The sequence below is a fragment of the Emydura macquarii genome, unplaced genomic scaffold (assembly GCF_026122565.2).
Source record: "Emydura macquarii macquarii isolate MOO-44397 ecotype Brisbane River unplaced genomic scaffold, CSIRO-AGI_Emac_v2 contig_1390, whole genome shotgun sequence".
Taxonomy (NCBI): Eukaryota; Metazoa; Chordata; order Testudines; family Chelidae; genus Emydura; species Emydura macquarii.
This window is the reverse complement of record NW_027131527.1, coordinates 11,591,059-11,642,150: the sequence shown is the minus strand read 5'-3', so window position 1 is coordinate 11,642,150 and position 51,092 is coordinate 11,591,059. Positions and strand designations below refer to the sequence as shown.

At 38.3% G+C, this 51,092-nt stretch overlaps 1 protein-coding gene and 1 non-coding gene across 3 annotated transcripts; both read right to left on the bottom strand.

Annotated features, from left to right (window-relative positions):
- Positions 1 to 8,153: 8,153 nt before the first annotated feature.
- On the bottom strand, positions 8,154 to 48,691 carry CCAR1 (cell division cycle and apoptosis regulator 1). Of its 2 annotated transcripts, XM_067552638.1 has the most exons (26): positions 48,637 to 48,691; positions 46,955 to 47,075; positions 38,005 to 38,070; positions 37,734 to 37,906; positions 36,937 to 36,981; positions 36,156 to 36,188; positions 34,910 to 35,103; positions 33,940 to 34,054; positions 33,665 to 33,857; positions 32,277 to 32,406; positions 31,828 to 31,989; positions 30,688 to 30,913; positions 28,665 to 28,778; positions 27,295 to 27,461; positions 26,349 to 26,559; positions 25,459 to 25,542; positions 24,401 to 24,586; positions 20,774 to 20,965; positions 18,062 to 18,295; positions 17,660 to 17,771; positions 15,424 to 15,506; positions 13,990 to 14,136; positions 13,377 to 13,497; positions 12,310 to 12,495; positions 11,224 to 11,429; positions 8,154 to 9,637 (listed from the first exon to the last, which is right to left on the bottom strand). In XM_067552638.1, the coding sequence occupies exons 2-26, from the start codon at positions 47,025 to 47,027 to the stop codon at positions 9,578 to 9,580; spliced, it is 3,513 nt and encodes a 1,170-aa protein (XP_067408739.1). In that variant the 5' UTR covers positions 47,028 to 47,075; positions 48,637 to 48,691; the 3' UTR covers positions 8,154 to 9,577. The 2 variants fall into 2 exon arrangements, with proteins under 2 accessions (XP_067408739.1, XP_067408740.1); XM_067552639.1 differs by lacking the exon at positions 38,005 to 38,070.
- Positions 27,635 to 27,696, bottom strand: LOC137156272 (small nucleolar RNA SNORD98). Its single transcript, XR_010920728.1, has one exon. It is a non-coding gene; the product is annotated as a small nucleolar RNA SNORD98 (small nucleolar RNA).
- Positions 48,692 to 51,092: the final 2,401 nt, after the last annotated feature.

Genomic DNA, 51,092 nt, shown 5'->3' with positions numbered 1-51,092 from the left:
AGCCAGTCCTCTAGATACAGAAACACTTGTACCTGTTGTCTCCTTAAGAAGGCAGTGACAGCCGCCATACACTTGAAGGGCCACTGACAGGTCAAAGGGGAGGACTGTAAACTGATGAGTGTGGATTACTACCAATCTGAGGAACCTTCTGGAGGATGGGGGGGAAGGGAGGGGTGGAAGGGGAATAGAGGCTGTCTGCCACAATGTTTTGGGGGTATTCTGAATGGTTTTAATGAGGGGCAGTGCCACCCATTGTGCTAAGGTGTCCACCATAGGGTCCACTGATTCTACCACTACTTCTGCTTGGATTGCTAAATTCTGTGCCCTCTTCCCAATAAATTATGGTGAGCCCTGTTGTCCACTGGGGATGGCATGGTAGAAGTCCCTGCAATGACCTTGTTGGGGAAGGATGAGGAGGATACCCTGGGTGGGATTGGGCCTTCCTGACCCTGCACCGGGTTAGCATGCTTGGTGCTGGGGTCAGGCCCAATATCCGACTCCCCACCGTACTTCGTGCCAGCCTCAGCCCTGATCTCAATGTCTGCCTTGTGCTGGGCAGTATCTAGTGTTCCCCATGTGACCAGAGACCCCATTTATCAGCAGCAACCAAGTGGGAACTCCTAGAGTAAGACCCCAGGGCCTGGTGGTATGTCCATGGGGTCCAAAAGGGCCATTGTGCATGCATCTGCCACTGTGCTGGCCAAGGTCCCATGAAGGTCCCCTTCTCCTTGTAGCGGTGCCACTCTGACCAGTGCTAACTACGCTTGGAGGTGTATGACTCCACCTCAGAGTCCAATGACACAGTGTGGGAACTGTGCTGGAGAGCATTGCAAAGGGGAAGGCAACCGGTACCACATCATGAGAGGCCTGCCTCTAGATAGCACTGCCCTTCACTGCAGTGCCAAAGGTCTTAATTCCGGCACACTCGGTTGTGGGGGGAGACTGCTATGCCGTCATGGCTATCAGGCTCCTAGCCACCTCAAAAGTATCAGGTATGGAAGGGAATTCCAACTCTCCCACCTAACTCTCCCCTTAGGGTTGAGTTCACTGACACCAGACTTGATGGAGCCCTCTGGGTCCAAAGTCAACAGTGTCACCTCCAGTGGGGGTAGGTTTCGGATGCCCCGGTACATGGCATGCACCCTTAGTGCTGTCTTCACTGTGGGCAAATGCCCTCTATCCCCCTTTTTATGCCTCTTGGGAGGTGTGGGAGTGGTGCCGGGGTTCTCTCGGTGCTGAGTTCAATTTTGGCACCATAGAGTCTCTAATAAAGGCCGGCACACTCTGCACCAAGGTGCTGGGTCAGAGTGGCCTGAGGCCAGTTGGGGACGGAGAACTGCTTTTATGAGGAGGTGTTTAAGTCTAACATTCTTCTCCTTCTTGGTCCTAGGATTTGCAGGGGATTCCATTCTACAGCAATTAGTCTGGTGGAATTCCTACAGGCACTTCAGGCAGCATTCATAGGGATCACCCTTTGGCATAAGTTGATGGCAGGTCCCACACAGTTGGATTCCTTGGGACCGAGGCATGTGCCAATTCCCAGGTGGAAGGAAGACAGTGGAAGAAAACCACCCCAAGAGAACTACTAACAACTAATTATACTCTAATGACAGGAAGCGCAGTAGAAGACCACTGGGGACACTCTTGCCGAAGCAAGAGAAGGTAGAAGCTCCAACGATCATCAAGGGCGGTAAGAAGGAACTAAAGAGATGGTGGGTCGATGCGGCCCTATATACGGTACCATAGAGACGTGACTCCAGGAGGTGTGCCTACATCAAACTGAGGGGTACCCGCTAGGGAAAAAACCTACTTGTTTTACTTTGATTATAAATCATCAGTGCTGTATAAGTTCAGTAAAGTGTGTGCTTCTAGGAAGTTAAAACAGGCTCGAGTGTTTTATTGTCTCTGTAAAGGCACCCTCTCTGTGAGGATCCAGTGAGAGGGACTGGTCTTTGCCATGACACAATTTGGGGTGAATTCAGGCCTGGAAGGGTACCAGAGTCAGCATACAAGGAACACCCAGGCTGGGAAAAGACAGGATCAGGCTCGCGGGCTGCAGGCAGACTAATAGGGTCAGAGCTCTGGACCATAGCTACATAGCCACAAGACACCCAAGGATACAAGGCAGATGGTGACCACAGCCCTTTGTGAGTTGAGTGAACCCCAAAATGTCACTACTTTTAGAATTTAAGCTTCTGAGGACAGGAACTGATTCCTATATTCTGGGCAGCACTCAGCATGCTGGCAGTGCTATAAAACATCAATAAAGAAAGGAAACTTGTAAAACTATGCAACTTTTCTAATGAAGTAGTATCTATTTAATGCTTCAGCATAATGAGATTTTAGTTTCTACAGAATCCTTTATGGGACAGAATACCACCTTTTATTAAGGTCTTCTGGCATAGTCTTACTGGTTCTGAAAATAATCACTTAAAATAAGCAATATTGGAAAAACTTTCAATGCTAATAAAATCTAAATTAATCCAAACAATTTCAGCACTCTAAAAGCAATTATATGGAAAAGAAACTTGTTAACAAAAAACCCACCTGTTAATAATAATGAAACTGCAGTAGCCCAATAAAGAGGAAAAATTAAAACTTTTATTGCATGCTTTGAAGTAAGTCCTAGGACACGTGGTGCTTGCACATGTTGAATTAAGAACCCTTCTGTTCTTAAGCATGTTCTTCTGTTCTGGCATTTTGATACTGATGCCAAGAGGGAAATCTGAAGAATACTTCAAGCTAAATGTTACCCATATTTAACAAACTAAACAGAACTATCAAGATGATGGGTGACTACATTACTTCCTCATTCTGACTTTATTCTAGGAGTTAGGTATCTAAACTGGGCATCAGTTCCCCTTGTAAATAATATTACAGTCACCAGATGGCATTATTGCAGATTGTATTATATGTTCTGTTTATCTGACTGTATAAATGCAAGCAGCACCATCCCCATCTTTCTCATTTGTAGCTGAAATCTGCATCTGGATGAAATCACCTGAGAAACAACCAAAATAAGACTAAAATGACATTGGTAAGAAAAGGGAAATAATTTGAATAAGATGTCCACTCTAACAGCACAACGTAGCCTAGCCGATGGCCCACTAGACTAGGACTCAGGAGATCTGGGTTCCAGTCCTGGATCTGCCACTGGCCTGTTGGTTGACCTTAGGCAAGTGAGTTCACCCCTGTCCTCCAGTTTCCCCATCTGTAAAATAGGGATAATGATACTGACCTCCTATGAGATCTACTGATTAAAAGCACTATATAAGAGCAAGGTATTAAATTAACTTCTTATAATCAAAGCATCTGCCCTCACATTGCTAAATTAGTCAGCAGCCTTGGAATTATTTCAGAATCTTCATTGCTGTTGCATACTCAAACAGCCATGGTGGCAAAAACAAACCAAACAGCCAACCAGCCTTACTTTCATCCATAACTGGTCAGAAGATTGTGCTCATTTTTCAGGCACAGACTTGACTAGTGTAATCCCATGCATTTATGACCTTGAGTCTTGATTACTGCAACTCATCTAGGAATGAAGCCTCACTCTGAAAAAATCTCCAGTGATAAAAAATGCAGCAGTACATTAACAAACGTGACCATGGATATATCACTTTGTTGCTCTGCTCTCTCCACTTCCTTCCCATTGAATACAGGCCCTAGTTCAAGTTCTTTGTCTGGATATTGAAAGCCCTTCAAAGGCTGGCCCTACCCAGCTGAGAGAGAATCTTTCCCACCATCACCTCCCACAAATAGCTAGATTCTACTGGAACAACCTGTTGACTAATGTGGGAGATTCACAAGTGCAGGAGACAGAATTTTCACAAGAACTAGACCTTGATCATGGCACTCACTCCTAAAAGAACAATTATCAAGACCTCACCACTTGTGGAGATAAATGCAAAATTAAATGTATTCAATTTAACTTTGCCACAATAAGTTGATCACAAACTCATACCACACCCATTCTCACAAACAAACCTATAAACTAATCAAGCTCTCTCATATACAGGCTGCCAAGGCATAGTGATCATTATTTCCAATAATAAGTATAAGGAAAGTGCTCAAACACAGCTGGGATGGAGCCAATAAAAGTATCTAGATAGAATTCAGATTACTATCACTTCTATTTCTCATCATTGCTGCTTATTGTACGTACAGCATGATGAAATGCTACATGAACACCTGTAGTATGAGACAGCAATAGTTGTTTATTCAAACTAATAGCCTGCCACTGAGGAGCAAAAACTGAATGGCAGCAAATACGAAGCATGCCTATCTGATCAAGGTCAGTGTTTTGCTGTACTGTCTTTGGGGAGCAGGATGAAGAGAACTGAACTATTATTAAGTGGCAAGTTATCACAGTGTAGGGGATTGCTGAAATAAATGTACAGCTATTTGGGGAAAAAAAAAAAAAGAAATTGCCATCACCTCTCATTCCTCATAAGCCCCATGCATTTTCTTCACATCCCTATTTATATAAGATTAAAGGTTATTCCTATGATTCATCTGGTAAAGATAGCAAAGGCTTAACAAAATCTAGCAAGAAAAAAAAAAACCAAATAGGATCTGGAATGCAGAAAACCACAGATTTCAAAACAATCTAAAAATCTAAGAGCAAAATACACAAAATTCTGCAAAATATAAGGATGACCATAGATAATGTTCCATGTACTCTGTGGGAAACTGGACCTAAATTCCGCATTAAGATCCTCCGGTTTCCACACTAGGCAGATTAAAAATGCAAGATGTTATTAAATAAGGAAATGAATGATATCAAAACATACTATGCTTATTGTATTAAAATTATTTTACTGTCATGTTTTCAGTGTGATAAGATTTTTCTATAGATAACTATATAACTACACTGTAGAAGTTTGCTGGGGGAAGATGGAGATTTGGGCAACTGGGAAGGGGGCATTCATTTTTATACTATTTTTATTATGGTAGCACTTTGTATATGTCTACACTGTGCTGTAATCCCAGGCTCACACTCAGGTTTGAGCCCAGATCTCCCTACCATCCATACACAAATCCATCTGACTCAAGTTAGCAAGCACTCAGGACCCAGTCCTAGGACCCACCTAGGGGGGTGGGTCTGAGCCTGAGTCCTGCTGAAACTCGGGTTCAAGCCCTGTCATTTTACAGGTGGACACAGCTCAAGCCCCAGACGTGAGTGAGAAGGTTCACATAGTGCAGCATGGATGCATTAGCATCGTTGAGAGACCCACATTCAGAAATTGTAAACAGGTTTACAATGCAGCACAGACATTCAGGCATGGGCTTGGAAACACTATCCACAAGTCTGGGTCCACAGTACAGTGCAGACATACCTTCAGAGGCCTTGGTCAAGACCCCTTTTTCCCTAGGTGCTGAACAAATGTCCCTGTCCTGAAGCACTTACAATCTAAAAAGAGAAGAGAGAGGAGGAACAGAATAGAACAGAAACAAAGTTTTCAGAATGACAGGCACATCATGTTAGTTCCATTATTTTTTGCTCGCAAAGTCAAAAAGTGGAGAGGCAATAATAAAAATATGCATATTTATATATTATATGACTGATTCTGATAAACCAAGCAGCAGTGAAAGAGTTATTGGTATTATTTAAAATCATTTCCCAGGTTCACAGTTGGTTCATCATAGAGTGTGAATGGGAAGTTCATCACTTCTCACCAGTATTTACAATCCGTCTGCAGACAGCTCTGCATTTAGTCAAATTTTTTAAGATTATCTTCTCAAACAAGCTTATTTCTGGAGCACAATTCCACATCAAAGGGTGAACTTTGTAGCTTGGAATCACAACACACAGGACCCTACCCATAAATAGCACTTTTACAGTCCCACAGGCTGAGCTGAAGGGTGATGGGAAAGGGGTGACTGTCACGCACCTGGAATAGCCTGTTGTGGTGCTGCACAGGTATTGAGATGGTATATCAGTGGAGTCAAGGTCAACAATGTTGTTTGAAGTCACCATTATGACTTCAAACATGCAAGTGTCCATCCATATGCTGTCTTCACTTGTCTTTTGTCCCCTGTCCCAGTGCAACTCAGCTTTTTTGTGTACTTCTCAACCTCCAAAATGTATAGGCCCAAAGCAATTGTTCACAAGTTTTTTGTGTGTGCATGTGCACGCAACTGTGGTATTACAACTGAAAATTATACTTTTACAATTTTTTATTGCAATAAATGTCACTGCATGTAAGTTTAGATTTATTCTAGTGCATTTTGCTTCCATTTCAGTAATAAAACAGTGAACATTCATAATTCTTTCCTTATACATGGGCTTCCATTAGCCTGTTCACAATGCCTCAAGAGTTAGATTTGCTCATTCAAATTCATAATAGAGGCAAATTAGACATATCCCCTTTGTGGTGTTCAGACTCCCTCTGCTGGACTGGCACAGCACCACACTGACCAAGATTTATCCTGCTTCCATAAAACAGAGCAAGAGCAGCTTTAGATTCGCTGCTTTCCACAAGAGAGCTTTGGAATGTGAAAATTTCTTCTACGAACTACTCAGAACTTCAAATTAATGGGATTTTCAGTAATTGGAGCCTGTTGATAAACTATTTCAGGCAGCCTGAGGATCTTGTGTGCTGAGTACATTCTTTAAAGCTCCTTTAGTGTGTGTTTCAAAATAAGGCCTAGCCCAGACCACCATTTTAGCAGCCTGTCTGCCTCAACAGACTATACCCTCCTTGATGAAGATCAGAGAAGTAAGAGATACAAAAGACATGAGCTGAGATACTTAAAGCAGACTATGGGATGAAGATGTAGCAACCTGCATGGAACCTGGAGTAGCACAGATTGCAGAAAGGAAGACTTTGGAAGGGGCACTATTAAGTCAGTCTATATGCTCATTGCTAGAATGATAGCTGCAGTTGCAGTATTTCTGTAAATAGTTCTCTTAATAAAGAGCCAGTTTAGTTTTAGAAATATGGGATCCTCTCCTGGTATTACCCAGCACACAGTATACAAAACAGACACACGTTCCATTATAATGAACGGAAGATGGTGTGTCCAAATCCTCATTGTTGGGATCTTATCCATCTCCCTAATGACTGAGGATTGCTCCCTGCAATACATTCACTGTGTCCAGTCTAACTGAGCAAACTCAATCAATAACTGAGTATTCACTACTTTCCTCACAAAAATTATTCTGGTGAAAGGTTAGGGAAGAAAGCTTTTTTCTGCTGTTCATCCTGTTTTCCTCCCCCAGACTCAAGTGTTTGGTGAGCCTCTATGTACACAGCAATAGTTTTCCTTAAAGCAATCAGTCTTTCATTCTTCTTGCCTTTCAGTTTCCTTCCTCGTAAAGAAGTACCCAGAACCGTTCACACTATTATAGATGTGATCACATCAAAACACAGGAAGGACTAAACCACCCTTGCCAGTGACACACTGCTTCTGTTTATAAAGTGGACCATCTTGTGGTGGCTTCCCCACAGGACTGAGATACAGCTTGATTATTTTATGTTTGTGAATGCTTTCAGATCTTCACATGGTAACACCTTAGAAGTCCAAGGTAAATTATTCTCACAGATGTTTCACTCCTACCCACAGTCACCACCTTAGTAGTTTTTGATTGATTTTAAGTTAACTAACTTTCCTGATGTATTTATGAGGGCTCCATTTTCTTCCCCAGTTATAGATTTAATTTCTTCTTGAATCTATAGCAGTTGTTACTAAACATGCATTCTGAAAAAAGTTAGGACAGGTTTCACACAAACTGACTTTTCCGCTCCTCAGTCCATTATGGAAGCATAGTGTGCATAATCTTTAGTTTTAAAATTCAACAGAGACACATACTGTGTATTGTGTAAACTGTACAAAGGTAAAAGTATGAACATTTATTTTTACTAACAGAAGAATTTTAGCCAGTGAAGCTTTTATTAAAGTCTACTGTAATTTCATTAGGTTGCTCATAAGAATGTTTTTTTTTTTTTGTCCTTGTTAAATAAAACCTGACACTTATTGAAAAAGGCAAGAAATATTTACTTATTTTTTTATTCACTTTGTGTGTGTGTTTAATGTAAATTAATTAGTGTCTGTCTTAGTTTATAGTTCTTCACTTTTTAAAAAAAAGATTAAAAATATTAAGATGTTGCATATACTATTTAATCTTAATTGAAATAAAACAACAGGGGGAGAGTTTTTGCATGCTATTTTAATGGTTAAGAATGTTGCACTAGTTTGGCTTCAAATAACCAAAAAACAGACAAGTGATAAAAGCACCAACTTACGTTGTTTTTTAAAAACAAAACAAATTTCAGGAGTTTTAATGCATTTTTCAAGAGAGCCATGTGAGTTCCATGTAGGTTATTTATACATATTGTGGCACTGATTCTTTTAACAGGTATTTATTTACCCAGGGTATCTAGGTATAAAATCAGTTGGCTAAAATTCTCCAGTCTAGCAATAAAAACAATTTTTTTTAAAATAACGTTTTCTGAAAAGATGCACCGAAGTATGAATTCTCATACTTCATATTATTTAAATATGTTGCCATTGACAAAGATGCCAAGTCAACTTTTAATTTAGATCCCTGGTAATTTATTAACACACACACACACACACACACACGAAGGCAATACCTCAACCACTATCATCAAAACAAGAACTGTCCTGCCCCTTACAATTTAAGCTAATATATCAATATTTAGTTATCCATTCTTCTAGAGGGCTATTTCGATTTTAGAAGGAATTACACAAAGTATGAAAGAAGTCAAATTCAATTAAAGGAGACAATTTAAAATGGTAGCATTTTCTCCATGTAAAGGCATTATATGCCATCCACTGGCCTGGTATCCAAATCATACATTTTAATACACTGCATTTGTTATTTAAAAAGTAGCATATATATTAATCCGGAGATAAAAACAGTTAAAGGAACACAAATGATGTACATTAAAACAGGCCCATATATTTTCATATAAATCCCACAGCCCCTACCAACACTGTAGAGGGTTTCTATTGCTTTCTTAATTCATCTGAACTACTATATATTGTGAGGCTTTAATAGGAGCAGACTTGGGGGACAAAATTACAATTGGAAGGGAAAAGAAAGTTATGACAAGTAAAAAAATTCAAGCTCTTTTTTAAAAAAAATCTTTACTTGCAAAATTAAGCCGCATGCTATTTTATGATTTATATTTGAATTTAAAAAGACTAATTAGACTGAAATAAAAATAAAATCCTAAAAATGGCAATTCTATAAATAAGGAAAATTTTGATTTCACTAGACTTCAATGAAAAAACATTTGGTAATTAAATACTTGCTACTGTCCATTAAGTTGATGAACTTTATTAGGGTTAAAACTATAACAAAGTTCATCCTAAAACATCTTGCAATGCAAAATTATTTTCACTCAAGGAGTGTCTAAATAAATTGAATGCTATGAATTACAAGCAATCTTCAGAAGCAGACTCACATTCATAAAACTTTATACATCTTTTTAGAACTAAGATATTTATACTACTAAAAATCAAACATGCATCACTTCCATACACTCCGATATCATGATTTATATTACATTATGTAACAACATTCTTCTAAACAGCAGCAGTTTTATCATACATTTGCTCCATTTTCTTTGGATTTTTGATCTTTATCTTCATTCTTTACAATATCCTATAAAAAGGGAAGAAAAGGCAGTAGTGTAAGTTCTGTTAGCAATATCCCTAAGCTAACTTGGAAACCAATTTAAAGGCTCTGTAAACGTAAATGAAAACAAGATGCACTGTTTTAACACACACTTGACGGTTTAACAAGTTAAGAAAAGTATTATTTCTATGCTGCAACACACAATTCCTTCCTGAAAAATTAAAGGGACCATAGATTAAGCTAGAAACAAACTTAGATCTTGTAAAAATAAACATTTTCAAATATCAAAGACAAAGAAATATTTAAATGACTTGTTGTATATTCCCATTGACATTTAAAAAATCCCCAAAATACATGCAGTGCAAATATTTGCAAACCAAACCCTGTTACATCATGACAGTACATGAGAATCTGAAAGTGAAACAGACTAAACTGGCTTGTTTATTTTCATTGTTCAAAGTAAGTAAGATGTAAAAACTAAACAAGCATGAACAATAAAAAGCAAACTGGATTCTTGAAATTAAGTTTTAATGATCTAAGACGCTGTTTTTAACATGTTAATTACATTTAAAAAAAAAACAAATTTCTTTGACTGACTGCGTCCATTAAGTTACTGATCATCTTCCTCTCATGTGTAAATAGGAGATTCATAGGTCGGCATTACATCTAATCTGCAGCTTCTGAAAGCCCTACCACAGAGACATTTACTGTAGTGAAAATTATGGAGAAACTACAATCTCTTCATGGATAAAGTTGAAGCTAGCTTTCCTTCATAAGTCTGACTTTGTGCACTGTCCTCATCTTCAAAACTAAAATTCTCCTGAAATTTCATTTATGATTTTATGGCAGAGTAGAATTTTTCTGATAGTCAAACCAATCTGGCAGGTTTCCTAATCTTTATTTTTCCTGGACTCTTGCAAGATGCCATATGGTGCCATCAAATCAACATACAGCTGAAAGCAAGGAACTCTTAAGTTTGAATACCATCTCTGCCACTAAATGTCAGTAATAGCCTACGTTTATTCAAGCATTATTTAGTTAGGTAAATAATATCACCCCAAATATAAGTACAGTGAAACTGATGCTTAAAGATATAAGCTACTTGCCAAGGCCACAAAAGTAATTATTGTCACAAACAGGATTAGACTTGGATCACCCAGAATCCTATGCCTTATTCACCATGCCAGAATGTCTCCTATGCAAGTCTCTGTGTCTGTTTCCCCTGTAAAATGGACATACTCTACCTATCTACGTCACAGGGATTCCCATAATATGATCCTTTTGCTCAACACAGGTGTTATATGGGATAGATTTCAACCAGTAGGTAGTAATATGAAGGCAGAGTTATGGTGATTTTAGATTCCTGAATTGTTAATTTTCACAGTTATGGTTACACCTAAAAAAAAAAAAGTTTCCTGGCTTTCACATTTTTTTTTTTAAAAACTACACCACACTATTAATATTTTTCCCCTTAAATGGCCAATATATATTTAGATCCTGAGCTACCGATTAATAGGTGTGTGTGTGTCTGGGAATATATTCTGAAAAGTTATTTTAAAATACTTAGTTTATAATTACATACAATAATTAAAAGGAAGTTAAAAGGTTCTAACCTTTTTAAGAACATTCTGTATTTCATCCATAACGGTGGCTAAATTTTTGATTGTCTTATTCAGCTGGCCTTCAAATTGCAAATTGGAATCTTCTGAGGTCTTCAAATTCTCTTGTAGTTGGTTAACATCCTTTTTTACTTCTTTAAGCTCTGCAGACAGGCTTTTGTTAGAATTCTCCAAATGTAATATGGTCTTTTCATCTTCATCTGAAAAAACAATCTGAAGTCATTATACCTTATACTTTGCCTCTTACTATTCCTTTCTGCATCCTAAAAAAATCAATACAAAGTTTTAAAGATAGTATTAAGCATGGTTAACATTAGCACTAATAAAATGTGATAATTAATATTAAAGCTCCCTTGCACTTTGGGTAGTAAAATAATCTCTATGGCTTGGTATACACTGCCGCCAACGGTGGATGGGAGATATGCAGGCTACATTACATAGCTTTCATATCTCCCGTTGACATACTTATGTTGATGTACCGCAGTGTCTTCATGGTGCTGCATCAATGGGAGACGTCCTCCTACCGATGCAGCCTTAGTCCTTTTGGGGAGGTGGATTACCATCGTTGGCCAGAGACGCCATCTGGGATCAACTGAGTGGGTCTACACGACCTGCTCAACCCACTGCATTGATCGCTGCGGGCTCTGCGCTAAGACATACCTTATGTCATACTGCTCCAAATGGGGCTATAAATAATTCACTCTCCAGAAAAAGTCCTCATATAAAGTGACTAATTTTTTATGTGATTCAATATTGACCTCTGACCTTGTTTGTTGTTCTTTGTGTAATATGGATTTGCACTTAATTTGATCAGAAAAGGCAAACACCACAAAGGGCTAACGTGGCTAACAATGGTACTTGAACCTATGATTTGCCAATCAAAAGCATCAGGGGTGCAAGTTTAAAGTGTATGAGAGATATAGAGAGGGAAATAGAATTTAATAATGCATTATTGTTTAACATTGGGTTATAACACTCAAACATTATATAATCTGGTTTATCTACTATATATATATGTAGTATTTTATAATGAATATTTCCAAACAAGTCACGATACATCTTCAAAGTACATTCTCAAACCTGTTTTCTCTTCCAACAACTGAAGTTTTTGTTCTATTTCAGCCCGCACTCTTTCACTCTTCTCTAGTTTCTGCAAGAGGCTCCCTACATCCACCATTGCTCCATTGTATACAATTAGGCCAACATTTTCTTCTGTACTCTTGGATTCCTGTTTTATAGTAGGGGATGGTAGTAGCAATCTGTTTCCTAAATTAAATTAAGTAATGTTACAAAATATGTAAAACCATCAAAATGTTCATTTTCAACTGATCGGAACACTTAGGGCTAGTCTACACTAGAAGCGCTACAGTGGCGCAGCTGCACCAACTCAGCTGACGGGAGAGCTTTCTGCCATCAGCATAATTACTCCACCTTCACAAGAGGTGGAAGCTATGTCCTGCCAACACAGTGCCAGTGCCAACAGCATTTAGGTCACTGTAACCTGCGTCACTCTGAGGGGTGGCTTTTTCACACCCCCAAGCAACGTAAGTTATATCGTTTTAAGCAGTAGTGTAAATCTGTCTTAAGTATTACCAATCTCGCGCCTTCTGACGTGTTCAAAACCTTCTAAAAAGACCCAAATCTTAAATATTGAAGAACCAAGGTGAATGTGCGCTCTCTGCATATGTAGGGAGGGGATAAAAAGCAGGTAGAGTCAGGTAGGGGACCTGAAGAAAGCAAATGTTGCTTGCATGGCATTCTTCCCACTCTCCCCTTTTACTGAAAGCGGGTTGTGTGAATTGGACTCCGTGCTAAGGGAGAGAGGTAGAGGAGCTGCTCTTCTGCAGTATCATTCCTCACAAACACATTCCCCCCAGGTAAGTAATGGTGATAATCATCAAGCTCACCCACTTCCCTGTTCCAATATACGGGATTTACACAGTAAACATAGCAGGTGCATGGGGAGCTAGAAGCCCTGTGTTCTACAAACTGCCCAAGAGCTATGTGGACCTCACAAGATCTGCTGGTTTGAAGGGCTGAACTTGTAACTTTTGCAAGGGAATACATATTTTACCCACTCCTATCTCTGTAATAGGGTAGTGATTTTATGATAAAGTTTTGCAACCAAGCAAATAAATATTAACTACCTAACATATCTTCCTGCAGGGCTTCAGACTCTTCCTGATTTTCTTCATCTTTTGAGGTATCAGTTAATCTTCTGTAAAAGCAAGATTCTCGAAGTACTACCTTATTAAGTAGTTTCTTAACCTAAAATATAGCAAAGGAGATCAATAACATGTTACCTTGTTGAATAATTCTATAATAGTTTCATATATCTAGAATAGTATTTTAAAAACAAATATTTGGTTTATTTAAAATGTTAAATGTAAGTGATTGCATTAAAATGTAAAAAGCTAATTGACTGCAACTTTAAACAAGTCGGGGAAAATTAATATTTATAGCAACGTTAACTTGCCCACATTGTATATATGTAGTTTTTAAAAAAGCATTACTTTGGCTCTATGTATATATTCTGTACAGAATGCCATACAAAAGAAACTGCATTAAAAGATCATGAAGGTCGCAAAACGATGCATTCAAAAGTCAGGAAGCAACAAAGTTACAGTTGCATGTGCACTCTGCCTTCTTGTGTGTATACATTATGAAACAACTTTTAAATATATGATATGATTGTATACTTTTTTTATAGCATTCCTGCTTCATTGCAAAATATATTTCTATATAATTATGAAACAGAACCTGAGCACGTGAAAGATGTAATCCAAGTGTATACAGTATCTCCTCCATGTCCTTTTCAAGAAGGTATCCACAATGACTTTGATCAAAATAAACGAAAGCCATCAGAAGATCCCTGTTAACTGTGATCATCTGTGTCTTATCTTTTTCCTATAGAGAATACATTGTATATTAATTAGAAAGTTATAACATCAATATTTCCCATTCTTTATAAACAATGAATAGTGTGCTTGGATTAACCAAGTAATTTCCCTCTACCAATGTTACCATTTACTTTGAGTCAAAAGTTACTACTATTGCCAGTATTTTATACATTAAGCTCATAAGTGTAATATAGCTTTATTTAGTATGACATGATCTCTCATACAAGCTATATCCCAAAAAGCTTAACAGAATTGAAGCACAGAAGACAATATTTGTATGACAGTATGTAAACAGGAAAATATTCTGTTTCCTTTTGCTCAGGCTAGCATGGCTCTATCAAATGACTTAAACACTCCCTCAGCAATGGTATATAAATGTGCTCATAGACAATGTCCCCTCAAAAACAGTCCCAAATTTTTTAATTGACAATTATTTTCAAAACAGAATTCCCATATCTATGATGAACAAACATCAGAGTCACACAAGATCCTGAAACTGGTCTGCAGTTCTGTAGGCATGCTTACCATTGTTCTTACATCTCCTTATCTTAAGAGGAGAAAAGGGATATGATTAAAAATCTGTTTTATTTTCTGATTTTTGATAAATAAATCCTAGACTCATTTTATTATGCCTAATTTTCATTGTTCTGAACCTGAAGTGTGAAGAACCATGGTTATTTCTGAGGAAAAGGCTCTCTTTTTGTCTATGAGGAGACTTCCAAAAGAATTCCAGACATTATAATGGAAAAATTATAGCTTATAGCCTAATGTTTTGTTGCATTAAAATAACATTGATTTACTGAGACATGAACATGGAAACAGCCTCTAAAAGAGGAACCAATTTGGGATTAAATCACAGAAACTTCAAAGGTCCACAAGGAAATTTAAATGGCATGAATGCATGGGTTGGACTAGGCCACACTGCTTCCAACCCTCTTTAATAGATTGAGGCAGTTTCACTGGATTTCTGCCTGCCTCGTATTGGCACCTAACAAAGTCAGACCAGCTGTCTCTTTTGTTCATAGGCAGGATTTATCCACAAGTTTTTCAGGCTAATGGGTATCCCACCCAAGAAAGTTTATTAAAAGATAAAATTTAAATGCCTTTTGTGAGAATTTAGAAGAAAACATTTAAAAATTAGTCATCAGAAGTACTCCCCTATAACTTATTAAGATGCAAAGTTTCAGGCTAAAAGAAAAGTTTTCAAGGGAAATGAATAAGTAAAGGAGCAACCTTAAACTGGTACTACTTTAAAATTAAGGCTACATATAGTTATAAAATATGCATTAAGTACTTTATCTTTAGAAGATCTCTCTTTGCAATGTCTGTTTCCCTCTCTTCTATCATCTCGCTTGTTCATTTCCTCATCATCCCGGTCTAAAAAACAAAAATCCCATTCAGCATATTCACAGTGAATTAGAGTCCAGAACCACTATTTCAAATGCTTGTGTATGATTTTTAAAAGAAAATATAGTTTGCACAAATTTTTTCAAATTATGACATTCTCTTCCTAAATATGAAATTGAAAAGTAAAGTGTCATTTAGCAAGATTGTATTTTAAATACAATTTTGGTTTCTCTACACCCCCCCCCCCCGCTTTTGGCTTACTTTTACACAACACATGCAAATCTGTCAATTTTACTTCAATATATTTTTCAAATTGTCATATGTAGGTTCTCTTTTCACATGGAAAGCTAGATGATGTCAGATAAGCTAACTTTAATATAGTTCAAGCACCACTAAGTGAGTGAGTAAATACCACAGAAAGTCACGCAACTTCCTCTGTTAAGACTGAATTGTCGCTATATGAGGCAGTATTCTTATTTTTTTAGTTATTGTTTCTCTATTAGAAAATAGCATTGTTTACTCTTGAGTATTTTACATAACGGAAAAACATCCCACCCACATAATCAAAATCATGTGTCTAAAAAGACTAAGATTCAAAAAAGTTATATCCTAATAACTCACCCAAATGAGAGGAAAGGGGGAGAAGAGAAGATATTTTACTTCTTGGTTGTGACGGTTAGGTTCTCAAAAATGACAATAGTACATCACTTGTATCACCACACAAGTTATTAAAAGCTTTTTAATAGGGCTATCAATTGCAGTTAACGCATGCGATCGACTCAAAACAAATTAACGCTATTTTTTTGGGGGGTGGGGTGGGGGGGGACACGACGGGACACACGACAAGCATTAATATCACACCAGTGCACTATACTGAGGAGGGTGCCTCTGCGTGCCTCCAGGGCACCCTGTTATTCCCACCACCTCCCCCACCACCCTAGGGAGCCACCCCTGGTCAAGCTGCTCTGGACCAGGAGCCTCCTGTCTGCTGTGCTGAGCAGGGGGAAGGGCTGATGTCGGGATGCCCCATTCCCGCCGCCCGCATACCCAGTCTCCACTGAGCAGAGGTGGGAAGACAGGGAACCTGTCTGTGCTGCTGTCTCTGGGTCAGGAGTGAGAGCTGGTGGCTGTTGCTGCTGTCTGAACAAGTGTTCAGGCTGGTGAGTGCTTGGCTTAAAGAGACAGTGTGCTGACGCCCTCTCCGCCCAACACACACACTTCCTCTGAACATTCAAAAATATTTAAATAAATGGTATTCTATTATTGTTTAAAAGTATGATTAAAACTGTAAAGAGCACTGTAGAGCCGTGCCTTGGGCCCAGTTCTTGAGGCCCTGGGATCACTTCCCCCTCCAAACTTTAATTAATTTATTTTTTAAAAAAGGGGGTTTTTGCTTTCATTATGAAGAAAACTTTGAAAATCTGACCCAAGTGTAAACCTGCTGCAATGGTGTTTGCGCAAATCTGCTAGCAGCCTGACACTAGCTCTGAAGTGTAAACTGTGAACTGCCCCATGGGTGTTCACACCAAGACCCACTAATCTGAGGAACGCTGACAACACCTCTTCAGCTAAGGAGCGAGTGTTTGTAAAGCCCTGCATGGATACAAAATTTGTAACCATATCCAATCAGAGATCGGCAAAAGTGGTCTGCGGATATAAAAACAGATATCTGCAGATTTGCGGTGCTCTATGTATGGGCAAAAGAGTACAGTATGTCCAGCCCACTTATCTCCTGCATCTAAGGGTAGGGAGAACAGAGCCACTACTGCTGCTCCTGGAAAATGGAGGATGTCCCATTCCACTGTCCCTACTTCTTTGGGAGGAGATGGACCCAGAAACCATCAGCCCAAGTGGAGGTGATGTAAGACAGAACCATAACCCCAACCCTAATTCTTAGTTTATAGTGTGCCAGGGCCCCTGGATTGTGATAATTTGGCCCAAGTATAAAAATACAGGCCAATATTTTCAAACTGGGGTGCATAAAATTAGGCACTTCACAATGGGGCTTCAATCCTGATTTTGACCACGCAGAATTATAATACAAAATAATAGTAATATTATAGTGTCTAATTATACTAATACTTCTAATTTTATATTTTTGAATTCTAAGGCTCAAGTTTGAAAAGCATGTCCAGAGACAGCACAAAAAAGTTGAAGAAACTAAAAACTTTTACACAACATACCATCATCCTCATCTTCAGCATCTTCTGCTTCCATTGGATCATATTCTTCCTGATTATTGTCATCTTCAGTTTCTTCTTCATCTTTAGTTTCATCTTTCCTTTTATCTTCCCTCTGTAATGAAAATGCCTAAAAATTAAGCAATCCCAAACTGGGCAACAGCAAAAGGAAAAATTTTCACCAGCATTACTTTATAACCTTAATATATTATGTATAGTCATCCAAATTATTATGTCCAGTGAATTTAAGTCATTTTTACAAAAAATAGCTGAATGATGTTTTAAGCATTTTAAGACCCTTAAGAGAAAATGTATAATTGTAGAGTTCTTAAAGATTAAAAACTACATATATGAGTGAGCTTGATTCAAACAAATCATGTATGTTTACATAAACTAATTGCAGACCTTCCTCTCTTCTTTATCTTCCTTTTTATCTTTATCATCTCCAGATTTTCTCCTCTTAGGTTTTGGATCATCATTTTCATCATCTTTTTCTTCTTTTTTATCTTTTCTCTCTTCTTTCTTGCTCTTTTTGTCTTTTTTGTCCTCTCTCTCTGGAAGGGATATCAGTGCTTTGTAGATTCTGACACCAAAATCCCTTTGAAGCATTTCATTGAATAGTTCTGCAAACAACGAAACCTGCATCCAAAAACACGAGAAAGAGCTGGTGAAGAGAAGTATGATATTCTTTTAAAAATATAGTTATATTTGCGTTTAAGTAAACGATGAGGCTGCTACCCTATTAAAATTCATATCACATTAGTTGAAAACATGACACTGTATCAGAGTAGTATACAATATATCTAAAAATATCTAAATAAAAATACCAGTTTGTTTGAATATGGCCATCTGAAAAAGGAAAGTTATAAAAGAAATGTTTTGTCATTTTATATTGCAGCTCTCAGGTCCGAGATTAATTTTTATTTCGCAATATAAATTAAAACAAATACTTGTATAAAGTGCTAGGAGGCAGATATCATGACTTGCTATTGCAACCAATACTTAATTTAAGCTACACCAGCTCCTAAAATTAAGAATGATGCACAGCATAAGAACTTGGAGAGTGAGGTGGGGTTGAGAGGGAATGAAAAAACTGGGCATAATTAAAAACAAGTTAATTGCAGAAAGTAAACTATTTCCGCACAGAAATGAAGGACACAATACTGCCCTATCGCACCCTAAAAGAAAACAGTACTAGCATTTAAAACAAGTGAATACAACTGTATTTTTAAAATACAGATTTACGAAGCACAACACAATAATAAACACAAATCAGTTAAAAACCATGAATTAGTTAGTCCCCCATTATGCTTCTGGTGTTTAGAGCAGCGACGAAGCTCCTCCACTCATCTGTTTCTGGTCTTTCAATGGTTCCCCAGCTGTGCCCCAGGTTTTTCAGCTCATCTTCCACAGCTCTTTGCCTTGTTGTTTTAATTGATAGCATCTAATCTTTGCTGTGATCTGAGCTAGCTTCCATTTCATACATTGCCCGTACATTCCAAAAACCAAGTTTGGTGTCTGTCTTTGTGTTGAGCACTTCAGTCTTCAAGCCAGTGGCTTCCTTTTGGCTTTTACCACTGGCAGTCATACAGGTCATTGACTCCTGAAGGCCATCACACATAGTAATGGTTGATTCCTCCGCTGCTGTTTCCGTAATATATTTTGTTTTTCACAAGGTTGTTAGCCCTATGCCTAACCCCCAACCTGGAGGACCAGGGTGTCTTTTTGTCTGGCTCCTCCTCCCACGGATCATCAATCACATGGTTGAACCTACCAGGAGCAAAAAAGCCCCCACCAATACAGACTCTGGGAATTGTTAGGGCACACAAGGCACAGACACCAAGGGACAGAAAAAGCTATGGGCAGTCAATTCACATATCTACTTCACAGAAAGCTTTTGTACATAATTTAGATACTGTAAGATTGGCTACCAATATTAATTTAATTTGACTCAAAAGCAGGCTTGTGAATTAGTCCACATAGCAAGATGTGACTGAATATTAAAAATAGGGGTTGTATGAAAGCTTGTGCCAAGAAAATAGCACCAGTTGGCCAGTCAAAAACAGAAGCCTAAGAAAAATTAAGATACATCAATAACATAAGGAAAATATCAGTAGATTTGATCTTGGAAAATGCTGAAAGGGGAAAGCAGAGACCTGGAAATTATAAACCAGTGACTGAGGTGTGATGGAAGAATACTGGAAAAGGAAAAACAAAATAGTTTAAAGAGGTTTGCAAATGGACAGTGCGCGTAGCAAACCTTATGGGTATCTAAACATGCCATAGCCCTGTAAAGCAATTAACTTATGAATTCTGAACCATATAGATAGATAGAGAGAGAGAGAGAGAGAGAGAGAGAGAGAGAGCAAAAAAAAAAAAAAAAAAAAAAAAACAGATGTCTGAACACGACGTTAGCCATTTAAATAAAACCAAAATAATATTGACCAAGCGTTATCAAACTGTGGTATCTGAAATACCAAGGTATTTCTATACACTAAGGAAAGAAAAAACTACAGTACCTATGATGATGACTATCAGACAGCCACGTATGTTCCATGAACTAATTACGTACCAGAATGTTACGTCTTGCATACTAAACATGTGTTAACACACACGTGTCATATCAACATGTAAGATATGCGTGAATACAGAAAAAACACCCAACTGGCCTTACAGCCTCAGGAAAAAAATTCCATTTGACAGAGAAACAAAGGGAGAAATCGAGAACCTGTGTGTTTCTTTTAGAACTTATAGAGCAGTCATATGGCAGTGATAAGTATGGTATCAATACCTAGACAGTTTTTTTCAGGTATGAACTAAGATTAATCTTCACTTTAAGTTTGTCTGGTTTTGCATTAGTACCTTAATATTTAGAATTTCAGAATATAGTTGATAAAATAAAAACAAGGATTCAGTTGTAACAGTAAGTTATTACATATTTAAAAATCTGCTATACCTTTTCTGCAACAGAATTATAGAGACCTACTGAATAAAAAAAATACTTATTCAATTATTTGGTGTGAAGAGTTGGAATTTCTCAGAACATCATCCAAATATGTAGAACTCACTAAAATTGCATTTCATTACTCTGTATTAGACACAAAATAAACAAATTACCTCAAAAGAATGCTCTTTGTTATCCTCCAATCTGTAATCCAGAAGAACACTAAGAGACATAATACTACAATCAAACTTTCCACTTTTTGCTGCCCAGTTAGGATGTACAATGATTGCTGGTTCATCAGGCAAGATGTATCGTCTCTCTCGTCGTTGACGCTCCATTTCTTCTTGACGTTTCCTTTCTTCTTCCTAAAAATTAAAAACACTTAAGAGATTAAATTTCAAACCATATATTAGCTTTAAATGTTCACCACTTTTCACAGAATGAATAGAAGGCTTAAATGCTGAGAAATTTATTATCAGTTAGAGATTATGGGCCAGTGGCTCCTAGAGAGAGTAGGGATGCTGTACAGTGTCATCCTTGGCTGTAGAAATCCTGATAGCCAGTGCAACATTCCATAGGGCATCTAGGAGCACACAGTGGGGTACATTACTGGTCCTCTGTAAGGAGCAACATACAAACTCCAACTAGTACGATACTAATTGCAGTGTACATGGCTTGATAGATAGAACGGGGCCAAATTATGTCCCTTAGAGATATGCTATGCAAGATGCAAGTTAGCTGACAGTCCAATGGCTCTTTTGAGCAATACAGAGAAATCCTATCATACCTTATTTCTTACACAAGAAGAGTAAAAGCTTCCTACACCACCTTCCCCAAGCTAATACATGCAGCTCAGATTTACACCCTTAGATGGCAAGTGGTGATTTTCATTTGGTTTTTGTATTTTTTTTTTTTTAATAAACAGGGTATCATGTTATATGCAATATATCTAGATACAACTGCTATGGACTAAACAAGGATATAAAAAGATTTGTATTTTATTTGAGAGTGCAGTAAATTCCATCTTGCAGCAAAAAGCACAAATTTAACTTTGAACTGCTAGGCCAAAAACATTACAGTTTTGCACTTCAGAATACTCATGCACAGTCTCTCTGCTTGCTTTTAAATATAGTGCATTACCCAATGTTCCAAGATACTATGTAATTGCTATATGAAGTTCCTCAAATTCAAGTTTAACGAATGAGGTTGTTAATATACTGGTTTTGTGATTCAACATAAAGGAAGGAAGAACGTTGAACTGTCCTCTCTGAGGAAGTTGTCACTTAGTGCAACATCAGTGGCCAAAGACCTGCATCAATCCTCAAAGCAGAAGGTTCCAGCAAAGTTCTCAGGGTTGGCATTAAGGGAAAAGAAGGAGTCACCTTCCAAACAGAGGGACAAGAGTCACTCACAGCACAAAGGTCTTCAACACTATCCCTTCAACACCCTCCTGAGGTCCCTTCCAACTCGAATATTCTATGAACACCAAAGTGCTCCATGGACTTATGGTGCCTCTTTGCTTTTTTTGGGAGTCAGCATTGGGTTTTGGTGTAGAGAAGATTCCTCAATGCTACACTACCTTTTCCAGAGCTGTAGAAAAAGGAACAGAGGCCTCTACCAAAGAACTCAAATGAACCATCAGAGATGGGCCTGTGGAAGTCATAGCACTGACCAATTCCCTTCTCAGAGCAGGCTTCTTCAGTAACAATGATGCCCATGGCAATGAGGGTTTCAGTTTTGCGCAACGAAGTAATTCTTTGGTACTGAAGAGGCAGGCAGCTAGTTTTCTGGTGCCGAGAGAGGCACTTTACAAAGATGCCAAAGTCTCTGGCATCAATGACATCCCACTTGGTCCTTTGCTTAGGAGCATGATCTCAAAGGCTTATGAAAAGGACAGAGATGATAATTCAGCTCTTAAGATCTACTTCACTAGAAAGAGCTGGAACCACGTCTGCATGTTTTTCTTACATGGCTTTTATTATTTGGCACCCATCCATTAAGTACCTTTGGCACCATGGCATAGAAGCAGGGCACAAAGAATAATGCACCAGGAAATGGCTCTCTGACAGACACAGTCAGTCAGTGAGTTTTACTGTCTGAAAGGCATCTCAAAGGAACGGGAATATTCACTGTTAGAAGCCAGATTTTTTTTATTCAGATCAATTGTAACTGCTCTTACTGCTGAGGCCAAAGGCCAAGTAGAGACAATATGTGCAGTACCACAGGGAACAGAAAAAAACAGAAATAAAACTACATTGTGAATTTGGAAACTACCACCACACTACATGATGAAAATTAATAACTACTGATTTGGCCAAAAGTTCAAATTTAATTTTCAAGTCATGGAATGACAGCCCTAAATCTGCAGCTAACAATGGAAAGGAACTGAGGTAGTTGTGGTCCTGTGGTTTTTTATAGGATTAATTCTGAACAAGAAAATTTTTCAAAATGGTTCACTGAAGCTTGTAGCACCAGAAGTACATACCCTATAGGTGGAAAATGTGCAGAACCAAAATACTTAGAATCACCTCAGGAGGTCATCTAGTCCTACCCCCTGCTCAAGGCAGGACTAACCTCAGCTAAATCATCCTAGTCAGGACTTTGTGAAACAGCAGCTTAAAAACCTCTAAGGATGGAGATTCCACCACCTCCCTAGGTAACCCATTCCAGTGCTTCACCACCCTCCTAGTGAAAAGCTTTTTCCTAATAACCAACCTAGACCTCCTCCACTGCAACTGAGACCATTGCTCCTTGTTCTGTCATCTGCCACCATTAAGAACAGCCTTGCTCCATCCTCCCTGGAACGCCCTTTCAGGTAATTAAAGGCTGTAGTTGTTGTAGTGGGGGGCCCAAAACTGGACACAGTACTCCAAATGCGGCCTCACCAATGCCGAATAGAGGGGAATAATCACTTCCCTCGATCTGCTGGCAATGCTCCTACTAATACAGCCCAAAATGCTATTAGCCTTCTAGGCAACCAGGCACACTGATGACTCATATTCAGCTTCTTATCCACTGTAACCCCCAGGTCCTTTTCTGGAAAACTGCTGCCTAAGCCAGTTGGTCCCCAGTCTGTAGCTGTGCATGGGATTCTTCCATCCAAAGTGCAGGACTCTGCACTTGTTCTTGTTGAATCTCATCAGATTTCTTTTGGCCCAATCCTCCAATTTGTCTAGGTTACTCTATCCTATCCCTACCTTCCAGGGTATCTACCACTCCCCCTAGCTTAGTGTCATCTGCAAACTTGCTGAGGGTGCAATCTACCCCATCCTACAGATCATTAATCAAGATGTTGAACAAAACTGGCCCCAGGACCGACCCCTGGGGCACTCCACTTGTTACCAGTTGCACATCAAGCCATTGATCACCACCCGTTGACCCCAATGATCTAGCCAGCTCTCTATCCATTTTATAGTCCAATCATCCAACCCATACTACTTTACTTTTACTTGAACACCCTGCATCTCTTACTATTAAAAAAAAAGTTAAAATCCTACAAAATAAATTTATTCTTCCTGTTCTCTAATTTTTTTTTTTTTTAAATGGTCTGAATAACTTACCGCAGGTATATCTATGGTTATCGAGGGTATATTTTTGAGTTGGATTTACTGAGGTGAAAAATTCAATTGGCTTAGCTTAAGTAAGGTTTCATTACAAGTCAGCAGCTCAAGTTAAAGCAAAAACCCTTTTCTGGACTCCCAACCTGGTTAGTGGAAAATATAAAAATCTTCATTTAACTATTTACCTCTACTGCATTGCATAACGTTTTAAAATTAAACCAAATACATCTAAAAACCAACCTCTTTGTCATCCTCAGATTTCCTATCCTCCTCTTCCTCCTCCTCTTTTTCAGATTTCTCTAACTCCTTCTGTTCTTCTTTTTGTTCTTCTACTTTCAGTTGCTTTGTCAATCGGGCTATCAGTTGGGATTTCAGTCCTTTAGAGCTAAGAGTTCGACTTTCTAATTCCTTGCGAAGGTCGTTTACCTAGTAAATAAAAGTTGCGTAAGTGGTACTGATTGTTGCCATAGCAATATATACAGTCAATAACATTGAAGTCAGAAATAAAAACATTACCAACAATCTATTAGCTAATGAAATCCTTTTTCATCAACATTGGAACAAACTAAACAAAAAATATATTAACGGCAAAACACGTTTTTACATATTTTGTTTCGTCCCCTGATGTGATCCTCCCCCCTTTTCTAGAAGGTATTTTGGTAATAAGCAAAAAGTTGGAGATTTTATTTATCACTATTATATCTACTGTGGAAGAAGTTGTGTTTTATTGTGTCTACTGGAGTATATGTTGTTGTGTATGATATTTAATATGAAAGTTAAATTATGTAAGGGTCCAGAAAAAGATGTAGCATTATTTTTACGTGTGAATAAATCAAAATAAATATATAAATAAAATATTCCCATAGGAAATGTGAATGAAGAACTCTGTCTTTCTAAACTAACCTTCTAAACACAGGAGTAGGAAATCTCACTTGAGTGGAAGTATATAAGCTAGATTACTGTAGACCTTTTACTTTCAGTTAAATAAAATAAATTTAACTGATTTCTTTAAATTGTACTCAGTTCGAAGACTTTCAATGAAATAGTTATGGCTCTATTATTGGAACTATAAACAGACACTAACACACAACTTATATATTGGGATATCACATTTAAAAAGTTGTTTACCTATAAAATTAGGAAGATAAAACACAGAAGCATTGTTTAACTTTAAAAAAACCTCAGTTTTAAAGTTTGAGGGAAGAAATGTGTCAACTTGGGCTCCTGATATCAGTAATGCTCTTAAAGATAAAAATAATACTATATAATTAAAGAAACCTAAAATATTCAACAATTACCTTCATTGTTTTTGGATCCAGTTTGGACCAGTGGGTAGGAGTAGAGATCTCTTTAGCTTCCCCATCATCCTTTTCCTCTTCATCCTGGCAAATAAAATTAAGAAACCATCATTCAGAAAGTTTAAAAGTAATTTATTTATTTTTTAAAATTCTGTTGCTGATCTGTGCAAGGTCACAAATGTTTCAGACAGTCTTCTCCTAAAGTTATTGTTTAGACAAGTCCACATACACACATTCTACCACTTCATAACTGATCACAGTGCCACTCATCAGCCAATAAATGCCATATCTGTGAAACGCAAAAGGGTGATAAACAACACCACAAAGAATGTCAGGATACACAGACACTGCTGGTCTCCGCTAACCATACAGTGTGTGATCTTGCCCCAATTTTCAAACCATCCATTGTCACTCGATTTAGTCAGACCTTTCAATATCCCAAGATGCTGATCAGCCACATGGCCTGAAATTCAAATTTTTCAGACTAATCCTTGTCCAATTTCAAATACCATAATTAGAACTGGCCACCACAGATAATTTAGGAATTTTAGAAAATGGCAAAATATTTAAGACTGCTATTAATACTGAATCTCACTCAACAACTGGTCCCAGATTCCAGCAACTAGTTCTAAGATAAAAAACAATGTTCTGCGCATCAAAAGCACAATTTGCTGCCATTTGTGGTATCAGCACACACATTAAAAGTTAGTATACTAGCTGAAATAAAAAAACCAACGTTCACTATACTGCTGAAAGCTGGTTTACCAGTCATTGTTACCAGTTATGTTCCTCCTATGTATGTTTGTTGTGTAGTATGTGGTGTGCATTTTGTGCCTGTGTTCCTGTGCCTGTGAGAAGCAGAAATAGAAAAAGGGATTAGCGTTCAGTGCCTGTTCTCCATCAGCCTCCTTGCGTTCACCCTGAAGCTTCTCGACCAGCTGCTGCTTGTATCCTCGGGAGAGGGTTTCCCACTCTGAGCGGGTGGGAAGGCAATGCCAAACATCCGGGAAAAATAAAACCACTGTCTCCACATGAGCTGGAACTGTACGCCCCTTGTGGGTCTCCTCAGGGCGATGGTAGCGAATCTCTGCAAAACGGTACCTGTTGCAAGGGAAGAAGCATGTTGGAAAAAAAATTCTACAATACATTTTAAAGAGCCTAGAGTTCACTTGTAGCACATCAAGTAAAGAAACTTTGCTGCAAGAATCTGAGGTTTATCTAAAGAAAAAATTATGAAAGCCATATTTTCTCTTTTGGTACATTTGTACAATGTATTGCAAGATAAAACAGAGTGAACAATATGCTGACTGTTATAAAGCGATGCACTTGTCAGTTTTTATTAGGAAACAATCCTCAATTAAAAGGAAAAGTTGAAGCATTTTTAAATTTAGTGTAAAGTACAAACTTCATTTATAAATTGGTAAAACAGTGGTAAGTGTTAGACAACACAGGGCAAATAAACTCATCAAGAAAAAATATGGCTATACAACCAACAGCTAATTATTTATAACAGAAGAATAATGAAATGAAGTTCTCTTGACGATCTTCTCCAGCTATGCATGAAATGGAAAATATTTTCAACATACAACCATTACAAAATTACAGAACATATCAAAAATTCAGAATTTTTAATTAGTTCTTAATACATTATTGAACACATTTGGCACCAATCAAGCTTTTTGTTACAAAAGAGAACCCCTTTGAGTAGTTTACCTGCACCACCACAGGATGCTAATCAAGAAAAAAAGGTTTGGGTTTTCAACAACAATTCTCTATGAGAATAACCATAAAACATTTATTTCTACACTATATTCTGTTTTGAAGAACAGGACTTACCATTGTGTGCACACACTTAAGTCAATGCCTGTTAGAGCCTTGCAACAACGGATAGCTGTCTTAATCAGCACAGAGGGGTCCTTTTCTGGATCAGGACCATCCAGCGATGGGGACCAGTGACCTCCAATAGCCATGGCTTCATCTTTGCCTTTCATACCCACTAAAAACTGGATAAAAAAAGTCTCCTGAATGTTTCCCTGACAGGGAAAAACAGTTCCCCAAACTGTAAGAATAAGACTATATAGTACATAAAGCATGAAATATCATACATTTAACTTTGAAATTGTTCGTAGACAAAGAATTACTCTGAAATCAAAAATTAAAAGTCTCAATCACGAAAGAGTTCAGCTAATTTTTTCCACAGTATTTCAGAAATGGAATAGGTTTAAAACATCATTACTCATTCTTGATTTGCAAGACTTTTCATTCAAAAATTACTTTATGGGCAGAGAGTTATGTTGTGGACCATTAGGTCTGTAATATGGCAACGTGCAGACAAACTTTTATGATAAAAGGTAAAAATAATGTCTCATTTCTAACTTTGAGTTAAACAGATACTACCTTATAAAAATGAGTTAGTAAAGCTATTAATGATTGATATTTGTACAGCTTTCATCCAAAAGATCTCAAAGTGCTTTATTGATTGATGTAAAAATGATATATTATAGGGATCATTCATCTACTGAATGACAACTACATTTGAAGTACAAGCAGATGCCTTTAAATAGCATCCAGCAACACTACACGACACAGTTCATGATGGAAAGTGAGTATTGTATCATCTCCAAAGACGACCATAAGAACAGCCATATTGGGTCAGACCAATGATTCACCTAGCCCAGTATCCTGTCTTCCAACAGCCGCCAATGCCAAGATGCTTCAGAGGAAATGATGGAACACTTGCTAATTGCCCTGTTTTGTTCCAGTCCCACATGGAGCAATCAAAATTACCCAATTGCAATACAGATTGGACTCAGGGTCCAACATGCTTATTTATAGCAAAAGGGACATGGGAGTGTTTTAAAGACTACAGTTTTAAGCACTTCCATCCATTACTGAATAAAACAAATGTTTGTAGTCACTAGCAATTCCATAGTACATTCTGCAACAACAGGGTGTTAATTCCAAGGATCTTTGTTAAATTTCAACTTGGATAGAAAGAATACTTTACTTAACTGTTGACTCAACTGGGTATTTTTCCACTCCTGAGATTTGAAAAACACCATAATTCTTGTGAAAGGACTACATAAAAATAAGTGTATTGCTTATTAGGTGTCTCTAGATATTTCAGTTTGAATACACCACTTTCAGACCTTTGTCCCACCAGTTTCAATTCCCATGGTACCGCCTGCTGAAATACATCTTTTTACCTTGACAAGTCTAGCAGGATGTTGAAAACCATCACGAAGTTCTTGTGGATCTTCAGCAAGGGCACATGATTTATGATAAAGATCTTCCATACTAGGACTAGCCATCAGCATCACCTGTTACAGAATCAGTTAATCCAACCTTGTTAAGACACCCTAGAACAGTTATAAAATGCCCAGATGTTGCCAACACTTAACCCCCTTGAGTATTCCCATTGAAGTCAACAGGACTACTTGTGTGTAACAAGAACATGCATAAATATTTGCAGGAATGGGGCGCTAAAATAGCAAGTCAGAGTGACACTATCTCTAATTTATTCTAATGACCTTTAAGACACCCAAACCAGAAAAGAAACACTGAGCAAGTTGTCTATACTAGTGCATCTGTCAGCGTATTTACTGTATATACAAAAGCAGAGTTACTGTGATATTTAATTCAGACACTGTATATTTAAAAGGTTACATGAAAACCTACTGTTCACTGAACACATTCACAAATGGTAGTATTATATACTCAATGTCCTGAACAGCAAAGGCCAGGGAGCACATTTGTGGTTTCAATCATTGATCTCTTTCAGAGTGCTGCCAAAACATGCTCGGTCATCACTTTTTGTTATAATCTGGCCTAGGATACTAATAGCACCCCTCTTCTTTCAACCCTATTTAGCGCAGTTTAACAAAAAACGTATTTCCTACACCAACATTAATTATGGAAACACTTAAGTTGTTCCATCTTTAAGCTTGAAGCAAGGCTTCCACTATATATCTGATTTTGACTCTCAGCTCTTAACTTCACTATAATCAAATTAATCCAATGAAATTTTATACAGATTTTACACTCCCTAATAAATGAATTAAGTGTCTCTCCTTCCCCAGCTAGTTTCTCTCCATGATAGGAAGAGTAGGATGCAGGGATCAACATTTGGTGTGTGATGGGGAAAGATGAGAGGTGTGGTCCATTCTGGGAACCAGAATGAGAAATCTCAGGATGAGCATCAGACCGACTCCCATTACTAAAATGTTTTAAAGTAATCTTAAAAACCTGAAGAAATTCTGAGGCAAAACACATCATTAAGCTTCAATTAAGGTTCTAAATACCAGTTATTTATTGGAAAATCTTTTGAGAATGTTGTTCTCTCAAATTCCCCAAACGTTTGAAAATCTGGAAGTTCAAAGTTAAGTTTACACTTAAACACACCAAACAATACATAACTATAGAAAAGCACAACTAAGGCCATTCAATAGACTAAACTCTGCTCCTGAATCACTACTCAAAGAACAACTGATAACCAGAAAACCATCATACCCTCAAACAGAGCAGATTTTAATTGCATCGGTGACAAGACTACCTTACTCTTGTCTAGAGACTATTCATACTGTGAATTCTCCAAGTGTCTAACCTATTTGTTTCAATATAACATCAATTTGCTCAAGAGTTTTGCATTTAAGTAACAGGTAGATGGAGTTAAGGCTGTAAATATCCAAGTTTAAGTGTTTTGGCTGGTAACAGATCATTTGCAATCTCTTTAATTCAAAAATCTCAAAATGCTTTAGAAGCATTAATCTCAACACATTCCACTCAGGTTGACAGGTATCATAATGCTCATTTTACAGAGAAACTGTGGCACAGAAGAGTTAAGTCACTTAATCAAGGTCACACAGTGGCAGAACTGAAGACAGAACCCAGGACACCAAACACAGAACTGCTAAACCACCACCAAACATTATCTGAGAGTTACTAATTATTTTAAATTTTAATTATCTGCAGGTGACCTTTAAATTAGTTTTCACTTTTCTAGATCTAATATCCACTCAAACCTCAGTCAGTTTATTATACTGAATATTACAGACTAGACTCAACTAAAAGCATTTGAGCAGAATGAAATAATAATTGCTAGGGAAAGTAATGTAAACATATGACAAAACAATTAGAAAAATGTTACTGCACAAGTGTATTCACAAGCTTCTCTCTGCCACCCTTCTGTTTTCAAAAATTTCTAATGAAAAGTTAAGGTGTCATACAAACCTTTGCACTGTACAGGTGATCAGCATCTGGTGGATCAAGAACAGCAGAGTTTTTATCTAAAGAATCTACTTCTCTGTGCATTACATAGAAATTGCAGTAGTTCCCCAATTGAAATGGTCTTGACATAGGGAAAGCATCCACCCATGTAAACTGAGCATCAAAGAAGTCACTAGGGATGTACAAGTTCTGATAACGTCGTCTCAGTTCCATCATATCACAATTAGGGCTGTAATAACAAGAAAAAATGTATTTTGAAAGGTACAATAATAAAGGATCTTAATCTGAAAATAATCAATCACTAAGATACTTAACGAGTCACTTCACCTTGGAAGGTCTCTTACAAGATATGCTAACTACTTATGCTGAACTAGCTATTCGATTTTGTATTTAGCTGTGATGCTCTGAGAGCCTTTCCCAGATCTGAAAAAAATCTGTGTGTCACTTGAAAGCTTGTCTGTCTCACCAATGGAAGTTGATGATATTACCTCTCTATCATCTTGGGACTGACAACTACAACACTGCATAAAGCTATTAAGAAACATCCACCTGCACTGAGGGATTTGGCAATAGCATATTCTAATGCAGATTTTATACATACATAAAGGTAATTCAATATCAATACTTTCTGATAGTTTCCATTTACAAGAAGGTTAAGTGGAACAAACTTATATTCACTGAAAAAATTCATGAGCAAATGTGTGAATAGAGTCTCAAGAAGCACGGAGAAACCTACTTGACATAAATCCATAAAGGATCAACTCTACAGAAAGTATGCCCTGCATACAATGATTAAAGCCACAAGAGGAGGTTTCATTGCACATCCATCAGGTCTACAGGTGATCAAAAGTGAAGAATTTGGTGTGCCCCTAATGGAGTAATTTCAGTTAGCAGAAAAAAATAAACATCTTTAAAATCAAAACACATCTAGAAAATGTTGGGCCTAAGTCACACATGGCAAACAGCTTTCCAACATCTGTAACTGCTTTCTCTATGTAATCTAGAAGCAAGCTGCTTATAATGTTTAAATTCAGGAAAAGACTAAGATAGCTTTTTCTTTCGAGCTAGCCTAGAGACAAAGTATTGTAAGATGTATTCATTACTATAGAAAAATGAGCTTAAAAAACTGATGGCCAAACATACCAGTCTAATGAAAACTTGGAAAACTGAACTGTGTAACGAGGGACAACACGTCGTGGTCTTCGAGGTGACCTTTCCCTCTCTCGCCGAGGTGATCTCTCTCTGGAGCGTTTTCTTTGGGGTGACCTCTCCCGTGACCTACGTCTTTCTCGTTCTCTTTCACGACTTAAAAAACGTATATAAGATATGAACATTTCTCATTTTAGAAGCAACAGCAAACTATGAAAATAGGCCTCTCACAGGTCAATAGTTCTATAAAGACACAATGCTCTCTCAAACAACAAGAAGCATTTATATAGAACTTTACATCTCCAAAACAAATTGATTGTGTAGTCCATGAGTACAGAAAGAAATCAAATCTCTCTCTCAGGACTAAGATGCTCAACTATACTCAAAAAATTAAACATAACATTTGATGAAATCCATAAGCAGATCCATCATCAACAACACACCTTCTGTCATCTTTTCTGTTAGGCATAGGGTCCCCTCTGTCATTCCTCCCTGAAAATCTGGATGGAGGGTCTAGTCTTCGTGCTGGTTGAGGCTGTGAAACTATACGTACAGGGGGCTGTAACAAACCAGCTAAAAAAATAAAAACTATTTTTAGGATTTATGCACATTAAGAACCATTGCCTATTCTAAACTGTTACAAATACTGAATATTTTTAAATCATTCTAAAATTTATTTAATAGTGTTTTGTACACCAACAAGCCAGTTGTAAAACAGCATACTTAATAGCTTACTGTTTCCAAAAACATCATTCTGATGCCTTCTTCACTGGGTGAAATAGAAGGTTCCTTAAAGCAATTTTTTTTAAAAGTTCCACTTTTGCAGTAAATTCTAATGACTTAATAACAGATGCTATGACAGTAAACATCTAAAAAATCTGACAAATTCAATTATGTAGGAAATATCTTCAACTCAGAATATATTCAGGTTTTGAAGCGTATGCTAGAAAAAGACAAGTAAGCTTCTATTGACCTTTCGTTAGGGTTCCTTGCTGCAAAAAACAAGTCAACAGTTGACTTCACAGTTGTTTTTATTTAACCCCATCACCAATTAGTTTTGATAAAAAGATGTCCAAAAATAGTACACTTAGCTGAAAGATCATATCTTGACCAAATATTCCTAAATATTGTGCCCTCATAGTACTTGTCACAATATAGAACAATATTTTATTCAGGAACAGTTAAGGTGATGTTATCAGTTTTTCTTTCCTATTATCACTGGCAACACATTCATGAAATCAATGTCTTTGTTTCATTGGAGAACTGCTTCTGCTACTTATTCTTCATCTATTGTCATAATTATACTGGTGACATCACAACAATCTTCCTGGTAACTACGATGTTAACAAAGAATTACTTGCGCAGATTGCTACAATCTGCTTATTCCCAAATAGGTTAAAAATGTAAAACATAAGAATTCCCCTAACGTGGAAAACAATAAGTTTTCCAGAGCATTTCAGTGGATCTTTAAGAATTACATTCCAATTTGTACTTTGAATTGCATGAGAATAAATACTAATTTTACATTTTGTGTTGGATTTGTTTTTAAACCACAGAATCAATCTCTAGATGATAGGATTTGCAGCAGTCCAGAGGAACTTTCCTTAGCATGTTTTTGTTGAGGTACTACAGATAAGTTCCACGTGCTATATGGCTTTCTTCATGTAACTCCAGGTTTCAACCTAGAAAATGATAGAGTCTTGCTCTTCTACAATTAACTACATTCATTTTCTTTGGTTTTGTTACTTCAATCCTGTCATGGAACAGGTTTAAACATTACCCACATCAACACACGAGGGAGAAAAACAAATTTCATGTTTTGGAGCAATACCTTTCTGTTGTGGCTGTTGTAATAGAGGCTGAGGCTGTGTCTGAAGCAAAGGTGTAATAGAAGCTGCTGATATTTGTGCCTGCAACAGTGATTGCGGCTGTGGCTGTGCCTGAACGCTGAATGCAGTCTGCTGTGCTATGGGCTGAAGTACAGCTGGAGGTGTCTTGAGTAAAGGTTGGGTTTGGGTCTGGTTCTAATGGAAGAAAAGGGAATGTATTATCAATTAACTTAATAAAAATAATTAAACAAAAGCTATACTGGATAACTGCATATACCTGATTTGGAAGTGTTTGAATCCTTTGTGCATTCCATTTGAAAGGCATATTGGGGTTGTAAGTAGCTTCTACCAATACTCTATCTCCTACTTGAGGTGTCTTCCCTTTAACAGCGCTGCAACATTTTAAAAAAAGTTGTAATATAAGATAATGTTCTGTTAAGGTACAAAAACTAGCTTTATACTTTGTTAGTTTTGAGAGGAAAATGTAAGAGTTACTAATAAGACAGAGCCATGCTTCTGAGTTCAGAAACATCACGCATAACACTTCAGAAACCAAGTAGGAAGATATGGGAGGTGATTTTATACTTTAAATATCCTACAAAACGTATCTAGGGTCACATTGCACCTCACTAGCTAAATCCTAGGGTTGGAGAGAGAGAGAGGACTTAAAAAACGCAGGGGTAGATCTCCAAAGTTTTCTCTAAATGCTTCACTTGGGGCAAGAGAAAAAGAAGGTTGTTCTGTTTGTTTGTGGGTTTGTTGTTTTTCTTTTGTGGGGGAGGGGAAGAGAGGAATAGAATTAATGAGATTTGAAAACTGTCTGAAAATCCATTGGAAATAATGCCTGCTTCAGATGGGGAATCAGTTAGAGCAGTTCAATTCCCTTCCTGGTCCCACACCTGCAGAGCCTCAAATGAATGCGTTAAGACAGAGCAACTGCATCCTATGTTGGCTCCACTAACCCCAAGTACTGCAGCTCCACAGTTCTCCACCCATTTAAGGTTCATTGGAGCCTCCCAGAATGGGGTCCTGAATAAGCAAAGTTCAGATTATGAACTTAGCATTAACAGCCACTATTCTATCCAGCCATCTGACTTAAAATCACTGCTTCCAGATGTAAATTAAGCTACTAGATTATATTAGCTGCAAAAATGGCTCTGAAGTAGCAGAGAATTTGTGAGCGAAGTTCTGAAACATTTTGTTTAGTGACGACATCACAGAATACAGCTGCAACCAAGTGCACTTACCTCAGCTGAAAAAAGACATCTTCATCCACAAAACCAAATGTGTCATGTAGTTTTGTAACTACCCCTGTGAAGACACGCTGCTTCTGTGGTTGGGTTTGCTGCTGACTTGACCGTGGTGTTGGATAGGAAACAGTTATCTGTGCTGCTGGCTGAGGAGTAGATAGACTAAGGCTGGTAGGCAGTGCAACGGTTGGCTGTAACCAAAATAAAACATTGAATTCCATAAGCATTCAGATGCCAATGACACAATTAAAATGAACAGCTACATGAGTAAGGAAATGATAAATTTTAGAAGAATCTTTCTAAAACAAATACTTTATAAACAAAGGCTTACTTTTCAAAGCCAAAAGCACATTCAAAGCCACATATTGCTCTTATAGGAAACAGTTAACTTTAAAATAAATTTAGAAGATTCCCTGATACTAAAGAACTCCAATCAACCTAAAAAAAGTAGATTGCATCACTATTTTAAAAAATCCATAACTCTTCAGCAGGGCCACCCACAATTAAACCAAGCTATTGGGTTACCTGGGACTACCTCTTACAGTTCCTCCGTTCAGCCTACTGATTTGATTCCACAAATTAGTAGAACGTAGAACTAATCAGAATCTATTCTAACTAGTCAATTAAATTCCTTGTCTATTCATACAAACAGTCAGCAAAAAGAATGATGTGCACACAAGTGAACATGACAAATTCAGTATTTTGTTCTTGCTGACAGTGGATTTTTAACATCTGTAATTTTTCAGTATTAGACCTTAAAAATAAACTAAAATACTTACAAAAATACTTCAAAGAATTACACATTGAGCCTGTCAAGATCAATAAGATCCCTTTAAAAAGACTATATGCAATACTGTTCCTAATGATATAGTGTGATAAATTTATTTTTCTTAAGAAAAGTTTCCCCAAGCTGTTGTATACTGTAAAGTAAATAAAAGCTTGAAGTCCAAATTATTCCTTCTAAGGTTGAATGATAAAAGCCTTTACTTTAACAATTATTAAAACTAAAGCTATGCAAATTTTTATAGCTGGATACAATAAAACAAACAAAGCTGTACCAGTAAACGCTCTTATCATATTAGGACATCCCACACACTACACGTTGTAACAAAAAAGTATACAAGAAATGCACAATTATCTTTTAAAAAACCCTTAAAATAAAAACAATGGCGAGAAGCACAGATTTACATTCCCCTATTACCTATGTTTGGATATGAAGGCAAAATGATACAATCAAACTAACCTGGGTTAAAAGGGTCTGCTGAGGTTGCTGCAACTTAAATAAAAAAAAGTTATAAATTAATTTTACATACTTAAGGAAACTGTACAGTTTTACATCCTCTTTATAAAACAGGAAAATAGCTTTTGTTTCATCTGAGTTACTTATTTGAGTGGAAGCAGTTAATGCACTGGGGTTTGGTCATTTCCATAGTTATATTCTGCATATCTATGAAACGGTGTACATTTCAACAGTTTTTTTAGGAACACAGTTTCCAGACTTATTCAGTAACGAATACTTCAATTTTCTTGATAGTTTTGTCACCATACATCACTAACATTTACAACATGTGAGGGAGTGTCTCAAAAAGAGACAGTCTGAGCAGCTGGGAAGGGTAAGACTGTAATTTACCAATACATGGATTCTCTCACAATACTATAACTTTCAGGTATGACAACAATGTGACAGGGAAGATCTTTGGACAGAATCATTCCAGCAGTTAAAATACACGGTACTATTTAGAGCATGGAGTTTACCATGGACCACATACACACACATCGAACAGCATTTCAAATTCCCCATACAGCACAAAAGGTAGACTCCTATTCTAGAGATTTCGTTCTATGGATGTAAATTTAGACTCAAATTCTCTTTCATAATTAAAAAATAAATTATTTATATTTATAAATAAAGAATATATAAAGAAAATATTCAGTAAAGCAGATGTTTCTGGAGACTAATCCTGCAAAGACATGCAAATTACAGTAAAAGTTATTTGTGATATACACAATAGAATTAGACAAACCTGTTGCTGGACACTATAGAGCGTTTGCTGAGGTTGTGAATATTGCTGAAAAAAACATATAAAAGCAAAACAGCTGATAAACAGAAAATATTACTCTCCAAAAATTATATTTGCAAACTAGCTACTAAATCCCTTAGGAAACAAATTTAAATACAAAAACCTAACATTTATAAATTGTTTTAAATCTGTTTTAGAGACTGAAAAAGTCAGTAATTTCTAATCCAAAACTTGACGAATACAGTCAAGATGTATTACATTTATAATCAAGATTTTCAGAATTAAAAATTCATCCTGGACCACCTAAATACTATTAGATTTCTATATAATCAAACAAACCGTCCATTAATCCTGCCACTCAAAATAATTAAATATCTAGGTCACAAAACACGAAATTATGTCAAATATTGTAAACTACACATTGTGGCTTAGTGAAGTATTTGGAACTTCCAATGTGGAGCTTATTAACAGTAAAACTCGTTTTACTAAAAGTCTCAATCTGAACTCACTGCTTCCCAAGATATGAGATTCAGCAGAAAAACCACCTATCTTCATGGATAGATAAGCCTATTCCTGACTATAGGAGTACTCTCTCTCTCTCTCTCTCTCCTCCTCCCCCCCCTTTTTTTTTTTTTTTTTTTTTTTTTTTTAAATAATCAATCTTGTAATGGGAAGTCAAACAAATTTTATTCCACCTGGTCCTCAAGTTAGAGAAAACAATGGTTCTTTAAACCTAAAATTGCCTATTACAAAGTTTGTGTAGTCAGCAGAAACTATTCCTCAAACACAAATTTCTTTACCTGCTGTAATGCTGCAGCTGCAGCTGCAGCTTGCTGTTGCAAAGCAGCTGTCTGAGTTAGTTGATAGTTTGTTGGAGTTTGTGTAGTGAGGCCTGCTGCTGCCAATGCTGTTTGCTGGGTATATATTGTAGGAGAGGCTCCAAGCAATGATGGCTGCTGAACACCAAGAGCAGCTGAAAACAGAACAACAGTTATGCATTAAGAGTCATCATGGCAAGAAAACGATCCTTACTCTTAGTGCTAGTACTTTCTTCCCCTGGCCTAGTCCTACCTCTCTCAAGAGGAAGAGGCACTCCTGAATCTTGACTTCCAGCTGCCATTTCCCTCCTTCTCTCCTCTAAACAACAACAAATATTTAAAAAGCAAGCCTTTAAAAATCACACTGTCTCCTACCAGATTAGAACCTATAATTAATAGAATCCACACCCATAATACTCCAATTGTCAGGTTTTTATCCTAGTAACAGAAAAGGTTGCTGGAACTCATGCCTCTGTAACAAGCTGTTCAGTAGTACAGGGGTTGGCTGCACTAGCAGCTACAATATTTTAGCCCTTGATGTTAAGACAGCACTACTGGGGCTATTAAAGTGGCAGTTGTGGATTTTTGCTGCACATGCCAGGTGGACTGCTTCGGCCTTTCAAGCTTTGCCTTGGCTCTCCAAAATGAAACATGTTATTTTTTGATGGTTGATACAGAACACTAACAGCCACAATTCTCCCAGACTGACAAACAGTGCTGTTTCAGATCCACTTTTCTTGATGGCAATCAAGAACATGGTACCACATAAGGCATGCACACACATTCATGACTTAGCTATGATTTAGGACAAAAATGCCTGTGATGCAGAGATGATTATGAAAGACATCGTGTTTTAGTAATGAGAGCACAAACGGAGACGTCATTACCAGCACAATACATCTTTTTAAATATTTACTTATAATTTAGGGCAGTGGTTCTCAACCTTTCTAGACTACTGTACCCCTTTCAGGAGTCTGATTTGTCTTGCGTACCTCAGGTTTCACCTCACTTAAAAACTACTTGCTTACAAAAATCAGACAAAAATACAAAAGCATCACAGAACACTACTGAAAAATTGTTCATTTTTAGCATATAATTAGAAAATAGATGGAAATATAAATATTGTACTTACATTTCAGCACAGTTTATAGAGCAGTATAAAGTCATGGTCTGTATGAAAGTTTAGTTTGTACTGACTTTGCTAGTGCTTTTTATGTAGCCTGTTGTAAAACTCAGCAAATAACTAGATGAATTGATGGACCCCCTGGAAGACCTCTGTGTACCCCCAGGGGTACACATACCCCTGGTTGAGAACCACTGATTTAGGGCATTTCAGCACCTTCTATAGCAAATAAACCATTTGGATTATTCCTGTTTGCTTGCCACACACTATTCATAAGTACAAACCCAAGAAAAGGAAGCAGTCCATAACACTGACTTACTAGCATCATATTAGTTACTCTACTAACTTCTCTTCTCAAGTCTTTTATAAGCATCACTACACAGAAAAGGAAGTAAGGAGCTTGAATTATTATTTGAATAATTTACGTAATTTTAATTTTGTCACATTAGTAACTTAACATCCTGGTTTTAGTGGGGTTTTGCTACTTTTTATAGCTGGATCAATATTTCATTCTTTTGAATTTTGCTACGTGAACCAGAGACAGGAGAAATCCAGAACAAAAGAGAGGACATCCTTATGGGCCCCTCCATGCAGCACAGTGAGTTTTCCTAACCACCTTCTCTCTCCCCACCACCTTCATGCAGTAGGACCCCCAAAAATATATCTGTCCTTTAGTGGGAGATGGGAGGAGTAACCTGGAGCACTACAAAGTAACAGGTAGAGAGCTACAATTTACTTAGCGATAAACAGGTGAGCTGTACCTATTCTGTGTCTATTTTCACTAGAAACAACGAGAGTTCTGTGGCACTTTAACGACTAACAAATTTAATATTTGCAGGCATAAGCTTTCGAGAGACTTCAGATCTCTTCTTCAGATGCAGTAATACAGAAAATAGGTAACACAGAGGCATCTTATAGGGAGTTTAGACCCAAATTAAATGTAGAATTCTCTCCATATGCTACAAATAGTGGGTGAGTTCTACCTAAGTAACTATGAATATTTTTAAAACCTAGACTGTATAACCTAGCATCTTCAGGTAATTTGGGGGGAGGGAACCACACCCACCATGGGCAGAAAGGTTAATTTAGGTTTAAAAAAAAGACACCAGATTTCTTTAAGTCAGAAATTTAGGATGGTGACACAAGACATTCTTATTCATATGTAACACCATTTAGAGACCTTGGATTCCACCCATTTTCCCTGTTAATAACCAATCATTCCTTCTAGATATATCAAGGGAAAATTCAAATGGCTAGTGTTCCCATACAGGCTGTGACCACCAAATCTAAAGATCAGGAAGGTAAGCTCCTTAGTACTGTTTCAAGAAACACCTAAGATAAACTAAAAACATCTCTATTTCATTTGACTATACATTTGACAATACTTTTTTGTACAGTCAGTTTCACTGTTTCCCCTGAGAAGTCTAAATAGTTCTTATGTAGTTCTGTTTTACAGGACCAGGAAAGGGAAAAATGTTTAAAGAAAATATGTATACAAAACCACAAAATATGGGAGAGGGACCAACTTCCAACACTTTTTATTTAATTATTTTTTCGGTTAATATTGTCCTTTCAAGTACAAGAAAGAAAATTTAGGATGTTTTATAATAATTAATGACATTAAGGACACCCTAAAAAAATCTTTGCAATAAGATGTGAAAACATGAAAGATATTGAATCAGAGTGATAAGGTTTCTAGGTGATCCTTTCTGACTGTCTGAGTACGCTGATTGTTTGAGGAAAAAATAAAATAAGTTGAATTGTGGATATTAGCAGAATCCACAAAAAAAGGTCTCGCACTTCAGGGCGCAAGTCTTCACAAAAGGCTTATTGTTTACTTATTATTTTGGACAATCACCATAATTTTTACTTTATATTCAAAGGGTCGCCAATGAAGTGAACAAAGTCCAGGAATGCGCTCAACCCGTTAGTGAGGACAGAGATGGATCACTGAGTTCTGCACCAGAAGAAGTTTTTTTCCAATGTTAGCGCTTTCTTACCAAGTTATCTTGCATTACAATAAACCAAACCTCAAAGTCACAAATACATGAAGATTAAGGCCTGGACTGCATCAGAGAAGATAGGGCATAGCAAATGTAGCTTTTTTTTAAGTTGTCACTATATGAGATTCCAGAACGTATAAGGCATCCACAAGGTGTGCAACACTGCACTTGAACTTTATGATCTGAGGGCAGATGTACTCCACTTACTCATGTTAGTGTGGAAGCAAATTCTTTAAAGATTTTTCTTGTCCCTACTGAAGTGATCTGAGTCATGCCACGGTTTAACTTCATCTGACTACTCTTTATCCAGGAATTGATCTTGGCCAAGCAGGCCTTGAGATGAGTGAACTATGGTGTTTGTATTAGCTGTAAGGGAGCACATGACTCAGTCATTTTATGGCTGACTATTCCCAGTAAAATAATCTATACAGCAAAACAATAGTTTCTCTAGTATTTACATTATTGTAGGATTTAAGGAAAGTGATAAGACTGCCTTCTTCAAATGAATTCTTAGTAATTTCTATTAGTAGGAGGTCCTAGATGCTAATTACATGCTCCAATGTTCCCCAGATATTGAGTAATGCAATCAACCACATTCACATTGTCAGTGGGGATGGAGTCATAAAGCTGTGCATCATCACCATATTGCAGACATTGCAACTCATGTGCCCTCCCAACATCACATGGACATAAAGCAAGTGAGGATGACAAGATGGAACCCCACAGAACCACTCAAGAGCACCACTAAGGAGGGAGAGTGCTACCAGTAAGGAAGAACAACAATTAGCAAAAGTACTCTCAGATGCACCAGCAATCACTACCAGCAATGCACTCAGTTCTTCTCCCCAAACTGTCAACAGCCACAAAGGACACGGGTCTTGAGCACAAGTTAATGGATGAACTACTCCCAAAACCCTCCAGAGAGGGTGACACTGATTGAAAATCAAGCAGAGAAGACTAACCTTTTGTCCCTTCCTGCACATATTCTTCCCCCAGGGAGGAAGACAATCATGACCAAACCTGAGCAACTGAATTGGCAAATTAAGAAAGTTACTTAAATCCTGTTCTTTTAAGATTTCTGGATTAAACTTGGAATAAGAGGAACTACAGGAGAGGCATAAAGGTGCTCCTGACTTTAGAACACATGTAGAAAGCATCTTTCAAAGAATCTGAACCACTGCCTCCTCTGGATCAAAACTGAATGGAATATGAATTTGTTTCTGAGGCAAAGAGATTTAATGGAAATGTTCCCCACTTTTGAAATGTGCAAGCTAACACTGAAGATTTGAGAGATTAGTTATGCTGAGCATTGTGTACTTTGGAATGAGGCTGTCCACCATGCTAATGCTCTTCCCCAGAAGATGATAAAACCATAGAAATGTAGGGCTTAAAAAGAGACCTTGAGAAGTCATTCATGTCCAGCCACCTGCACTGAGGAAGGAATAGTAAACCTAGACCACCACTGACAGATGTTTGCCCAGCCAGTTTTTAAAAACCTCAAATGATAGGAATTCCACAGCCTTCCTTGGAAGCCTATTCCAAAGTTTAACTACCCTTACAGTTAGTAAATTTCTCCTCATATCTAACAAATCTCCCTTCTGCAGATTAAGCCCATTACTTCTTGTCCTACCTCCAGCGGACACAGAACAACTGATCACTGTCCTCTTTATAACAGTCCATTGTATGTGTGAAGACTTATCAGATTCCTCCCTCCCCCCAAAATCTTCTTTTCTCAAGACTAAACATGTCCAATTTTTTAAAACCTTTCCTCATAGGTCAGGTTTTTTTAAACCTCGTTTTTTTGTTGCTCTCCTCTGGACTCTCTCCATTTAGTCTCCATCTTTCCCAAAGTGTGGAGCCCAAAATTGGACACAGTACTCCAAATGAGGCCTCACAAGTGCCTAGTAGAGTGGGACAATTACCTCCTGTATCTTACATACAACACTCCTATTAATACACCCCAGAATGATAGTAGCCTTTTTCACAACTCCATCACATTGACGACTCATTCAATTTGTGATCCACTATCCGCCCCAGATCCTTTTCAGCAGTTATTCCCCATTTTGTAGTTGTGCATTTTATTTTTCCTTCCTAAGTGAAATATTTTGCATTTGTATTTATTGAATATCATCTTGTTGATTTCAGACCGATTCTCTAATCAGTTAAGATTATTTTGCATTCTAATCCTGTCCTTCAAAGTGCTTGCAAAAAAACCACTCCCAGCTTGTATAAAAACCCAAAGTTCACAGTGAGGTAGAGTGCATCATTGATAAAGTTGGATTGATCCAAATTGATCCAAAGTTGGATTGGCTGAGATCAAAAGATGCATTTTCCGACAGTCACTTAATATAGCATATAGCCATGGTATTAAGATTTGCAGAGACTTTCCTTTGATCAGAAAAAGAAAAGCTTTCAAACCAAAATCAGATTATTCAAAGAATATAAAAAATCTGGCTCCACGGGTATCCACAGATCTTGATTCTGAAGATGGTCCCTACTAAGGATTGCAGCCAAACCTGAAGTGTGTCACAATCACTGCTGATGGAAAAGGAGGAAACCCTTGGAGGCATTTATGGGAAACGTCCAGCACTATTACCAGGATCTGCAAACATGCTAGAATCTATGCTCTCACTCTCATAATTTTCTGTAGTGCTCATCACCATAATATCTATCCTTAACCAGTGCAGAAAGGCTTTATTTCAAGTCTTGCTATCAATAGATGCAAGAAGCCATGAAACCAAGGATCAAAGAAACCTCTTTACTGTGTTGCAAGCTTTAGTCTTCACAGAGAAGGATGTTAGAGAAAAGTTGCTTATTACTTTGCCAAACTTTAATTGTTTCAGTTGAAAATTTCCATGACAGATGTCCGCCTCAGGTTTTTGTTTTTAAATTTCAGACAGAACAGTTCAACCCTTTCAGAGAATGAAGATAGGTGAAAATACCTTATTTTGAACACATTAAAAAGTCCTTGGGACCTTTTCTTTGAAATACTAGCACTTCCATGCTTTGGAGCAGGCCCTTGAAGTTTGAGAGGTGGAGGCTTTTGAGTCTGCAATGTGCCTTTTGCCCTCCCCATGAAAATCCATCCAAACCTGGCCAAATTATAAGCCTTTGAAAAATGCTCAGTAAAGACTTGTGAGAATTTAACAGCTAAAAACTCTGGAGATTCCATCCTCACTGAGCATTTTCAAGCCTCTCATCTCTCCTAGTGTTGACCAGTCTGGTCATGCACCAACTCCAGAATGACTGAGCATCGTCCTTCAGCTCACAGCTCCATGCACATACCAGCCCCATAGAGCAACTGAACATGTGCCAGGCCAGGGCCATGGCAGCTCAGTACTTCCCCATAATGGAGGCTCTGAGCCAGGCTGGGGCCAAACACTAACAGGGCCACGAGTCTCTCTCCTGTGCTTCCAATGGCTCCCCCTGCTGGCAGTCAGTGTGAAGGAGGAAGCGATCTGATTTGAATGCAAAGGGGACAAAAGACAGGAAAGGAAAGGAACAGATTGGGACAAGAAGTCTGGTGAGACTGGCATGTGGGAGTGGGGGACAGAAGGAAACTGACTAAGTTGTAGAGGAAGAAAGAGAAATAGGATTGACTGGGCAAGGAGACTAGGAGCTGTTTGAGGGAAATGGGAAGGGAGGAAACTGAACCAGCTGGCTTTGCAAGAGGGAAGAAAGACTGGATGAGGAGCTAGAGGGGAGACTGGCACTGGCTGAGCAATGAGACAGACAAGGAGCCAGGGAAGAGAGCTGTGGGAATCTGACTGGAGGAGGAGAGAGCTTGGATGAGAAGGGAGGGGGAACTGGGACTGAAAGAAACCAGGATGGAGATGAGAAGTCTGAAGAATGATGACTGGGATTGTGTAGACAAGGAGAATGGGACTGGAACAAGGAACCCGATATGGGGAAGAAACTGTCCAGGACAGGTTTGAGAGGACAGGGTAAAGGGGGGAGGGAGGGAGAGGGGGGAGAAGATGTCAAACTTCAAGAGTGGAAATGAGCAGAAAGGTCTGTGCCCACTAGAGCACACCTCCAGAGCCTAGGATAGAACCAAAGATTATTGATTCTCAGCATTCCTCTGCTGTCAGCAAATAACCATGACACCCACTGGTAAAGTGTACCATCCTTCTCTACTGTTACTCCACAAAGAAATAGTGTTACAGTATCATCTATCTGTTACTCCATTAGCTCAAACAGAATTGGTCTGCGTGGTGGAATTAAAGGTTCCAACTGTGATGACCCATGGGGGTGTCAATATATTGCCATGTGATTAAATTAGTTTTTTCAGTTTGCTTTTTTAATAACCCAGGAAATTACACACAAAATTATACTAAGAACATTAAGATTGTAAAGTCAAACACTCAAAAGTTAGGAAATGCCCCAATTAAATTTGTCTGTTGTAACCTTAATTTGGCCACCTAGTGAATATGCGATAGGATAGTCTTCACTTACGTGATCACATACTATATTTTTCCATAGGACCCCTGCCCCATCCAGTGCACAGGACCTGCTCTGAGGATGAATTAGGACTGTTTAGTGAAGGAGACTCATGTGCAGGATTCTTGCCTCATTTTGTTACAGAAGTTGGAAGATGAGTAACAAATGACACAGGTGACTGCAGAAAGTTCTCATATTTAAGACCGTTAAATGCTGCCCTGGATAATTGGATTCTATCCCTGCCTCTGCCACAAAGATTCTGTGTGATGCTAAGCAAGTCATTTAAACCAACCGTTTTAGAGGTGATCATTAAATGTGTGTTTCTTATATTTTTATGGATAAACTTGAGATCCTGGAATGTCGTTTTTGTAAAGTGTTGAGCACTCACAGCTGCAGTGAAGTCAATAGGAGCTTGAATGGGTGTTTGAAAATATAAAGTCACCTATATGCTAAGGATATAGTCCTAAGCATCTCAAATTGAAAACATAAAATTAGTGCATACTTTTGATCTTAGTCTGTGCCTCAGTTCCCCAACTGCAAAATGAGGATGAAAATACCCTCATTTCAGAGGATTTGGGAGATGAATTAGTTTGTGTTTATGAAACACTCTGATATTATAGTGATGAGTGCCATAGAAAAGCCAATGAGGAAATTAATAATTCTGTCTTCAGAGCAAAGGTTTAATAGTGTGCAGTAACTAAGACCTAAAGCCATACACTGAACAATGGGAAAACAAAAAATATTGCTTAGTTGCTCATTAATTGAGCATCATCCATCCTACACATTGAATGAGGCAGGGGTCCTGTGGGGGAAAAAATGTATGTGATTGTGTAATTAAAGCCTGTAACATAATATATACACACAAACAGACCAAACTAAGATTACACAATAACTGGCATTTCTTAACTTCTCAGTGCTTGACTTTGTAATCTTAATATTGAAACAAGCCAGAATGTTTAATTCTGGAGTGCCTCTTTCTCCTCTCTTACATCCTAGCAAGCTCACAGTAATAGAAGTATCAAAACATTTGGTATCTTTGACTACCATACAGCAATCTTCAGATTCATGTTGCTGCTTGGAAACCTTTATACACCTTTATGTCTATGCCTATGCAAAAATATAGTCACTTGACATGGCTTCAAACAGGTTGGCCTGCAATTTGATTGGGGCTTTTAAATTGCATTAAGATAACTGGCTACCACCATCAAAAATACTCTTTTGAATATCAAGACAGGACCTGTGGTGTAGGGAACTTTGATAGAGGATTCCAGTTTGCAGAGAGTGCAAGCACATCTCACAAACAGGAATCTATACAGGCAACTCTCAAAAACGTCCTTACTATAATATACTGAAATATACAAGTACATTCAGTTATAAGCAAAAAGAAAACTCACCTATTGTAGATAAGTAATACTGGTTAACATTTCCTTAAGGTGAAACTCTTAGAATATTTGCTTGGAAATCCTAGCAGCCTTTATTAACCCTTGTTATTTCATTCACATATAAGAATCAACCTTTACAATGTTAACAGAATATTTACCAAACAAGTCAGTTAGTACTATATCATTCTTAACCCTGTACAACTGTAGACTCTGCAGTTCAACTAGATGTCAGGATTCAAAAATATACAAGCTGACCTGGTTGAGATACTGCAGTGGCTGTAAACTGAGTAGCCCACGGGGGGTTCTTCTGTCCTCCAAATTGAGCCATTATGGAAAGGCAAAATCCTTTGAGTGTCTTATCTTCTATAACTGTGATCTATTAAAATAAATAAGCAGCTATTGTTATAAATATTTCAGCCAATATGAATAGTATTTTAAAACATGTTCCACAAATCTTTAACTACTCCATTCCCAAGTCAAAGAAAAATGCATTTTGAACACCAGACTTACATGTATAAAAAGGAATCTTTCAAAGTGCAAGGCTTTTGAGCTCTGTCAAATCTATAACTAACCTAACAAACTACAGAATGAGACACCAAAAAAACCTTCATCTTGACAGCAAAACTAAAACTATTTAAATGTATAGGAAAAGCTCAAAACTAAATGAAAAACTAAGATTTTCAATGAGGTCTGGGGGAATTCACAGAAGAATAAAATACAATTTTTAAATAAGCAAAAGTTATTTTTGTGCTCTAAGTCACAACTCCCCAAATACAGTTAGTAGGAACAAGCAATATACAAACTTTGGGCATATTTCACTTTTGCTTTGCAGTTCAATGGGAAGATTAAACTAGCAGTGAAAACAGCAATTCCACTTTTTAACAAAAGTTAGGAATGCAAGTTAAAGCCAGTTTGAACTCATGCTGCTAACTTGAGTTGCTTTACCCTCACTGCTATTTTAATCAGAGTTAAGAACGCACTTTGTGTGTGTGTTTGTGTGTGTGTCTGCGCATGCACACACTGTAAACACCCTAACTAATTAAAAAGTGCACTGGTAAATCCAGTCAACACACAAACAGCTCTTGCTGCTTAGAGAGAAAGCTTAAGGCCATGGTCTGTTAGTCACTACAAGAGTTATCTGGCACTCCCCACCTGTACCTGCACATTTTCAATTCAGACTACTTGTTAATCTGAATAGACATTTGCAAAATGACTAAAGTTTTGATACTTTATGCATTTCATTAGTCCAAGTGACCTCAGTGGAATGCCTCACACATGTATGTACCTAACTTTGTCTACCAAACATTACTATTCGTTGCTATTTGTGTTACAGCAGCACCAGGAGGCCTCAAGCATAGAGCAGAAGCTACTGTGGTGGACACTGTACAAACACAGAACAAAAAGGCAGTTCCTGCCGTGAGGGCCAACCCACAGAATCCTGGTAACACCAAAGGCTGAAGAGAGCACTCCTCACAACCCACAATAACTGAATACTGGGATCCCCCAAGTACCCAAGCAGCTTGAACAGACCGAGACAGCGAACACGACGGGGGAGGGAGGGGGCTGCTCTGATGGAGTCTCTGGCAGCGCGCCCTTGTGAGGCGGCGGGCGGAGGCGGGTGGCAGATCCGGGTCTCGGTGAGGGAAGCTGAGGCCATGTGGCCGTGAGGAAACCTCCCCCCGGACAGAGCGAGGCCAGAGGCGCCTGAGAGAGGGGATCTGCTCAGTAACGGCTCGGACGAAACAAGTGGCTCCGCGCGGCTCCTCCTCGCCAACAATGATGCGGGGCCTGAACGCGGGAACGGGGCCTAACCCCGAAGGATCCTATCTCGCCTCGATGGGCCTGCTCCAAGAGCGGCCCAGAGGCCCGCACCACCCCCATCGTTCCCTTCGGAGCCACCCATCCTCTCATCCGAACCCCGCGGGCAGCCCTCGTACCTGAGCCGGGCCAGGCGGGGCCTCACTGGAGCCATTTCAAACCCATCTAGCCCACACACAGAGTGCAGTGCTCCCTACTGCGCATGCCTACACAGGACGGAGAGCGGAAAAGGGATGCGATGGCGCACACTAGTGACGTTAAAACGTGCGTTCCCGCACGTGCCCCGCAAGCGTCGCCGGCTCCACAGCAATGAAGGCGTCGCTACTGCGCACGCGCCAATAGGAAGTCTCCGTTCTCCGGGCAGGAGGGTGCCTACCGTGGAGATCGGTCGCGGGGAGAGGGCGTAGGCAGTTGCTCTGGATGAGACATTTGGACGCCATGTTGCTTCGGGGCATACGGCTCAAAAAAGGCCGATGCTAGCGCCATCTTGTTTTTGGGCAGAGGCGCAAGGTGTGTTCACGTCCCATCAGACCGGCTGGCTAGCTGGGCCAAGGCAATAAATCTCGTAGTTTTGTCTCTCACAGGGACCCCGCAGGATTCCCCCTCGCTTCTCCCCATGTACCCCTCCCCACATCGGTGGGCTCCACCGCCACGATCTCTGCACAAAGGCCCAGCCCCAGCTAAAGGAAACTGCAGAGGCTACATTACTCTCTCTGTTATTTACACTACTCATTATAGAGCCTCCGTGTAATTATTCTTTACTAATCATGGACGTTATTTCAACATAAAAGTGATGAGGCTCCATATCAGTGTGCAACTTTGGGACCAAAATGAGACCATTTGAGAGAAATGCGCTACATGGGCATTCAAGGCACTAAAATACCACAGAGCCACTGCATAGACGGGCAGATCAAGCCGTAGTTGTGCAGTGGGACTCCACTCCACACACTCAAGTGCACACACACACAGCTTCAGAGCAGTTGCTGCAGCAGCACACAGGATCATTTGGGGTGGAGGAAGAACAGAGACATGAGAGGGGTTATAAATATGTGCATCGGCTGGACAACTTGTTCCACCCAGAAATTATACAGGCATCTTGATAGTTCATGGCCTATGGGGGTGAGAGGATTTAAGGTTTACTTTCCCCTTGACTTACCCGGAGATTTCTTGAAAAAAGCTGCTTGCAGTGGGCTTTAGACAGAAGGCAAGTGTCTGCCTTGGGATGAAAAGCACCATCACAGTATAGTTTAACAAACACTTTAAGAGTAAAATTTTTCTTTTGTAAGATCCATGTCTTTTCTTTAAAAACAAAAATAAAACTGGAGATGGAGCAAAATCCACTAAAAAGCACAGTGTCAACCAGAATTTTTCCCTGAGGGTATATTTTGGCTTCATCCCAATGAGTCATGATACATACCACATTCACAAGTGGCACAGACTGCTTTATGTTCTGGCAGAGTAACTAGAATCAAACAACAGTCTACAAAGTACTCTAGATAGATTATTTGCTTCAGCTCTACATTTAGCTCATTAAGGTTCAAAGAGAGGCAAAGTTATCATACTTGAGACTTTATTTATAATGCATTTTAGCTTCTGAATAAATTTGATTATTTAGAACAATCTTTATATTGTTAAGCATAGTTCTTTATGTTTAAATTCTTTATTCATCCTACAACCCTTACTCACAATCTAATCCTTAAATAGTCCCATTTAAGTCATCTATCTTGTGTGAGTAAGTACTACTCAGTTCGAGTAAAGATTGCAGAGCATGGCCCCAATATAGTTGGTACAGGTCAAGACATCAAGCAATGTTTAAAAGCAAAACTCCCTACCATGCGCCTCAGTTACTGAGCATCTCACTGTGTTTATGAAGCATTATAATAACAGGTACAAACATTTCAGCTCAAAACTAGTTGTGCAATGGGGTACGTGATTATAGCTGTTTACACTTACAAAGTTCCCTCACTGCATTTTCTGGGCCAGTAGTTTTCAGTGTGCTAAATCAGCATCTATGGCAAGGAATGCCTCTTGTTTGTCAATGTGAGGAGCATTAACATATCTGCACAGTGAGGGTTGGTAATCAGAAAAGACAGAGGGCAAAGGGCGGGACTGATGGTGACCTGGCAAAGAATGTACAATAATTAATAAAATAAAACATCATTAAAAAAACACATAAAACAAAAGTAGCTGAAGTTAGACAATAAAATATTGTGGATTGGTGGAACAGGAAGAGGATCCAGAAGAAATACTAAAGTGGGCTCTGAGCATATAAGCAATGGTCATAGCCATACTCTATCTGAGACAACAAGAAAACAATATTGCAATTCCCCTTAAAGCTCTAAATGATCTCCCCATAAGATGGGGTCAATATAATGACTTATAAAAAGGACATTGGCCAACAGATCAGAGAACAGTGATTTTACTAGAAATACTACTAATTTCCAGAGCTGTCAACTCTGGTAAATTAGCCTCCCCCTTCACTAGCAAGTTTTTGGCATTGCCTTTTACATTTATGGTGTGGGAAAGACTCATATTGAGTTATTTGGTCTCTGGATCCTCCTGTTTCCAAATTAAA

Excerpts from the sequence above, each read along its gene's own strand:
- CCAR1 (XM_067552638.1), bottom strand. The coding sequence starts at position 47,027 with ATGGCTCAATTTGGAGGACAGAAGAACCCCCCGTGGGCTACTCAGTTT. Across the intron at positions 36,982-37,733 it reads CAGCTGCAGCATTACAGCAG|CAATATTCACAACCTCAGCA; the intron begins GTAAAGAAATTT and ends TGTTTTTTTCAG. Across the intron at positions 20,966-24,400 it reads AATCTGAGGATGACAAAGAG|GAAGAAGAAAGGAAACGTCA; the intron begins GTTGGTTTTTAG and ends TTTAATTTTTAG.